General features: G+C 48.0%; 1 protein-coding gene and 1 pseudogene across 2 annotated transcripts; one reads left to right on the top strand and one right to left on the bottom strand.

Annotated features, from left to right (window-relative positions):
• Positions 1 to 27252: 27252 nt before the first annotated feature.
• On the bottom strand, positions 27253 to 59420 carry FAM174B (family with sequence similarity 174 member B). Of its 2 annotated transcripts, XM_067029556.1 has the most exons (4): positions 58874 to 59420; positions 55473 to 55550; positions 40688 to 40819; positions 27253 to 29069 (listed from the first exon to the last, which is right to left on the bottom strand). In XM_067029556.1, exons 1-4 carry the CDS (start codon positions 59215 to 59217, stop codon positions 29066 to 29068), a joined length of 558 nt encoding a protein of 185 aa, XP_066885657.1. In that variant the 5' UTR covers positions 59218 to 59420; the 3' UTR covers positions 27253 to 29065. The 2 variants fall into 2 exon arrangements, with proteins under 2 accessions (XP_066885657.1, XP_058915256.1); XM_059059273.2 differs by lacking the exon at positions 55473 to 55550 and having other exon boundaries at positions 58874 to 59412.
• On the top strand, positions 36614 to 37943 carry LOC131752062 (ragulator complex protein LAMTOR3-like; annotated as a pseudogene).
• Positions 59421 to 71894: the final 12474 nt, after the last annotated feature.

The raw sequence follows: 71894 nt of genomic DNA, 5'->3' as shown, positions 1-71894 counted from the left end.
CGGCGTTTAAACAGCTAGAGATACAATTAGAGTCCTCCAGAGGAGGTTTCTCATCACAGTCCTTCCCATCTGGGGCCCCCAGCGTGTCCTCTCACCAAGGAGAGATGGGGCCCCATCTCTGGGTTGGTCACCTCAACCCAGGCCTCTGGGTCCATGAGGCCAAAAGAGGCCCCAAGCTTCAGGCTTGGTCTCTCTCTGTGCTACTCCAGGGCCGGCTGGTCCCAGCAGGGATGTTCTTCTAGTCTAGAACTATGTTGTTCAATTTGCTTTGACCCCCCCAAACCACACTAAGGAATAAATATGCTTTTTCATCACCGCCCAGTACAGATATCTAGATATCATAGAGGTATAAGCATAGTTATAGGTATGGAGACATGTACACACATTGGAAAAAAAAAAAACATTGAAAAAAAAATACAAACACCCTTTCTATATGCGATACACTGAGGCTTTTGTTTTTAATCTGTTGTTTTAAAGTGCTGGCTGTAAACCACTAAATTGATTTCACAACCCACTAATGGTTTGCAACCAGCAGTATGAAAAACACTGCAGTGTGAAATAGGAGGTACGTCTAATTCAGCCTTGCACCCCAGCAAGCAGCCTTTTATTCTTGAGGGATACCGAGGAAATCTCCAAATTTGAACAGATCCCAGAACAACCCTCTGCACTGGCCACGTCGCCCTGGGGAGGCTGCAGGAGGCCAGCTGCTGCACTGCCTTTTGGGGCATCTTCGCTCCCAGCAAAGTCTCCTGGAGGCCAGGCTGGGCGTGGGCAGGGCTCAGCCACATCCCTCTCCGTGGCTGTCTTCCCTGAGCCTCCCTGCCCTCCTTCCCTCTCTCCCCATCGTTTATAAGACTGTGGGGTGAACTGCATCTGAGCCCAGGGTGCCCGCAGCTCTGGTGGGAGGGCAACGAACAGGGAGAAGTGGGTGCTAGGGGAAGGAAGGGCAGGTCGGATCCTGCTCCTGGGGGCGGGGGGTGGGGGGGATGGGCACCGACCTCTGCCCACTTTCCCCCCGCCAGGTGGAGGGGACCCCATCTTTCAGATCTCAACCCCGTTTCCCCCCAGAAAATCCTTTTCATAACAGAGACCATCCCTGTCCCTGAGAATCCAGTGGAGGGCAGGTTGTCACCCGTGCCCAGAACAGCCAGGGTTTAGGGAAACCTGAGATGATGTTCGGCTCCAGCTTAAAGAGGGTGAGACCCTGGGAACCACCTGACAGAGGATTTTAGTTCTGACAGAAGAAATCTTCAGTCTTCTGGCCCCTCCCCCATGGCCACCACCCACCATCCCCCCTCTCCGTGGGCGGAGTGGGGGCAGGCAAGGGGCCTTTGCCACCCCAGCCAGAAGCTCCTCTGCCACCAGCCCACATCTGCACTCACACTCTTTTCTCCATCCCTCACTGGGGGGGATGAAGGTTGCTGTGTGTCTGAGACATTCACATCCCTGAAACGGGGGGTCCTTGTTGTGTCCGTGACGTGACTTCCAGCCCCAGCAGCTTCTCTGCTGACCCACAGCCAGGTCATCTGTCGCACCCCTGGCCTGTCTGGGGAGCCAGGGTGGGTGCAGCAAACACTGGGCCCAGTGACGGCAATTTCCACTCAGACCGCTCTGGGGCTGGGGCAGTGTTGATATTCCCTGTCGATGGGTACAGAGAGTTTCCACTTCTCCCTCGAGAGCGAAAAGAGACACGTCTCGACTCTTCTTTCCTCTCTCCCTTTCTCTCTGCTCACTTCATCTCAGCCCAAGTTTCTTCCAGGCCAACCTTGACATTAGTATTGAGTTGATGGCTGCCTCTCTCCCACTGAAGATTGCAGTTTCCCTAGACCTGGCCCTAGGGGGTCCTGGGAACATCTTAAACCCACCAGCCAGCAGGGCGAGCGAGCAAGGTCTACTGGCCCTTTGTTCAAGGCTGAGGCTTCAGAGAACCACAAAACACAATCCACGCCCTCGAGGAATTTACAGTGTCTTTGGAGAGATGGGCAACCAGGCAATACGGGCAGCCATATGGGGCAGCAAACAGAAACTAATCCATTTGTAAGATTCCTAAAGAGTGCTGGGCAACCACGGAGCGGGGATGCAAGCTGGAATCTGAGCAAAAATCAAGGCCCTTCATGGGGAGAGGAGTCGGGGGTGTGAGCCAAGTACTCAGGAACAACTGGGGCAGGGATGGAAGGTGTCTGCGGGAGAAGAGTGAGGGCCACGGAGGGTCCAGACTCTCACCCCAAGTGAGGGTTTGGACGTTCATCTGTGGGTGATGGGAAGATGTTGAAGGTTTTGTGAGCCAGGAAGAAACGGCTGGTTAGCGGTGTGGGGGGAGAGTCACTTGTTAGCGGTGGCTGCAAAGGACTGGAAGAGTTGAACCTGGAGACTGGGAGACCAGTAGGGAACCAGTGTAGAATTTCCATGACTGGCAGCCAAGCTCTGGAGTCATCTAGAGACGGGGTGTGCCTGAGCGGGCAGGCGTCACGGTGAAAGGGCTGGGGAGTGGGAATCGACACCATCTGTTAACTGATTGTGTTGGGGTCAAAGGTGATGTCCGGTTTGGGAGAACTGGATGCCATTACCTAAGGGAGGGATCCGCCTTCATTGGAGAGCATAGTCCAAAGAGTTTCTTTGCAGGAGTGCTGGGCAGTGGGGTTATATGGAAATGCTACATCCTTGATGCAGTATTACAGAAATCCCACCAGGTGGACAAGGCAGACTAATGTACTCATTTTCTCCCTCTGGGCTCTCTCCCACCACCCCATCCCTTCAAGGCATTAGAGAACGTTTCCCATGGACCTGGGTATAATTCTGCCTTGAGCAAGTCTTGCCTTTCTTAGCTGATAGATTTGCAACCAACTGCCCTACCTGCCAGGCGATCCAAGCAGAGGTCAAGCCACACCCCTGGCATAGCAGGTCCTGGCAGTTCATAGAGGATAACCAGTGTGCTGCCTGTAGCACCCCTGGGCCCCTCAACTGACTTGTCACTGGGGAACAGTAGTGCCAGTTGTGTTTTTATTGGCCCACTGGAGTGGGTAGAAGCCCCACCGGTTCTACATCTTGCGATTCAGGCCTCCCTTCTTGCCCAGTAGGTTGCTGGGAGTGATGGGAATTCCTGCAGAGAAGTGTTAATGCCCAGGAATAAGGTCAATCCTCTTTCCCCATTGTCTGATCGTGTATCTACTCTTGTTCCTTACGATGCACAAAGTCAAGTCTACCTTAGACCAGACATCAGGGCCAGTGCTTTTGGCGCCTGTATCTGGCTACTTCCCCTGAGGTACCATTTCTATTCACACTCAGGAGATATGGGAGGTCCTACCCTCCTCTCCTTTTTGGTATTGCCCAAGCATCGCAGGGCCCTTGGCCTCTGCCTCTGGAATAGCATCTGTGGTCAGCAGTTAGGATACCTCTCCCAGCATTCTGGTCCCTGGCACCACCTAGATGGGGGGATAGCTTGTGTGGCAGGCAGCAGGGATAGGAGCGGGGAGCAGCTGCCCCAAACAATGATCAGAGGGGAGAAGTCCAGCCTGACCTCTGGGGGCTCTTCCCCAATCCAGGGCTGGTTCTTTGGGGGGTCCAGTATCGTGGAGCAAGCCCTCCTGTGTCTTTCCCTCTGTTCTTTGGTCTTAATGGCAGCCTTCATGCCACCAAAGACAGCTGCCCCTGCCGATGCTCGATCTCAAGTCCCTTATGCTTGGGGCCCCGCAGCTCAAACCCTTTTTGGCCTCGATGCACACAAGGCAGCTGCCCGAGCCATCATAGGCTGTGACCGACCAGACACCAGGACTGCTGCTCCAGGTGGCAGTGTGGACGCATGCTGGTCCCAGTCTCAGAAAGGCTGGTGCCAAGCAGAGGACATGCACAGGGCCCTCCAGGTCACAGTGGCCTCAGCTCTAAAAGGAGGTCTTTGGACTTGGGGAACTGGAAGTGTCCCTCCAGCACTGGCAACCCATCATTTTCTGAAACCACATCGCTCTTTCATCTCCAACCCAACTCAATTTTTCCTACCTCTTACCTGTCAAAGACGCAAGTAGGAGTCAACACGGTGGGCTGGTGACTCTATCATGATCATTTGTCCCACATTTGCCTGAATAGAAACCAGGCGACAGCACCTGGTTTCAACGGGAGAAGGACTCCCATTTTGAAAGCACTTTCATTCCCTAAGCATTGACTCAATGCTTCCCGTGGGTACAGAGTACCTGCCCAGCGGACGAAACATGAACAAATGACAGACCCTGCCTCCACATGCTCAAGGCTCAGTAGGAGAAACAGACAAACAAGCAACAATCTAAATTCTGGGGTCTTTACTGGTGGACAGAGCCCTGCCTCCTCCCAAATTAGCATGGGATTCTGGACTCGTGGATCCAGCAGTGGGGAGAAAGCAGTGATGTTCCTCCCAATTCAACTCAATAGCACCGAGACCCATTTTGCTTTTACTTTATGCTTTGGCGCCTTCTTTGTTTTTTGGTTTACAGGTGTTTGGGATCTTTTGATCTTAAGACACTTTTATACATTTGGCTGATGTACACTGCTTCTTCCTTCTTGGAACTGACTTCAAGGGATTAGTACCCCAGGCTCATTTCCTGATGGGCCAGGGGCACCAGAAGAGGGGGCAATCTTGTCTGAACGGCTCTTCCCTGGATGTATTAAATATGGGGCTGTTGGCTCTGGGAAAGCTGGGGGTATTACTGAGAATTGGTGGCAGAAACTGTCTACCTGTTTGTACCTACCATCACCCCAGGACCTCCCAAGGGAGTGCCAGTTTGTCCTTTTTTCTTCGCCCTTCCCCTCCTCAGCCCACTTTCCTCCCAACCAGAGGCCAAACCCACCTGTTTGGGTGACATTTGTAAGCCATGGCAACTGTTCCCCCCACCTGCCCTAACTCTCCTGGGGCTGGGAGGCCCCACCTTCCTTCCCCACCATTCACCTGCCCCATCGATCTTGACAGGAAAAGCCTAGAAGTATTATAGTCTCAAAGTAGCATAGATGTGTGTTGGCCAGCAGGGTAGGTGGATGGGGTCCTTTCCACAAATAGCTTTGAAGCTGCCATTGAGCACATGCCTCCCCCCGACTGAGCAGCACCCCTGACCTGAAATAAAGTGGCTTCCGACAGCCTCCAGACACCACCTCCTCTCCCTGCACCTGGAGACTGACCTCTTCCAAATCTTCTGTGGACATTTCAACCTTCCGGAGGACAAAGCGAGGAGCAGACGGACGGGATCTCTGCCCTCAGGAAACCAGTCGTCTAGAGGGATAAGACAGACATTAATCAAATAGTCACTCAAGTTCTTATTGGCTGTTCTCAGTTCTGGGAGGGAAATGCCCAGGGTGACCTGAGAAGAGTGCAGATTAAAATGGAGAAAGGGACTTTGGGAAACTCAAGTTCCCTCTTCTCCTGGATGAATTCAACGACTCAACAGCTTTACTAGTAGTCTGATGATGGTTTCTTCCTAACTTCCCTTCCCAAACGTGAGATAAAAGGGCTCCCCTGCAGGTAACTCTAATATCGACTCCAATAAGAAGTGGCCTGTAGGGTTTGAATGGTTCCTGGGGCTCTCAGGGGCCCGAGCAAGACCTCCTCATCCACTTACTTCCACTGGCTCCAGCCTAAACGCACAGAAACACTGCAGCCGCACGACAAAAATAGCCAGCAACCTTGAGCATTCAGGAAGGTTTGGTCCCTAGACTGCTATTTTTATTTTTTAACCCTTCTCTGTTCCACATTCCTGTCACTCGTTTTCAAAAAGGCCCAAATGATTTTGAGCCTGGTTCTAGAAATAGAAACTTAAAGCACTTTATAGCTGCCCCTAGTGCCTCCCCACTCCCCCCCCGACCCGGAAAGGCCCTGTTGGCTTGGGTCTGCTTCCAGACCTTCCTTGCCATGGACGGGGTGCTCAGAAATCCCTCCAGAGAGTTTACCTGTGGCTGCATGGTCAAAAGAAAACCCACCTCTTTGTTTCTCATCATATGTTAATTTCCAGCAGGAAGGCGACACTCCCTGGGGCAGATCTAAATGTGCATTTGCCCCCAGATAACCCTTAGCTGAATCTGTTGTGCAGCCCATCTGGACCCCAGTTGGCTCACCTCTCAGGATGCAGCTAATATTAGTCTGAAAGCTGTCTTCATTTCTTGCTCAACCCCATTGCTCTAGGGAGAGTTCTTGAGAAGCACCTAGGTTGACCAGAAAGGAGAAGGTCAGAAACCTTGGCTTCCAGGAATTGATTCAACAAGTGTCACTTTGGTCTGCCTTTCTCTGGCTGATTGGGATCCCACCAAAGGACAGTGTTGGCTCTTGCAAAAGTCACCAGGAAAGAGAAGTGGAGCCTGACTAGCTCTCTCGTGCTATTGAGCCTTACTGCCACATGGTGTCGCTGTTCAACACTGACACTGCGCAGCTCCCTGGACTTGGGCTAAGCCAGCCATGCAGACGCCCTACCTGGCTGGTTGGTCCCAGAGCAGGCTGCAGGCTTCTTAAAGGGAAGATGGTCCCACTTCGTAGATTTTAAGTTCACTCTAGGATGCTCCACCTTTGAGCACACATGCACAAACACACACACACACACACACACACACAAACACACACACACACACATCACTCACAGTCACTATTTTCCAAAGCACATCCAGTGTGCCTAAGTGTCTGGGTCAAGGGTTGCTTCCACCCGACCACACTCTGTGCTAGAATCCCACCCTTTCCCCAGCTTACGCTCTCTTTGCACCTTGCTTATGTTGAGCCTGGGTCAGCAGTCTCTTCTCAAGGTAATATTTTATGCCTGAGTTTGGCCCACCCTCATCTACCCCCAAAAGAGTGCAGGATTTTGACTATCAGGAATTAGGGGTTGGAGTCTTCCCCAGAAGACCTTAGGTCCTATGCAAATAATCCACCTCCTCACCTAACTAGCTTTGAATTCAGGGCAAGTCACAGAAGGTTCTATAACAACGAAAATCCATTTAAAAATTACTGCTTGCTCTCACGGTTTCTGCATAACTAAGAGGGATGCTCAAGTGGGTTTTTAAAGGGCAAAGATTAGCTTCTCTCAATTAAAAAAAAAAAAAATTGAAGCCAGCTACACTAACATTCCTTCTGTATGTGTGGTCCATTCTGTCTACTTGGGGAATATGGTCAGCCTTTGGTGATCTTTTACTTATTCTCTATATTCCACTAAAGAGTTAACTATCAAAACCTAAATTCTAAGATTTGTTAGCATAGGCAATGGGCCTTCCCTGTTTAGAGCTGGAAAATAGAATAATTTCCCATGGGCTGTTCTTCTAGAAAAAGACTTAATCTAAACAGAAAATCCCTTGACCTACTTACTCATAAATAGTACTGACAGTGTTCAGTGTGGTACATGGAATGTCTGAAAAAAAAAAAAAACTAAACTTGTTTGTACTCTGGGGCCATATCATAAATTGTATCACATTTGGCTCCATTTATTACTCTTCTTTAAACTTTTGTGATATTTAATTGGGGTGATTAGAAGCCTAAACATGCCAAACTTTATTGGCCACGTGTTGCTTTGTAGCAGACCCTCAGCAGCTCTCTCCAATAAACATCTCAAAGAGGGATTTCTTACCTCACTGCCTGTCAAACCATTGTTCCTTCTAACTCCTTGTGACTGGTTTTATAACAACTGTTGAAGACCAGCTGCCAGCCAAAAGACACCTAAACCCCCTGGTCAAAGACCACATCCGATCTTATCAAATTATTATTATAAGTTTCTCTTTGTCATCAAAAAAAAAATCTCAGGGCTTCCCTGGTGGTGCAGTGGTTGAGAGTCCGCCTGCCGATGCAGTGGACACAGGTTCGTGCCCTGGTCCGGGAGGATCCCACATGCCACGGAGCGGCTGGGCCCGTGAGCCATGGCCTCTGAGCCTGCGCATCCGGAGCCTGTGCTCCACAATGGGAGAGACCACAACAGTGAGAGGCCCGCGTACCACCAAAAAAAAAAAAAAAAAAAGCAGTAGTTAATGGTTGAATTATATAAAAGTGAAATTAGAAAATGCGGCTTTTGGGGAGGGAGAATCAAATTTTATTTTATCTCTCCCTCATACCACACTACAAAATAAAATCCCAGTGTATTAGTAAAAAAAAAAAAGAATCCAAAAACATCTAGAAGAAAATAGTGGAGTATATTTAACTAAAGCCAGGATGAGCGAAAGCTTTCTGAGCATGAAGCGGCAAACGAAAGTGGTGATCGTAACAGAAGAATCAGTTATTTTAAAACAGTATCAACAGCCCAGTGCTTTGTGACCACCTATAGGGGTGGGATAGGGTGGGAGAGAGGGAGACGCAAGAGGGAGGAGATATGGGAATATATGTATATGTATAGCTGATTCACTTTGTTATACAGCAGAAACTAACACACCATTGTAAAGCAATTATACTCCAATAAAGATGTTAAAATAAATAAATAAATAAAGTTTAAAAAAACAGTATCAGAAACATCCTACATAAAACATAAAGAGAAAAGATTAAGTGGTTAAACATTTTTGAGGGAAATGAACAATAGGCTTAATCCAGCAAATACTTCTATACATTAATAAGGAAAACAACCATGGGAAACTGAATCCAGGCATACGATTTTTAGAAGAAACACGTGTGTAACTAAATTCATGATAAATGTTTGACCTCAAAGTTAATCAGAAAAAAGGCACATCAGCAAAATGAGACCTTTTTTTTTTTTTTTTGCTGTACGCAGGCCTCTCACTGTTGTGGCCTCTCCCATTGTGGAGCACAGGCTTCGGACGCGCAGGCTCAGCGGCCATGGCTCACGGGCCCAGCCGCTCCGCGGCATGTGGGATCTTCCCGGACCGGGGCATGAACCCGTGTCCCCTGCATCGGCAGGAAGACTCTCAACCACTGCGCCACCAGGTAAGCCCAATGAGACCATTTTTGCAGTTAATCATTACGTATTTTGACTATATGCACAGTTGATCAGGTGAAATGGGGCAGTCTTGGGTGGGGGAGGGGTGCTGCTCAGTCACCTCCAAGAGAACCTGCCCCAGGGAAGCAGAGCTGACTGACAGCTCCAGCTGCCGGCCCCCTCCTCACCATGGAGACCCCTAACCAAAGCCGGAGAGTGAGGAGTGTCCTTGTACCAGCCCATTCCTGCGTGACTCTCCAAAATCCACCTGCTAGAAACTTGGGTGGGGATTTCCCGTCCATGTCCAAAATTTTCTTAAAATCATGCAGCGGTCCAAGAGTCTCCTACCCAATCCTGTCCTCTCTCCCCTCCACAGACATCAGACCTGAAGGCTCTCCCGCCTGTCCTGTTCTCTCCACCCTTTCCCCTCCCCTGGCATCCTCCTCCCCAGATCCATCTGGGTGTGTGTTTCTCAGACACCAAACTGGCAGATGAAGTGACACAAGCACTTTCATACTGATGGGAGTGTAAATGAGCACTTTTTGGAAACTTCTTCATAATGGAATTATGATACTCCCTCATTCAATAGACTATTGTGTGGTCAGTAAATGTCAGGTTTGGGAAGAGCCCTGACTGGGAAAATACTCGTGTTATAATCTTAGCCAGGTAGAGTGAGAAACTACTTTGACGGCATGGTATCCATTTTACAAACCATCACGTATGATGGATACATACACGGAAAAAAGGAAGCAAATCCACCCAGATGTACAGGGTGACTATCTCCAAGGATGCAATGATGAATTTTTTTTCCCTTTATACTTTTCTGCCTTTTCATATTTTCTGCCAAAAGTATAAATTCTTTCATAACCAGAAGATGTTGCTTTAAAAATAACAGACTCAAACGTTAAGCCAAAACAAGAGGGTTCAGTAGATCCAGAGCCTGGTGTAATGTCCAGAAACTGCTGTGAAAGGTAAGAGGACCCCTGCCCGGGCTGGATGGAAAGGGTGACCTTGAGACAAGTGGAGTGGCCATGGCCACAGAGAAGAAATGATATGCACAGAGCATGAGCTGAACCACCAGTGGGAACGAGGGCTTCGGAAAAAAGGAACAGGAAATAGTAAGAGAGTCCAAGTCAGACCAGCAAAGAGTCTTCAACTGTTACACTAACCAGCAGTGGACACCCCTGAATGTTGTTGGCATGGCCAGTTGACTGACACAGCTTTCTCTTCAACTTTCCTCGAAATCCCCCAACTAAACTGTTCACCCAGAGAAAGCACTGACACCTCTCAGTAGCCAGAAGGAGTTCAAGTCTTAATGGTCATGTGTGCTCCTGCCTGACTCGATGGCACCCATCTGGAAGAGAGCCCGGGCAGCCGCGACCCCTGGGGCAAACAGAAACGGTGGTGGCACCATCCCCACCTTCCGATCCAGGGTCTCGGGGCTTCCCTTGAAGAAGCTATTTCTTAGAACTTGTTTTTCTCTCTTTTACTTACTCGGTTTCCCAGATCTTCTGAAATCGGACATTTGGGAAGGAGTTTGTGAATGTAGTGGTGGTCACACACTCCAAGAATGTGACTCTGAACAGCCTCATGTTCTAGGATGCGGGCACGTTGTTGTATTCTGGGATGTGTAGAAACCTCAAGAAACACTGTGAAGGTGGGAGGTCATGATAAACAGAGCCAGTACAGATACTAATCTCTGGGAGAGCTCTTCCTGGTAGAAGCACGCCTCACTGTCCCTCATATGGACAAGTGGGACAGGGACCCATATCTCCCAGTCAGGCCTCCTGCCCTGAGACCTAGGAGGACATCTGAGAGGAAGGGGGCTGAGGACATTTCCACTCCCCCCATCATCTTGTAAACATTGGCCCTGCGGAGTCCTCTTCTAGGTCAACAATGAGCAAACAAAAAAAGAAGGGAAATGGGGACAGAAAATAAATTCCCAGCCCCGACCTGGAAGACTTGGAGGCAGCACATAGTTGTGGAAATGATCTCAGGCAGTGTTTCTTAGCCATGGTTTAGCCTGTAGCTTCGGCAAATAATGACAAGAGCTCTTCTAAAGATGCTGCAGTTTGGAAAAATAATAGCAAAGCCCTGGTTCCTGCTGGAATGCCTATGTTAAGGGACCCTCCCTTGCCAGTTAAGACTGTCTCATTTTCTTTTTTGACTCTTAGGACCCTCAAGGATCCATCTCTGTCCTCACTTCTTTGATTTTATTGTTTTACTCCTGTATCTTGTAGCAAGCTACTCTTGTCACTCTTAGACATAAACCATGAGCTCCCATTCTAGAAGACTCCTCCTGTTCCCAGCACTGTTGCCACCCACCCCCAACCCCTTCATAGGGTCTCCCTGAGCCACTGTGGGTCTGACCTACCAGGAAGAGGGTCCCATATACACCCAAAAGTTGTTTTTTCCAATCTCCCTCCCCTTAGAGGAGTGGGGGAGGGGTGCTCAACAGGGAGGGAGGAGTGGGAGAAGTGAGGGGGAGCCCAACCTCGGCTCTCCCCTTCCTTCCAAGCCGCAGCAGGGCTCTCTTCTTACAGTCTGTGTATCTCAGAAATTGACAGGCATTCGAAGGGTGAAGGAAAGTCCCGGACATGTCATTTACACTCTTCACAGCTAACTGCTGAATCCTTTTTCATTAAATTCCCAAAGGGCAGCCCCTCCTACCCAAGTACTCTTGGCAAGGCCTGCTCCAAGAAAGGTGGGGACACAAGGCTCGTGGCGGTCCCCCAGGCACCGAAAGGACCTTAGACCCTCCGGGAGCCAAGCAGATGTCTCACATCTAGTCCAGGCAGCAGATGAAAAGGCTCCCCCCTTTCTTTGGAACTTTTTTGTCCCTCGTTCTGGGCTTCACTCTCACCTTGCATAACTCCAGGAGTAATTGGGATCAACCGAGACGCTCTGGGACAGTTGTTCAGATATTTTTTTTAACCAGGACTACAGTAAGAAATATGTCTTATGTGGGCACCCATAAGAAACATCCACTGGTGCACCTAAAGATGAAACATAAGTTTCACAAAACAATACCTACCCTACTCTGTGTGGTGCACTCTGATGTTTTCTATTGTTATTTCAACATTGTCCAAGACCTACTAAATTATGTCACAACTGGTGGCAGCTGGCAGTTTAAGAGGTGCTGCCCTAGGAGATGGGTGTTAACCCTTGCACTCCTGGGCACCCCTGCAGCCTCGTCTTAGGTGTCAGAAAGGACCGGAATTAGAAGGGAATGGTGACGGGGCTCCCCTCCTTCCCTGTTTCTCCGTGGTGTGCCACAGGAGACACCTGGGGCCTTGGCAGAGCTGCCAGGGAAGGCAGATGAGACACTGGAAATTTTGCTCCTGGAATCTGGACCACAGAAAAGGCACAAGATGAGTTGTCTCAGCAGAGAGTCCGTTGTATGGATGTCATTCCAGAATCTCGTGTTTCTCCAACACTCACCCCTGCATACTTCCTGTCACTTTTTATGTTGAGGAGGCAAAAATCTCATGGCCTCTCACTGTGGGTGGAGGGCCGGGCCTGTGGGAAAGATCCTGGGAGAAGGGAGAATTTCCAAGGCACCTGCTTGCAGGTATAGCCCACGTCCAGGTCACAGGCCAATTTGCACAGCAGAACCACACTTTCTCTTCCCTGCTGAAGAAACACTATTTACCCCACAAGACAATTGCTCATGGAATCCTGGACTCCCGGATCCTGAGTCTCAAATAGAGCTGAGCTTATCACCCATTTCCTGAATGAATGGAATTGAGGGGCACCTGGGACACCTTTAAATTCCAGCTTGAAGAGGGTGAGACCAAGCTCACCCAACACACTTCCACTTCGGACACAAGAAACAAATGATTCGACCTCCCTGTTGCACCCTCTGCTCTCTCAGGGCAAGAAGCATCACCTGAAGGGTCCCTAGGGGAATGAAGCAGGAAGGGTGGGTGAAGTCCCCCTTCACAAGCCCTGCTTTCCTGACTGCGGTGCATTCTCATCACACTTGCTCTGCCTCACCCTTCGAATCCCTGTGAATTTCTGAGATGCATAGACTGGAAGAAGAGAGCCCTGCTGCTGCTTGGAAGGAAGGGGAGAGCCGAGGTTGGGCTCCCCCTCCCTCCTCACACTTCTCCCACTCCTATCCACTGTTGTCCTATCCATTGAGCTGAGTGTTTCCAGTAACATCCCTCGGGTTGACAGCACCCTGGCATTGCCAGGACAGCTCCAAGACTTGGGGTGCTGCACACTAGGGTCTGGTCCCTCCAGAGCTGAGTTCGCTGAATGAAGGTGTGAGCCCCTCCTTTTAGTTCTCTCTCTTGCTGAGTCTCCTCTTTGGCTCCTGGCCACCAGAGACTGGCCCAGTAGAGGGATTTTATCAATCCCTGCCATCCAAGATTTGAATTCAGTTACATCTCCAACTGAAGTCACTGCAGACTCTCTCAAGTTCTTACAGACTACCATCACCCACAATAGTTTACTGAATGCTCACTACACCACACACAAGCCCGAGGAAGCCACCAAAGACAAGACAAATTCCAAACACTCAAGGAGCTTACAATGTCACTTGGAAGACATGATGAACATTGACACAATATACACAACAATCCAAGCAACGTATAAGTGCCCATAAGTGGCCAAGATAGGAGTTTAGGGAGTAAGAGTTGGGCAGGATGCCTTCTGCACAGGGAGCTGCAATGTGGGCTCAAGGGCAGTGGTAGAGGTGTGCAAGTCTAAGAACAATCAAAGACACCCTGAGGCCAGAAATGGAGAATTTGTGTAAGAAAGTTAATGGGATGGGGAAATGGAGGGGGTGTGAGGAGAAGGAACATGAGGAAGTGAGGTCAGCCACACTAAAAGACTCTTCATGAGGCAGGCAATCAGGATGCAAGGAATCCTTGTAAAGTCATCTGGGGGTTGATGTTGCCTTTCCTCCAGAATCACAAAAAAATTGTTACCCTTCTAGAAGTGGCAGCCACAGCCATCCAGAAACAGCAGTTACAATTCAAGTTGCTACAGTTTCCAGGGATCCTGTGACATCATCAGTGGCATAGCACATTTCTGGGAGTCCTGGGATAACTAAAGCATGGGGATGACACAATCCTATTCTCCCAGGACCACAAAGAATGGGCTCCCCTATGCAAGTAGCTTCTCTGGATTTATTTTCTCCCTCCTCTGTGTCATTTTGTTTGCCAAGTGACAAAGAATATGTTTGAAAGAAGAGACCCTTCCTGTTTTCTTCCCACAGTCTGATGCTTAGTGTTCCTAGGACCCCTAGACCAGAAAGTCAGCTTAAGTATGTAATGGGGGCACAGAGCACTTCCAGCAGCAAGAATAGTGCTTGTACTGGGCTGGCCATTGGAGGAGACACCTAAGATCCCTTCCAAATCCAAAATCTGTAAATCCCTCTACTCCCACCCAAATTCAGTCCCTGTTTCCACGGTTACTACATATATGACTGCCCATCTACTACCCTGTTTCCCAGTCACACTGTTAGGTGTGGCCAGGTGGCGACGTTCTCTCCAAAGTGAGCGGAAGGGTATGTGCCTCTTCCAGGCAGCCTGTGACACCTCCCAGGCGTTCTCCTCCACATTTTCCCATGTCACATGCCTGGAATGATGCTGACAATGATAGCAACCTTGGAAGTCACTTGTCGAGTATGGCAGAGCCACTATCAGCCTGGGTCCCTCAGGGAATCTTACAGCAGAACTTCCTCCTCCAGTTCCAAGAATGTGGAACTATTGTCCTGGACTATTATGTGAGAAAGAAATAAACATCTATTGCGTTTGAGCCATTGTATTTTGGGTCTATTTGCTTTAGCAGTTTGGCCTCTACCCTAACATAATTTCAAAGACCTGAGTTTTCCTTTATCGGTCCACTAAGTGACTAGATACACAATTACTTACAAATAGATATGGGTGTTGACAACCTTGGGAAAGAGGCAACTAGGTGGTGATTTAAATGAAGGGTTACACATTCATAAACTTTCTCTAACATCTTTCAGAGGTGTCAACCTTTGTTTGGTGTATCTCCATTTGAATTTGAAGGCAGATTTGGAAAACCGTTCTAAGGAGGCATCTAATTGGGGATTGTTTTCCAATTCCACAAACATCTGAGAGCCTCCCAGGTAGACCAACTCCTGCAAAGGGAACTGTATACAGAACAGAGGAAACAGCCAGCCCTTGCCCCAGTGCAGCCGCCATATAATAGATAAGTATCAACAGTTTATTTTTGGATTCTGCCCTTTCTTCCTGCTTGACCCAGCTGCTTCCGGGCTCGGGGCACAGCTTGTCTGATTCTGACTGAAGCAGTTAACAGTAGTTTGCTGAGCTTGGGGGTGTAGGGGCCAGAGCAGGGGTTCAGGATGCCCTGCCTCACGCCAGTCTTGACATTGTGAGCTGTATGTATGTTTCAAGTGACCACCTAGAAACAACGGTGTCCTTTATTGGGCTCCAAAAAAGCAATCAAATACAGAGACCCAACGGATTCCTGCCTGCCAAGCTCCTTCTGTAAGCCCTGGAGAATACTGACACGGTGTTAATGTGACACATATAAAAGAGTAAAACTAAGAAGTTCTGGAAGGATGGGCTGGTGCTTTCTCTCCACCCTTAGAATGCTCCTTTGGAGGAGAATTGTGTCTTAGGAAGAAAACTACAGTTGTCAGCACAGCATCATCCATGACCAGGAGGAAAGCAAGGGGCTACCTGGACTGGGGAGAGACCCTCGCCCTTGGACAGCTGCTAAGACACCCTCATGAGCCCTCTATGATGCTTCCAGAACTTACATTTTTAAAACACGTGTAAAGCATGTGTCGGCATGTTACACACCATAGAACCTGATGGATATCCTCTCCCCAAGCCCCATTAAAATATCCCAAAATATGTCCATACCTGGGGTGGGGGAGGGACCCTCCCTAACTGCTTTATTTATTCACGGTGGCAGATGGAGAAGACACACCAACTGCCCTCTTGTCTAGAAGAGGTCTTGCCTCAAGGGAGGCACGAAACCACGCTGGCCTCACCTGTCTGCCCCTAAATCTGGGACTCAAGAGCTTCACCAGACCTGAGGCAGCTCCTCTGTACCCCCAGGAAGCTAGCTTCTGTGGGGTGAGAGGATGGAGCGCCAGCCCTGCCCTCATCAGAGCCGTGTCTCCATGTCAATTCAGACAGAACTGACACTCTGTCTGAGCCCCACTGCCACTGGGGCTCACAGCCAGATTTAGCAGGTGACTAGGCACAGGTGTATTGCATCCCCGATAAGATACTGTGCTGTGAACACACCAGCTGTCTGCTCCCTTCCCACACCCGAAAGTTCTGGTCATCACCTCCATTACTTCCTGGGGGCGTGGGCAGCTCAGTGAACGGACAGCCCTTTACCTGGCTGAGTGCGATTAAGGGGTCGGCACATGCAAGCTTAGACCTACAGGAGAGGACTTCCCCTCCTCACAGGACAGGATTGGGGGAGGAGAAGTAGCTGTTGGTGGGAGGGGCCCTGCCGGTGGCGTCTCTGAGGACTGGATGTGGCTCAGCCTGCCACCCCCGCCTCCCTGCCTCATTGAAGCAGCCAAGTCTGCAGAAAGGTCCAAGAAATGTCTGGTGGGATTGGTCTGTCTGCGGAGAATGGTGAAGGAGCTGTATTTCACATTTGCCAATTCAAGCAGAAGTCTGAGGCCAGGGGACAGTGAGAAGCCCCCTTCCAGAAAGGGGCAGGAAAACGCAGGCGTGCTTTGGCTTTCTGTTGACCTGTGGCCTGGAGCACTGGTGATCATGGGATCCCACAGGCTGCAGATGATGCGGTGGCGCCCCCGTCCAAGACAGGCAGGAGGGGCCCATCCAGCAGATCACCCCCCAATCGTGCACAGCAGCCCTGCTGGTCTTAAGGGAGCTCAGTCATTTACACATTTTGAGAAGTGCTAAATTGCAATCATGCAAATACGTGATCCATCCCATTTCTTAATCCGTGTAACGGAAAGAAAATGCAAATGAATGCATCAAGAAGATACCTACGACTGGATCATGCCTTTTTTTCAATCGCTGCAGCCTTCTGAAGATAGACATTTAAACCCCAGCCATGTCACGATCTCAGGTCCTAACATTGGGCTGAATGAACTTCTTCTGTAACTCTCTTAGCTGACATCTGGGCCACCCAGGGAGCATGCCACATGCTGCATCGGACTGGACCCCAGCCCGCCCCCTAGCCTCCCGAGCCCTGCATTCCTCCCTCTGATGAAAGCCTGCTGGTGCCAACACTGAGCTCTGGTTTCCCTGCAACTTGCCCCACCCCACGGGTCTACACTTAATAAAGGGATCTGCTCAGCCCACAAAGGCTAGTGATAGAAGCTAAAGAAATTCCATGCACCCTAAACTGCTGGCAAATACAAGTTCTGGAGGGAGCCGTCCTTGTTCAGGAACAAGTCAACCTGGGGGGCGGAAGGGGGAATTGTGTAGCACAGGGAGAGGGAAATCCTACTCCGAGGGCTTAAAAGAGTGAAAGACTCCTAACATTATCCACATGCAGGAAAACATTCCTAAGAATATGAAATCTAGACAGGCAGGGCTTTTTTGATCTGCTTTGTAAGCTGGAGTGTCCACCGAGCTCAAAATAGGGCTTGACACACAGTAGGTGCTCAGTAAATATTTGTGAAATGAATGAATGAGTGAATGAATCAAGTCCTGTGCGGTTACGAAGTTGAGGAGGGTCCCTGTCAGACGAGCTGCCGAAGGCACGGTTACCGGAAAGGCCAGTTACTGATAGCTGGCTCACTACCAAAGAGCATCCTTCTCCCTAGAGGCCATGGGAGAACCAGGGGAGGCAGGAGGACCTCCACCCTGGCTTTGCAAGCTCAGAAGCCTGGTTTTCCTTGGTATCCAAGACTGATCAACTCCAAGGCCAAGGTAATCATTAAGAAAAAGAGAAAGACTCCATCCCAGGGACCATCAGCTTGGGCTGTAGGCATACCTCCCTGGTATCTTCACCCTCCTCTCTGGTCTTCTGAGGCCTGCAAACCCCTCCAACAATCCCAACTCCTCTCTCTTCCTGGGGTGTCTCCAGGACACACATGGAGTTGACAATGTAGGAAGTATGGAATCAGGACAAGGCACATGAACAGGGGAGCCTGGGTGAGACTCATGTTATCTGCGGCTTCTTGGCTTGCAAGCTGGTACAAACTCTGTAGAAAAAAATAAAAGCAATGGTATATAATATACCAAAAACTTTTGCCCTGAGATCCCATTGTCAGGAATCTATCCTGAGAAATGATAAGAGAAGGCAATCATAAGATGCTCATAAAAGGTTTTTCAAAGCATTAATTATAACAATGAAAACTCGGAAGCCACATAAAGGTCCCAGTATAGGAGAAGGTTCAGATAAATGACAGCACGTTCCTCAGGAAACCCATCCGTGCCCTCAGCTACACTGTAGGACTAAGAGATGGCAGGAACCTCAAATTCAACCAAACCAACCCTACAAAGGACTCTGTAAATTTGCAGGAAGTGTGGGTTTTTTGGGAGAAGACTTACATTGCAGAGTGTGCAGCATTTGACTCAAAAGAGAAAAAATTCCTGTCTTTGGCTTTTGTCCCAGAGTCTCCCGGGCTCACCTCCAGCCTCCGGAGTGCCCGGCCACCATCTAGACCCTCTGGATTCAGCATCCTCATTGCCTCTCTCTTCCTCCTTATTTGATATTGATAACAAAAAAGGCCTAAATACAATGTATCCTTTGCCAACGAAGGGATCATTGGCACAGTTGTCCGTGAAAAGCAGGTCATAGGTCAGAAGGCACAAGCTGACCATAATAACATGGATAGATGATAGATAGATAGATAGATAGATGGATACATAGATAGATGGATACATAGATAGATAGATGATAGATGGATACATACATAGATAGATATAGATAGAGAGAGAGAGGTAGATAGATTAGAGAGAGAGAGAGACATAGATGATAGATGGATAGATAGATGATAGATAGATGGATACATAGATAGAGAGAGAGATAAAATACATATATAAGTATACAGGAAAATAATTGGAGTGAATTTGAAGAAATGTAAATGTAATTTGATTTCCACTTAGGCCTCTCTTTTTATAACATTGCCTAAGTTCAGGGGGAAAAAAAATACCCTACCTAAATGCTTAGGTGGGAGTCCCCTAAAAATATGTGAGCTCTTTATATCTGCAGGCAATCTGATCCCTCCTCTCTGACCCTTTGAGGTCTACAGGCACCTCCAGCACTCTTGACTCCTTTCCTTCTGGGCTGTTCCTATCCTCAAAGTTCCTGAGGGAAACATGGACTCAAGAGCTGGTTAGTGAAGATACCAGTTCTAGGGGCTTCCTTGGGTGGCCCAGCTGCTGGACCCTTCAAACCCTCCTGGGAAGGTGGGCAGGGCTCTGACTTGAGGCTGTCCCTCTGAGTTCTTCCTGCCCCAAAGGCCCAGATGAGCCAGCCCTGCCCCAGGGCCCAGCTTGCCCCCCGCTCTGCCCTTTCCCTACACCAGCTCTGCTGGATGCTGTTTTCCCAAGGTGGGCATCTCTGAAGCTGGTAAGAAGTCCCATCTCAAGGAGGTACCAAGAGAAATAACTAAGACTTCCTTTGGTGGAAATGGCCCACTAGGCCATTGAAACCATCCCCTGAAGACAGTTGTTATTTTTTTTAAAAAAAGGGTAGGATATTATAAAATGAACAATCTTCTTAAAGGTATCAAAGAGATAACAAGACAGCGGGGAATTACTGGGCAGAGTTATAGAGAAGAGAACCCAAAAGAGTAAACCCAGCTCTCGAAGCTTCTTTTGCCTTGAGGATTCAGCTAAATCTGCTTAGAAACTGACCTGTGCTTCCAATGGGTTTGTATACAAAAGCCACGGCACAGTACCCACCAAAGTTGGGGACCCTACCGAGCCCTCCCCTACCTCCCTTACCCTAACCCTGAAGGGCTATGGTCTCAGAGTAAAGGTGAGCCAGAATGAGCCAGTCCTCCATGGACTTGAAGCTCAGCTTGCTGTCATTGAGTTGATTCAGGGGACCTCGAGATGTGAACTTGGATTATGGTAGTCCCGTCTGGTACTACCAGCAGTCATGTGTCAGAAGCAGAGAAAAGTCTTGTCTGGAAAACGATAACATCATCCTAGGCTTCTAACTTTTCCTACAAAGAAAGAGCCATCCTGTAACTCCTTTCTCACCAGGAACTCCTGGCCGGTCCCCATACCTAAAAAGACTCATGGGAGTCACCTCGCAGGGATGCTGAAATGTCTGAGCCAGGGGGCAGTCCCAAACCTGACCCCTCCCCATGCTGCAAGGAGCCTTCACTATTCCCTTTTCGGGGGTGAAACTGGATCCAGTTGCAGGTTCTCTATGAAATCAACTGTATTGTTGCTAGAGGCCTCTTCTTGCCAAGTGAAATTTAAGAATCCAAACTAGAACAATTAAAACCCATCACCCTCTTCTCCCACATTTTTCTTTGCAAGGAGTCATGAGGCTCTCTTAGGAATCATGTAGCCTTGCCCTGGAGAGGGTGTCAGATGCTGGGAAACCAGCTCCAGTCTCTTCGATAGGAAAGTAGGCCCTGTGGTGGTCTCAGGACACACCCCACCTGGTACCCATCTCTCCTGAGCCTCACTCCGGGTCCTCCCTCATCCAGCCCTGTCCCTTCAAATTCAGTTCAGGTCTGACCACAGCCTGTGCTCCATCATCCCTTAGAGCTCTCAGCAGGATGGCAGGATTTTTATTTGCTTCATGTCTGTCTTTTGCTTAGTATAAATTCCACGGAAACCGAAGCTAAGTCTGTTTTGTCCACTAGGGTGTTCCCAGTTCCTAGAACAGTACCTGGCACAGAGTAGGGTGAATGAATGAAATCACAGCGTTTCCTATGAAGCCCAGAGACTCAGGACAGTCAGCTTTGGGGATTCACCCCTGCTTTTGCTGCAATGATGGACTCCCCCTTCCTTTACAAATACTGGGAGCCCCTCCCCTTATCTCACTTCATTCTCTTCCTTTGTCTCCTTTTGTACAAGACTTTTCAGGATCAGCAGGAGCTTTCAGAGTGCTCTTATAGTAAAGTACTGGTTGACTCTATTTGTTACTCTAAAAACACTTCCAGGGCTTCCCTGGTGGCGCAGTGGTTGAGAGTCCGCCTGCCAATGCAGGGGATACAGGTTCGTGCCCCGGTCTGGGAAGATCCCACATGCCGCGGAGCGGCTGGGCCCGTGAGCCATGGCCGCTGAGTCTGCGCGTCCGGAGTCTGTGCTCCGCAACGGGAGAGGCCACAACAGTGAGAGGCCCGCGTACAGCAAAAAATAAATAAATAAATAAAAATAAATAAATAAATAAATAAAAACACTTCCAAAGTCGCTCACTGCCGGGTCCTCGTCCTACCGTTATTGTCACTATCAAAAGTGATCACTGTCCCTCCACCCAAGTGCCCAAACTTGGCACACACACAAAAAAAGAATTAACAGTCCATGGCCACCTGGAAGCTGGAACATCATGGGGAAGGCTGGACCAGTGAGTGCTCTGATGACCTTGCAGTTATGTCAACAAGTACCTGGGATACGTCTGAATAATGGCACCTTCTGAGAGAAAGAGTGTTGTTTGCTTGGGGCAGGGCAGTGGGGGAGAGTGTGATCGGGGCTTAGGGCAGGAGGTGAGGTCCCGAGAGCCTGAAATGGACCATCCCTTCAAGGCTCAGGGAAGAGGGTGAACTAACTGCAAGCAACAAGCAGGCGGATATGGAATCTTTTTGGTTGGTGGGGGGAGGGATGGGAGGAGTACACAGAGGCAAGAGAGGGTGGGTGAAAAAAAGCAGTGTTGGCAAGAGTACAAGGCTGGACGTTGGGAACAACGGGACATTCCGGTGGCAAGAGGATGGAAAGCATGTTTAAAAGCAGGAACATGCAAAGCCCCTTTCTAAAAGTGTGTGCACGTGTGCCTGCGGTTCACATGGTTAGCCCTCCCCCAGAACACCCCCTGTTCCTCCAGAAAGTCAAAACACTGCCCCCAAACATTTTATGTGATTGAGTTTTGATGGCATCTTATACCCAGGGTGACCCAGTAAACAGCAGATGTACAGAGGCAGAAACCAGGAGGCCAAGGCGACCCCGTGGTCACAAGCCCTCAGGCCTCCAAAGAAAGCACGCAAAGGGGGTTTGCCTCTGAGCTCCCTAGATCTTCAATGCCAACGGGGCCTGGCCACCTCAGAGAATAGACACCTCTCAGAGCATCACCACGGCCCTCCTGGTGGGTGGCATCACCACGTAAAAGTGGAGCTTGAACAGGATCTGGACTGGAAAGGGTGGGCGTGGGGCATGTCCAGGAACAATTGAGGAGGTTGACTGGACACAAACAAAAGGGCTGGGCGGGGTCGGGGGGGGTGCAACTAGAGGAGGAGGAGTCTGCGGAGAGCTTCCCAAGCTAAGTTAAAGAGTTTGGACTTTTAATCTGTTGGCAACGGGTAGCCACTGAAGGTTTATTAACCAAAGGAGCACCAGGGTCAAGCCCCGCCCCCTCAGCCCCTGAAGGTGGGCAGAGCAGGGGGGCGGCGCCTAGGAGCCAAGAGACTCGTTAGGAAACTCTGCAGCAGTTTAGGCTCCGGAGGGGAGGACCGGAACAGGAGCAGGGCTGTGGATAGGAAGGAGGTCCCGAGACTTAACGAAGGCTGGAGAAGTGACCAGGACCAGTGAGCATCTGGGTGGGGGCGGGCGGGGCTGGGGAGGACAGACATTGAATCAAAGATGGCGTGGATGTCTCCCGCATCAAAGATGATGCCGGTGACGTCAGGGGCTGGGAGGAGGTAGGGGAAGCCCAGGGGACCCCGGAGAGAAACAGGTGGGCCTTGGGGCACACCAGCTGAGAAATGTGCCAGATGAGCTCATTTGCGGGAAGAGAGATGGGGGAACTTCTGGATGCTCACGCTGCTTTCCTCGTGTGTGAACTTGCTGTCACCCTCCTCCTCTGTCTTGTCAAATGCACAGAGGCGGCGTGCATGACATCTTGCCCTTCTCAAAGAGAGCCATGTCTCATTGGATGGAGATTTGTGTCACCCCAAAGTGCCCACTAGGCACCATTCACACCTCCACCCCCCGGTTCACGGCACTCACAAGGATCCTGAGCCAGGCAGCTCCCACCTGCCATGGTGGGACCCACCTCCTTGCCCACTTCTCCTGGGACCACCACCCTGCTGTCCTCCCAGCCCCACTGAGAACCTACACAGCCGCCCGTCTATCTTTTCTCTTACAGCATTTTAGACCCCACATACTTTTGACGTATTTGGTGTATCCCACGGGCAAACGTCTGAATTTCTTTGTGGCACTTAAAATACCCCGCCCACCTGTCTACCATCCTCCTGCACTCGTTTCATGATTCTTCACCTCTACTTGCAAAGTTTGAACCTGTAGCATTTTCTATGTTGTCACTGAAGGTTCTGGAGCATTTTCTCTCCTCTGTGTCTGTTTCTTCCTTCAGCTAATTTGCATCACTGCTTGGCTAGTTTCCAAATACTTTGCTATATTCATCCTCTCCGTGGCCACCATGCCCCTGGATAGATAGTGATCAAATTTGGCCTAAAACGCTGTCATTACACCATATCCCGTCTTTCTCTCGCCCCAAACCAAACTCTTACACCACAGATCCTAGAGTCTTGCAGCACCTTCTTTTAACTCTCACCCACTATCACTGCCCCAAGCTCTGGCCTTTCCATGCTGCACCGATTACTGGCGATCTCACCTGTGGCTCGCTTTGCCTGGGATCTGCCCCTGTCACACCTGGAGGGCACTAGGGCGCCAGCTGGGACGGATGCCACTGCAAGATTTCCCCTTGGACAATCTGGCCTGTGGTACCAGGTGGGCCCTTCAGGGGCATCTGGTCTCCTCATGGGAGAGACCCTCACTTCCTGAGTTGGAGCTTTTTCACCTGTAGGTTGCTGAGAAGAGAAGGAAACTCTGTAGTACTTTCTGAAGTTTTTCTCCCGCTCACCAGGAAGAGCCAAATATCCATGTGGGTTGACAACCAACCCTCCTCTCAGACTAGCTGACCCTTCCTCAGACATCAGGGCCATCTTCCCAGGTACCTAAGATCTCGGAAACCCTGATCCTCCAAACGGGGTGGTTCTCTTGGGCATGGGAAGGAAACTGTCACCCCACCACATCCCTGCTGTCCTCCAGGACATGAGTGACATCCTCATCCGTGCTTTCTGGCCTCCAGTATCTGGGACGAGTTGACACAGGTGACCCTTGGGCCAGGACATCCAGGAGGCATAACAGTAACTAGGGCTGTTGCAGGAGAGGGGGCAGGTCTGGGACAACGCTGAGGCCGTGGCCTAAACCTCCAGGGCCAGAATTCAGAAAGCCATGAGCGGTGGCGAAGCAGGGTGCAGGAAAAAGGCAACCTACGATCTTGCTCTCAAGTTGCGGCCTCTCCTGGGAGCTTGTTGGAAATGCAGAGTCTCAGGCCACAGGCCTGCTGACTTTCTGGACTCCCGTGGTGAGCTCTCGTGCATCTTCATGTTGCCTTGGCCTCCATGGACCTCACAGTGGGGCCCACTGGGACCCGTGCCCCTCCTCCTGCCCCCAATTGGGCGTGCCCTGGCAGGGCCTCCAGACCAGGAAACATGCAGCTGAAGCCCCAGCAGGAGCCGCCCCAGTTGGTTATGGCCAACATTCTGGGTTGCCACTCTCATCCCCCTTGGTGAAGTTCAAGGCTTTCAGACTCCATAGTCACTGAGCTCACTGCTTTGGGGAAACACCTGACGGTGGTCTCCCTCGGTGGCACGGCACTGTGAATCTGAGGTTTTTTTATAGGTGGGTCCAAATCTACTCTCTGCCCCGCGGGCAGTCACCACACCCTCTCCAGTCTGGACATGGGGGAGGGGTGCCCCCGACACACCCCTCAGCATCCCACCACCACCCCCCCTCCAGGTGAGGCGGGAAAGCCATGAGGCACAGGTGTAGAAGGAAAAACCGGAGGAAGAGGAAGACAGCGGCCTCTGCCTGAGTCTTGCTTAGGGTTCTGGCTACAGACGCTCCAGGCTCAGAGGGAATTTACCCTCCTATGGAGGAAACAGTTGGAATTCCCATAAACTCTGGGAGCCCGAGTTTCCTCAAGCATAGAATGACGATGCTGGACTCCATGACCCCCCAGTGCCCTTCCAGCCTGCACACACACCCTACACATCCCGGCGTCCTCCTGCTTGCCAGTGTTCCATGCTGGAGTGTGGGCTTTGGGTTGGCTCTTTCCAGGCCCTAGGACCTCACCCCAAGTATGATCATTAATACCGCAGGGGTAAGACGCAAAGGCTTTGAACATAAAAGTCTGATATAGAACTTAGTGCCTGACAGCATCCCAAGGCAGCATCCCAAGTCAGTGGTGTGGGGACAATCGGATAGACACCTGAGAAGAACCAAAATTGAATCCAAACCTCACATGACGGCCGCTTCAAGGACAGGACTCGGGGAGACCAGTGCTTCTGAATCGTCTCTGCACATCAGGACCACTGGGGGCTCGTGCTGAGGCGACGCCCACAGCGGTTCTGGGAAGGCTGGTGGGTCTCTGATGGGTCTGCTGCGGGGTCAGGAGCCCCAGCGTACTCTGCCCTCCCTGGACAGGCTCCACACGGGCAGCAGCTGCCCTTTGTGGGCTCCACTCAGTGACACAAGGACAGTCACTGAGCTGCTCAGCCAGGGTGGGGACAGCCGAGGGTCAGAAGTGCACACAACTGGGTGGTGACGGCCAGGCCTGGCCGCGAGCAGAGATCATGCTGGACCATGGTGAGCCGAGCTCTGCGCTCAGGCAGACTTCATCCTTCCCCGGGCTTCAGGCTGAAATATTGAAAGGGGTCTAAAGAGGAGGAAAGAGAAGGAGGAAAGGAAACTAGCCGTCGTCTGAGCTCTCCTTGGGGTCCAGTTCAGACCCCAGGGACCTCACTCCTTGTACTTGGCATGGGACCCCTCTTGTTCTTTGCTTTTGCCAGTAGAGATCAGAGATGGGGTCCCTCAGTAGTGCAATTCCTCAAAATACAATGCTAAGGCTCTTTTTATAACCGTTTTAAATATTTGTGGACACCAGGAAAGGCTCATAATGGTAAGTGAAAAAATCAGGTTGTATGACCCAAATGTGTAGAGAAAAACATGCAAAGGCACTCGCACAGAAGTCCAGAGGCCACTCGTAGTGTAAAGCAGAGCTGGCCCCTCCCTTGTCAAGGCTTCTGAGGCCCTCACATCCCTGTCACAGCGCTTTATGCTCTGTCATCCCTCTAGGTCACGTGTGTGGTCTTCCCCCAAGACTCAATTTCTCGAGCCTTCCAATTAACACAGAGCCCAGCATAAGTGGGCATTCAATAAACGTTTGCAAATGATAAATGCAGATAAATGACGGAAGGAAGGGAGGAAGCAAGGAAGGAAGGAAGGAAGGAAGGAAGGGGGAGAACATCAAAATGCTGTTAAGAGTATTATTATCTGGATAACTTGTTTTATCTTCTTTATAATTATCTGTCTTCCAAGATGTCACCCATGAAAACATCGCTTTTATAATAAATCCATTTTTAATCAAAATTCTGCTACTTAAATCAGTCTGAAATGTTTTCTCATAACTTCCAGTCCTATTTTTAAGTGAATCCAGAAGACACCAACTAGATCATGTCTCTATAATGGTCACACCTTCCAGAGCCGATACTGGACACGTGATCTGACAAGTCCCCAAATGCTCACAAAAGAACGAGAACGGGGTCTTTGGAATCGGGGTGCCCCCAGCTAAGGAACATCTCATCTTTCACTGAGGGAGAAAGGCAGTAACGCTGGGAGGGGGCGGTGGAATCCATTTGGACAGTGTTGTCCCTCTGGACCCCAAAGTTGGCCCCTCTGAAGTGCCCATGCAAAGAACAAAAAGAAGAAGGCATTAGAGAAAGGAAGTCACATCCCACTCAGGTCCCATATTCCTTCCAGCCCAACTTTGCTTCCCCGAGACCCAACTCACTCTGCTTTTAAGAAACGGAACTTGTCTTCATAGAGGAGGAGCTGGATTATGCAGGTAAAGGAAGGCCCCCTGCAGCCTCCTGTCCCCATGCCACCCTCCTTTCTCCCCTCTGCCTGGGACCCCACTCTCCCCAGCACCGGTCACCACAAATGCCTTGCCCACAACAGGGGACCTCTAGTCCCCCTACCACCACCAGCTCTCTCTACACCCCTGGAATCCCACAGAACTTTGTCACTCTGGCAGAACTTAGAGGCAGAAGGGCCTGGGTGGGACCTGGCCCCTGAGCTCGATCCGAGCCCCAGCACTGAGGCACCCAGGGCTTCAGACCCAGGCCGGCCCCAGGCCCAGTACCTCCTCCTGGCCCCCCCCACCACCCTCCTCTGAGCCTCGGGCCCACATCCCTGATCAAAAGAAGGCACCTTGCTGGCCTCCATCTCAGAAAACCTCCAAACGGATGCATACACAGTTCACGCCAGAAGGGTTTTTTAATTTAAGAGCCTCTAGTGCCAAAGCTGTGGCATCTGGAAGGTCACTCTTGGTGGCTGCCTCTGCCAGGCCCTGTGACGAGCACCTGGCAGACAGAGGCTGGCGTTCACGCGTCAGGCAGAAGAATCCAGCTTCTCCGCAGATGGTTCAGACGCGGTTGTCGGAAAGGCAAGTGTGAGCCACGGTTCCAGTTCCAAGGTCCGGACAGCGCACAGCTGCTAGGTGGCCCATCCCGTTTAGTCACCACCCTGGCCCATGAGGACACGGTGGAGGGTGGAGATAAAGCAGGCCCACCCCTCTGGCAAACAGGGCGGAGAAAGGGAGAAGGAAAGTCAACAAAAGAAGCAAAATCACAGGAGGGAGCCGAGGACCAGCAGGCCACTGTCCTCAGAGTGGCCGCCCCTCTCTTGTGCAGAGGCCGAAGTGCCACTCTGATGGGCCAGGGCTGCAGAGCACCCATGCCCAGCGGGCCTTGGGAACCTGCCCCAAAGCAGGGCAGCCCCTTCCCAGGAAGCTGAAAAATCTGAAAATAGGGAAAGGCCAGAGTTTTCATCCCAAGCAGTGGAGCAGACAATAAACAGGCAAATTTGCAAACCCTGCAGAATGCCAGAAAAGAGGAGATTAAAAAAAAATTACAAAACACCTTTCCAGAGAGAACAGAGTAGCCGGCCCCCAAAGGCACTGCTAGGAGACTTTAGCAGAAGGATATCCGTTGCAGCAAATAACCCTGGGGAAACAGTGAAATGGGAGTCCTCTATCATCCTGAGAAGTCAGCCCGAGGCCCTGCTTCCAGCAAGTGTCGGGCACTCTAGTTGCAAGATAAGCCACCACCCAAACCCACCTGTGTGAGGGGCCTTCCTGCAGTAACCTCCTGGGTCCAGGTGGGTTCCTAGGCCAGTCTGGCCTGGACCAACTGCAAACGTAGTCCCTGGCAGTGGGCTTTTTTCAGCCAACCAAATCACCATTCATTTAAATTATCACGGTGATTTTTTTTTTCATTCCATTTCTAAGAATGTAGAACGGTGACAGGGCAGAGAAACACACAATGGATGTTACTAAGCAAAGGCTGCCAAACTCTTTTCTCTTTAGAGATGGAGAAATTATCTCACATGTACATACACACACACACACACACACACACACACACACACACACACACACACACACATAGGTCTAGGTTTCTCCCTGATATTCAGAATTCTTTGTGAGCTAGCCATGCCTAATTCTGCTGAACCCTTTCAAAAAAGGAAAAGAAAAGGAGCCACAGGACGTGTTTACATCTGCTACAAGCTGAGCAGCTCTGAACCCTTGCACTCTGAACTTTCACGTGGCCACCACCAATGAAAGGCCAGAACTCGACCAAGCCCAGAAAGACCACAAAGGGTCAGACATCTAAAAGTTCATAGATCCAGGAGAGCAGACTGTCAGAAACCCTAAATATGCCGCTAAATATCCTTTAGGTTTTTCTTAGGTTCTTGATAACTTCTGATCTCTTTTACTTTTGTCGGCAGTTGCTTTAAAATTATTTTTTAAATCAGCACGTTTCCCCTTGCCCCTTAGCAAGGCAAAAGCCCTCTTGAGGGAATAAAGGGTGACATTTTACAGGGGCGTCCAGAGGGTGGTGTCTCCTGCAGTGACATTCGGAGCCAACGTTCCACACACAACTGTGCCAGAGTTTCATAAATAATGTTTGTTTTGGTTTCAACACCTTGGACGGGACAGCTTCCAGATCCTTCACACCCCCCAGCTTCAGCCGACCAGCCACAGGTTGCCAACACGCTGGAGAACAGGTTTTACCTAAAAGAAGAAGAACAAGTCAGTGACCTCTGGCAGAGCCGCACACCCATTGTGACCCCTCCCTAACCATGACCATCCTCCAGGCCACGCCGCTGTCCTAGCAGGGCAGTTGACACCCCTCCCCCTGCCCCTCCAGCAGCGCTTCCATCTCTCTCACCCCCCATCTCTATTCCCGCCACACAAGCTGCCTTTTCAGTCCTTGAAAACGCCACCCTCCTCAACCCCAGGACCTTTGAATGTGCTGCCTGGAACACACACCCACTCCTCCAGCTAATGCCTTCCCTTCCCTCAGCTCCCAGCTCAGGATCATTTCCTAGGTCCCCTCACAGACCCCCTACTACACCACCTCTCTTATCCTTGTAATCCTCCTTCCTAGCACTTATGTGGGTGTTTACACCGGGGCTTGGCAAACCTTCCCTGTAGAAGTCCAGAGAGTACTAAATATTTTTGACTTTGCAGGTCCTCTAGTTTTTGCGGCAACTGCTCAATCCTGCTGCTGGAAATGCTTGGCATGGCTGTGTTCCAATAAAACTTTATTTGTGGACACTGAGGTTTGAATTGCATTTAATTTTTACATGTCATGAAATGTTATTCTTCTTTTGATTCTTTTTCAACCATCAAAAATGTAAAAATGGGCTTCCCTGGTGGCGCAGTGGTTGAGAATCTGCCTGCCGATGCAGGGGACACAGGTTCATGCCCCGGTCTGGGAAGATCCCACATGCCGCGGAGCGGCTGGGCCCGTGAGCCATGGCCGCTGAGCCTGCGCGTCCAGAGCCTGTGCTCCGCAACGGGAGAGGCCACAAAGGTGAGAGGCCCGCGTACCGCAAAAAAAAAAAAAAAAAAAAAAAGTAAAAATCATTCTTGGCCCAGGATCTGTACAAAAATAGGCAGTGAGCTGATCTGGCCCAGGGCCCTTAGCCTGATAGCCCCTGGTTTATGGTTTATGTAATTATCTGATTCGTGTCTGTCTCTTGCTTAGACTGGGAGCTCCCTGCAGGTGAGACCCTTGTCGGAACTTGTTCACATTTAAACCCCAGCACCAAGCACAGTGTCAGACAATTGTAGGGAGTGCAAGAAATATTTGTACAATGAGTGAAAGTTGAAAAACTAAATCTATTCAAGACATCATCCAAAGGGACTTAGAAAAGGAGGGAAAATCTGAGAGGTCCCCAGCATCTATTAATGTTTGAACATGGGCATTACATAATCACATGGAAAAACAGTGGGGACTTAATAGAACTTATAAAATAATAAACTGCTTTTCATAATGTTATATGATCCCAAATATAAATATCAGGTAACTAATTACTGAAAGGTATGGACATCCTATTTTTAGGAAATATACACTTAAGTATTGGGGGGAAAGGGACATGATAGATGTAACTTACATTCAGAAAATGGTTCAGAAAAACAAATCTGAACACACAGAGCCATCATAAGGCAAATGAGGTAAAATTTTAAAATAGGAAAATCTAGGTAAAGGGTATCTGGGTGTTCTCTCTACTGTTTTTGTTTTGCAACTTTTAAGTTTGAAATTATTTCTAAATTTTTAAAAAACAGACATAGGTATCCTCGTATTGACCACTAGGGTCCCCTGTTCAACAGATTAGAGGAAGAAAAAGATAAATCCCCACAGCCCTGTCCACGCTGTGAAGGCTGGCTTTCTTGCATCACCCACATGCCCCCTCCTCTGGGCTAGTAAGAGGGGGGCTCACCCCCGCTTACTGACATCCACGGAGCCCAGACACCCCAACTCTACAGATGCAGCCTGAGGACCCCACAGTCAGGCCTTCCCCCTGCATCCTGCTGCAAGTTCAATGTTGAGCATGAGGGGTCGGGGCCAGGGGACTGGAGACGGAGCAGCAAAGCTTTCAAAAACCAAGAATCGGACCAGAGTAAAGGGACCCGATTCCCAAGAGCTACCCAGAGCAGGTGTGCATATGAACAAAAGCAGACTACCGTGAGCCTGCTGACTCTGGAAAAAGCAGACCGTCAGAATTCGCAGAGATGTGAACTTTATATACCGCCAGCGCACTGAAAATTCACCTTCGCAAGTGTCCCAAGATTGTTATTTTGTTGAACTGCATCTTCCGGATGCCCCAAAGGCACACCCCGGGGTGCTCTGCCAGCTTCCCTGCCTGCACCCCATCCCCCTGTGTGCAGCTGTTGACTCCTTGTGCTTACAGGAATAAACGCGCGTGCGCGCGCACACACACACACATACACACACACAGTGGGTAGAGATGAAGCAGGAGGAGGGGAGCCCACCACGAACCATCAAGCACATCTGATTCCGCAGGCTCCCTCCTCAGCAGAACTAAATCTCCAGGGCTGCTCCTGGAAAAAGAAAAGAGATCCGCTCGCCTGCCCCACGGGGAGCAGCTTCTCTGGGCGCATGCCAGCACCTCGGAGGTCACCAGCTCTGGATCTCAAGTCTGAGCAGTGAGCTTGGCTGCCCTTCAGACTCTCTGGTGTGACTGTGACTCTGAAAGCTCTGGGGAAAACCGACAGGGGGACTGGAGTGAGGAGGAAGGTTGTAAAGTCCCGGCTCTCTTCTTTCCATCCCGCTGTTCCCCTGAGGCCATGAAGCTTTGGAGCTGTCCCCTGGGGAGGGTCCTGGGGGGACAGGCTCACAGCTGCAGCTCACCCGTTTAGCCCTACACCCACTCAAACTCGCACCTATCGACATGCTATTACTTCTTCCTCGAATGCCCTCACTCCTCCCTGCCCATCAATCTGCTCCAGGCTCGCTCCCTGGTCCTTCCAAACCCCCTGTAAGCTTCATCTCCTCTGGGAAGAGATGCCAGGGAGATGTGCCCCTGCTGGCTGCCCACAGCATCCTGTTCTTTCCTCCCTGTGGCATTTACCAGGTCCTCTTATAAGAGTCCATGTTCCTGGACCCCCCACCTCAGCACAAGCTCCCGGAGGGCCGGGCCAGGCTTACCCATCCTGCACTCACAGTGAGCTGGGTGCACGTATAAGGGCTCTCTGGGCCCTTTCCCTCCTCCAGAACAGCCAAACTGCTACTGACATCCCTGCTTTGTCACTAAGATTAGCCAGAAAGGTGGTCCATGCAGACCCCGCTCCCACACTCCCTGGAAACTCCAGGTGAAGTAAAGGCACATTTAGGTGCCATGACCCATGCTTATTCTCTTCAGATTTGCAACTGTCCTGTACAGTGACCTTGGGTTACAGCCATTCCAGAGAAGGAGAGGGCCATGCCCCAACCTGTCGCTGTCCCGTGCTTTACAAGAAGTTTGTCTGTTGGCAGAAAGAGCCCTCCACACGGGAGCACCTGTCTCAGTACCTGTCCTGCACACTGGCAGCTGACCCCTCAGTGCAACAGACAAGGACACCTCAGGAAGACGGCACAGCAGACATGGAATGGAGAAGCCCAGGGAGGAAGCCGGGCCACGTGTGTGAGTTCTCCTGAGACAGACAGACGTGAGGAACACACCAGCAGGTGCTGGGGGGCCCTCGGCAGTCTTCCCACTTTCATCCCAGGTCATCGAACACAAAAAAGAACAACTGAATAACGTGGCTAGCTTTTACAAAAGCACTGCTAGTTAGGATTATTTGTGTTTCCTTTCCCACCCCCCTTTTCTTTGCCTGATCCTTACACAGCACTATAAACTGTGTGTCCATGTAGGCAGGAAACTAAGTCAGATTCACTAAAACATGGATGGACCTAGAGCTTATCATACTAAGTGAAGTAAGTCAGAAAGAGAAAGACAAACACCATGTGATATCACTTATATGTGGAATCTAAAAAATGATACAAATGAATTTATTTACAAAACAGAAATAGACCCACAGACATAGAAAACAAACTTATGGTCACCAAAGGGGAGAGGGGGGAGGGATAAATTAGGAGTTTGGGATTAACATATACATACTACTATATATCAATAAAAAAGTTGGTCAACGAGGACCTACTGTATAGCACAGGGAACTATACTCAATATTTTGTAATAACCTATAAGGGAAAAGAATCTGAAAAAGAACAGATATATACATATATATATATATGTGTGTGTGTGTGTGTGTGTGTGTGTGTGTGTGTGTGTAACTGAATCACTTTGCTGTAAACCTAAAACTAACACAACATTGTAAATCAACTATACTTCAATGAAAAACAGAATCACCTAGCAGTAAATTTTCATCACCACACGAATTCCTGTTTTCATAGTCTCCCTCCTCATAGATATAAAACTCAAATAGTTTTAAGGTGTACGATACCTTATCTGAGAACCGCCCCCAGAATGCCAACATTGCTTTTCAGAGAAACAAAAATGACTCAGGAGATGCCCATTTATATATAACACATAAGCTCGGCATTCTACAAGCAAGAGGGCTGGCAGAGTTATTCAAACTGCTTTGGGGATGGCCTCTGATGCCGTTTCAGGTCCAGGGAGGATGCTCCAGCCACCCTGGGGAGCCCGCAGGTGACCAGGTCCCCTCTGATTCCTTCCAGGCCCCAGAAGCTCAGGGTACCGGTTGCCTCTGCAGCAGTCCCCCCTCTGACACTCCTAGCAGCCTCACTCCTCGTCCTCAGGTGATGAGGGAGTGTGGGGCGGGACGAAAGGCCCTCCGAGCTCAAGGATTCTAGAAGTCACTGTCCTGAGTGTGCTTAGCAGGGCCTTAGCTTTGTCTCTGCCATAGGGTGGCCATGGGAACCCTGACCTCGGCCTTCAGTCTAGGATAAGCAAGTCAAGTCCGTTTTCTCCCTCTCCCACCACAGCCTCCAGGGGCCTCTGGCTGCAAACAGCCACCAAACACCTTTTGTTCCAAAGCCAAGATGCCAGGCACAGCCCCCAGAGGTGCAGGGGACATCTCATCCATTTCTAATTATATTCCCTCCGGAAGCCCTATCCACAAGAGGGTGGGAGTCGGGCATTTCTGGGAGCACATCTGCACCACACGGGCCACGTCTTTTCCAAACCTAAGAAGCAGAGGCACCAAGCCCGCCCTCCCTCCCGGCCCCTGGAGACCAGGACTGGCCGGAGCCGCGTGTTCTCCCAGTAGCACACCTTTGGGCTGTGCTCGTCGTGGCTTCTGGTGCCACCTACCAGACAAACGGCAGGAAGAGCGGCATCTGCCTCGCCTCAGGGGACACCTGGAGGGTGTCACAGAAGGCTCCAGTGATAAACCGGGGAGGCCCAGAGGTCCACGACATCAGCCACATCTGCACATTAGGCCAACAAAGCTCAAAACACATGCAGCCAGGATGCAAACGCCTTTTGAAATACGGAACCATTTCAAAACCCCAGGAGTCTATGTACTCCATTTAGCCATCATTTCTCTCTTCCGATTAGCCTTTTTTAAGTACAGAGTTGGAAACTCACTTCCACAGACTCTTGTCTCTCCCCACATCTGGCCCTAAACATCGGAGGCCTTACCTCATGCGTTGTGACATCCCAGCGGCGTGGGGAGGAGGGCTGCCCACGGGAGCCTTGCCCTGCCTGCCTTCTCTCCACCCCACTTCCTGCCTGGTTGATGCTCACGGGCTCTAAGTCAGGAGATGTTATCAGAGAGCTGCACGTGTAATACAAGGCAGGTCACGGCCTTACTGCCAGGGCGCCAAAAATGTGATTTTCCTCTTTGCACTCACTCATAAAACCACCCAAGGCCATGATTCAGCCCCATCCAATTTAAATGTAGTCTGTCTCCCAGGGAGAACCAAAAAATTTACTGGAGCCATCTCTAAACAGGAAAGACGAGGACCTGTGAACAGATTATCACGTGTAGACAGAGCAGTTCTCAAAAACGCTAAAGCGAACATAAAATTGGCCTTCAAATTCTTGTTCTTTCAAACGTATTGACCTGAAAAGTCGTTTGTGATACGCTGTTTGGGTGGAAAAATGTTCCAAAGCAGCACGTGTAACGTGGTCTTATTTCTGTAGAGAAGAAAATTCCACAGGTACGTACTCACACACACTCTAGTGGTTATCGTTAAGTAGTGAGATTAAAGGTGATTTTATTTTCCCTTTTTCTTATCTGTAATTTCTATACCTGTACCTCTGTAATAAAAGCTATGACGTGGTCTTTTTAAATGGTCAATCATCTTTGGGCCTGAGGACTAGAGTGGTTTTGTGTCCGGTGACTCACCAAGTTCACTCACATCCTCACAAACAGCACCAACTTCTCACATGAGCCACTTGAAGTCCATCCTTCACAACAAACAGGGAAGCAGGATAGCACCTGGCAGTGATAAGGAAAGCCCATGGAAGGCAACTGAAGTAGATAAGGTTACAGAATAAACGCTTACACCAGAAAAGGAGGCTGAAAATGAAGGAGTTAAATATGCAATGGAAGAAGTTAGAAAAAAACGACAGAACGCACTCAAAGAAAGCTTAAGGAAGAAGAGCAGAAATCAACCAAAACTGAAAATGATTATAACAGCGAGGATCAAATAAACCAAAAGTTGGCTCTCTGTACAGATGAATAAAGTTAAACATCCAGCAAGACTGATCAAGAAAATGGAGAAACAGCAAACAGAATCAATATTAAGAATGAAAAGGGGACCAGGACTACACATGTAACAAAGAATAAAAAGATGATAAAAAGAGAATGTTGTGAATAACCTTAGGACAATACATTTGAAAACTTACACGACATGGACAAAATCCCAGAAAAATACAAACCATCCAAACTGACCCAAGAAGAAATAGACAAAGACTAAATAGTCCTCTGACTATTCAAAGAATTGGACATCAATAGTTTTTTCCAATCTTCAAACAAAGAAAGCATCAAGGTCCAGCCAGTTTTAGCATATTCTACTAAACATTTAGGAAACAAATAATTCTAATCTGATACTAACTATTCCAGAGAAAAGGAAAATAAGGAACCGGTCTAACTTGTTTTATGAAGCTAGTAAAACTTCTACCAAAGCCTGACAAGGATATTACAAAATAGGAAAATGACAAACCAATCTCAGTCTCTAAGAGAAACAAAAAAGTCCTAAGCAAAATATCAGCAAACTGAATGTAGCAATGTGAATAAAAAGATAACATGACCATGACCAAGCTCCTTTATCTCAGGAATGCAAAGTTGGTTTAATATTAGAAAAAAAATCAATGAATATAAGTTCACCACCTTAACAGATTAAAGGAGAAAGTATAATATTCTCAACAGAGCTAGAAAAAGAATTTAATAAAATTTGACATTAGCAAACTAGGAATAGAGGGAAGCTTCCTGGGGAAAAAAAGTCTACAAAACCCTACAGCAAACACTGCTCTTAGTGTCAATATTGAAAGCACACCCTTTAAGATCAAAAACAAGACAGGATGCCTATTATCATCACTTCTATTTGACAATGACTTAGAGGCCAAGAGTGAGTATAAAAAGGCTTAAAAAAAGAGAGAGATAAAATGTTGAAGGGCCTGGGGGGAAGGGAGGCAGTCTTATTAGTCTCAAGTGATATATCTACATAGAAAACTCAAAAGATCCACATTTACACTACTAGAATTCATAAGAGTTTAATGAGGTTGCTGGATTTTTTAAAATCAATATTTTTTTAAAAATCAACTGCATTTCTAGACACCATGAACAGAAAGTAAGAAAGTGATTTTTTTTTTAAAAAAAAAAGAGATCAGATTGAGGTCATGAATCGTGTGGCAGCGGCTTGCAGAGGAACCTGTCTTTGAAGCTGTCTCCAAAGTGACAGCAGACAGAAGCCAGCAGCTCCAGAAGCAGAAACCCGGGCGTGGAGACTGATCCTGTGGGATACAGGGGTCATGACCACGGATGATCTGGGATGAAAGACTAATATGAATGGACTTGCTGAGTCCTGAGTTTCTGCCCAGAATCGGGGCAGAGGAGAGGCATGGAGGTGCCTGGGGGACCTTAAGTGATTCCTGTATTAAAAATTACCATGTGTGAAAGGGCCCTGTGCTATCACTGTGTCACATAGAGATAGAGGGCACATTATTACAGTGGCCAACAGAAATGCTCCAGAGCATTGCAACAGACCAGGGAGCAAACTTGGACTCTCAAACAGCAAAAGTATTACCTGCTACCTTAACACCTACCAGGTAGTTCCATGTAATCATTTGCCTTTGGAAACAAAATCACTATGTTGAAGAGATATCTGCACCCCAAGGTTCACAGCAGCATTATTTACAATAGCGAAGACATGGAAACAGCCTATGTGTCCAACGACAGATGAATAAAGAAAATGTGATATACACACACACACAGACACACACACACAATGGAATACTAGTCAGCATAAAACAGAAGGGAATCCTGCCATTTACAATACCATGGATGGACCATTTAACGTGGCATCATGTTAAATGAAATAAGTCAGGCTGAGAAACACAAATACTGTACGATCTCACTTACACGTGGAATCTAGAAAAAAAGAACTCATAGAAAAAGAGATCAGATTTGCAGTTATCAGAGGCAGGCGGTTGGGGAGGGGGAATTGGGTGAAGGCGGTCAAAAGGTACAAACTTCCAGTTACGAGATGAATACCTCCAGAGGATGTAATGTACAACATGATAACTACAGGTTAACACTGCTGTATGATAGATCTGAAAGCTGCTAAGAGAGTAGATGCTATAAGTTCTCATCACAAGGTAAAAAAACTATTTTTGTAACTATGTGAGGTGCTAGATGCCAACCAAACTTATTGTGGTGATCATTTCACAATATATGTATGTCATTATGCTGTATACCTTCAACTTATACAGTGCTGTATGTCAATTATATCTCAATAAAACTGAAAAAAAATGTTTTAATTTTAAAATCGTTTGCCTTTGATGGTGAGTTTCACAGCCAGGAGCAATGCCAATACAGCGTTAAGTGTTCCTAGGAAAGGAAATTGCTCCATTATTTGAAGAACTGAGACTCATTGTGGAAGGTTCTTAATCTGACAGTGGTTTCAATACTTTCCTCCTCTTTGTGACACCAGACACGACCTCCACCCAGCAGTCTTTGGACCACAATAATATTTGTATCCAGATTCTCTAGAGGGACCCCTTTTCCAGCTTATACTCAAGAAAGAGTCAACAGTTAGACTTTCCGGACAGACAGTGATATTTCTTTGCTTAGGGTCTTTTCTTATGTAGTCAGGTCTGAGGCTACCACAAAAATGGCTCCATCTATCCTAGCCCCTGTGGAGTCAGCTCACACACCAAATATGGGTGAGATCCCATCCCACGGCTCAAAATCAAAACAGGCCGTTGATCCACTTAAGCCATCAAGGGCTCCCTATCGTACAATAACCCCAGGCCTGCAGGATGCAGCTGAGCCTTTCCATTGTGACTCATAATGAGGACATTGTGGTCTTCACATTTTGTTTCATTTCTGTGCCTTGAATGTGAGACCGATAAAACGGCTTAGCAATAAAATCAATATAATCACTTTCTTATGTACATAGTCTTTTGCAGTATGGGTGCAGGTTAGTAATTGTTTTGATTCTTCTCAGAGGGGCCTGCTCTCTACCTAAACTGCAAATTATAGCTAATGGTTTCTTCCTCCACTCTATCTATAACCAATCCATGTCAATGTTGTGCGTTCTTCATAAAATTTAGACGTGATTTGTTAACAAACTCTGTTTCCAATATTGGTATGTACGTGAACATGATAATACAGACATTTTTTTTCAGACATGAGTATAAATAAAATAGTATTTTAAAGTAAACAGTATTTTAAAGTAAAAAAATTGGGAGATTGGGATTGACATATATATATGTATAAAATAGATAACTAATAAGAACCTGCTGTATAAAAAATTTTTTTAAAAAATTTTTAAGATACATCCTACCCCCCAAAAAAAATTTTTTTAATAAAGTAAAATATATATATATATATATATCTCAAAATGTAAAATACCTGGGAATATATCTAGCAAAAATTTATAATACATTTATGGAGAAGTTTTTGAAAGACATCTTTTCCAATACCTAAATCAATGGAAAGTTATTCCATGTTCATGAATGGGAAGAGTCAACATAAATGGCCTGATTCTCTTTTTTTTCTTTATTGAAGTACAGTTGATGTACAATGTTATGTAAGTTACAGGTGTACAATATAGTGATTCAAAATTTTTAAAGGTTATAGTCCATTTATAGTTATTACAAAATACTGGCTATATTCCCCATGTTGTACACTATATTTCTGTAGCTTATTTTATACCTAATAGTTTATAGTTCTTAATCCCCTACCCCTATCTTGCCCCTCCCCACTTCCCTCTCCTCACTGGTAACCACTAGTTTCTTCTCTCTATCTGTGAGTCTGCTTCTTTTTATTCTGTTATATTCACTAGTTTGCTGTATTTTTTTAATTCCACACATAAGTGATATCATACAGTATTTGTCTTTCTCTGTCTGATTTATTTCACTTAGCATAAAGGGCTGATTCCCTTTAAATCCATCTACAGACTCAGTGCAGTTCTAATCGAAATCCTGAACACCGTTTTCTTGAATCTAACTCCTTTATAGCCAAGAATACCCAAAGCTGTGCTGGAAAAGTACAAGTCAGGAGGTACAGAAAAGCTGTGTGTGATGCAACTCTTATGGGTCAACCTGACTGGGTGACACGGTACCCAGATATTTGGTAACAATTAGTCTGGGTGTGTCTGGGAGGGTGTTCTGACTGAGATTAACAATTGTCTGGGTAAACTGAGTAAAGCAGATTGCCCTCCCCGGCATGGGTGGGCCTCATCCAACCCACTGGAGGCCTGAATAGCGCAAAAGGTAGAATAAGGGGGGATTCGCTCTCGGTGCCTCACCGTGTTGGAGCTGAGACATTGGTCTTCTCCTGCACTCTCACTGGAACTTACACCATCGGCTCTCCTGGTTCTCAGGCCTTCAGACTTAGACCTTTAGAATAAACCTCTTTCTGTATGTGTATATTTGATTCTGTTTCTCTGGAGGACCCTGGTGGGGAGGGAGGAATCTCCAGAGAGGGTCCATCCTGGATTTGTGTCTCAACTTTGCCACTAATAACAGTGACCTTGTAGGGAACCCATGGCCCCTCTCTGGGACTCCAAGCCCTCATCCCTAAACTACACTTGCCCCCAGCTCTAACACTGAGAATCTCACATACCCAAAGTAGTACTTCCCAAAAGAAGCCAAAGCCCAAACCACAATCCTGAAGTCACAAAGTCATTCTGCCTTTCCTACTGGCCACTTTAAAGAAACACACCTGCCTTTGGAATTCAGCGGTAAATTCCATCCAGGGAGTAACCCCCACTCCACGCTCTCCATTACCAACTAAGCAAGGCTGAAAAGAAAAGTTTCCATTTGTGTGCATGGCACGTGGTACATGGCAGTTGCTCGGACCAGATTGCCCACAGTCTGTACATGACAAGCTCATTGTCTGAAATTCAGCCCTCCTTTCGCTCCCAAAGCTGACTTCTCAAGGGTTCGCATCAGGAACGAGTTGAGAATAAGCATTTCCCTGCAAGCACTTCCCTGATGGCTTTCTGGGTGCTGTGCGTTCCTGGGAGGGATCAAAGCAGTTCCCCCCTAGAAACAGAATGCCCCAAGGTCAAAGACTCAGCCAAAGAACAAGAATACACGCCTGGCCACTCACTGTCTTCAGAGGTGAACTGCCCCACTTCCGCAAGCCAGCGAGCCCAGGAGAAAGCCACTGTTCCCACCCGGTACCTGTATTTGATGTCAAATACTGTGGAGTCCTCGTCCTCGTCATCCTCTTCATTCAACGGGGCCATTTCCACTCGCTCAGCCGGAGTGGTGATGATGTCATACTTGCGGGTCTTCTTTAACCTCTTCCCCGACCTGGAAGAGGGGGAGCACATTCCTGAGAACTCAGCGATGCCCACTGAGGTAAGCCACGCTGCTGCCCCCAGCCCGGCTCCCAGGAGATCTGGCAAATACCCCAGCTCCTGCACTTCCGGCCATGGGGCCTTGGGTGGGTTCCTGACCTCAGCAACCCTCGTGATCCTCACCCACACCTGCCCAAAACACCGTAAAACCCAGTGGTCAAGATCTACAATGCCCAAATGCAAGATTTTTTTTTTTTTTTTTTTTTTTTTTTTTTTTTGCAATACTCGGGCCTCTCACTGTTGTGGCCTCTCCCGTTGCGGAGCACAGGCTCCGGACGCGCAGGCTCAGCGGCCATGGCTCACGGGCCCAGCCGCTCCGCGGCATGTGGGATCTTCCCGGACCGGGGCACGAACCCGAATCCCCTGCATCGGCAGGCGGACTCTCAACTGCTGCGCCACCGGGGAAGCCCCAAATGCAAGATTTTTTAAAAGGCAAAATTAATGCCAAAAAAATCCACGATGAGCAAAAGATCAAAATGTTCAACATGGACGGAACTCAGCCCTGGCTCCGGGCTGGCATGGTGCCCCTCACCCTCATCCCAGCCCCGCCGTGTTGGCAGGTCACCGCTCCAAGCACAGGCATCACAGCCTGGCACTGTGTGCCCTGCCCCATGGGCCAGCCAGGTGGATTAGAAAGCAGAGTTGCCCACTTTCTACCTGTGTGATCATGGGCAAGTCAGTCAATCTCTCTAGGCCTCAGTTTCCTCATAAATAAAATGGGCTGAGCATAGTATCTGTCCCTCACAGGCAAGGGAGGATTAAGGGGGATGAGGCATTTAACAAGCCCACACACGGCAAGCTCTCGGCAAAAATGACTGTCTGTGAAAATAATCAACAAATAGGAGCTAAACGTGCTACAGCCTCTCTCACATGACAAGGACTTGTACAAATGAATATTGTTTCCATCACAAGGATTTATGAGCATTGGGAGTTATAACCCTATGCTTTTACCTCTGGGACGGTAGACGGTCACTGGGGACCATGGGGAAAGTGCCTAGCAAGCCTTTCCATCTCCAGTGTCAGACCCTCTGCACGAAGCACAAGACATTGATCAGGGCACAGCTGAAAGTTTATGATGCCACAGGGAACAATATTGTTATTATGACTACTGATGCTCTAAGCATTTATTTCTGTACTATTTTGAACTTTTTCTCAAATGCCTTGTATTCTCTGATGTCTCTCCTTTTAAAAAAAATATTTGAAACTGTCTATGAGAAACCAGCCAAACCCCCAAAAATCATAAATGGGGCATTGAAGAATCATATTCTCTAAACATGCTTCCTGCAGACTGTAAGCCGTACCCAGCTGGAGACCACATCAGAGACGCATGCCGGGTCTCTGTCCCCAGCACACAGAAACTCCTCAAGAAGTTTGCAAAACAATGAAAACAGAAGTTCACCGTCAAGTAAGAGTTTCTTAGCAACAGCAACTTGCTCTTTTCTTACCTAGTATTATTTATCAAAGACATGATTTGTGAAAGGATTGTTTACATAGAAAATATAAATATTTATTATACCTTTGGCATAAAGCAACCTATATAACCTATAGTACCTGCTCCTCGTGGTTCTTTGTGTAGAGACTTCAGGAAATCAGCTATGAAGCCTGACAATCCCCTAGCCTCATTACAAAGCAACTTGTCCTTCCTGCTTTCATCACAGGCACACGCGCGCACACACACACAGAGGTGCGGGTGTGAAACTGCGTGGATTCCGAACACGTTGCAGCACGGTGCAAACACCAAGCCAGGTGGTTAAGAGGTAAGAGGGGCACAGCCAGTCACCTCCCCAGTGGCCACAGGACAACAGTATTTTGGAAGCAGGCTTTGTACGGGAGCATAAATGCTTACGTACCGCTGGTCCAGATTCTCACAATCAACAGATTCTTGTTTTCTCTCCACCTCCCCACAAAGGAGTAAAATAGATCTTAGTGTTCTGGCCCAGATGACATAATCCCTGACCAATTCAATCTCCAATACTGGATGGGGAAATTTAAGCCCAGAAACGGCTCCATATGCCACAAGCAACACAAGACAAAGCCACCCACCCCACAAGCCCTCTAGACTGGGCTCAAGCTCTGGATCTACACAGACGCACACATCAAACTTTTCTCAGAAGTCTCCTATCTCTGCCCTGATGGGTCACAGCTGTTCAGAGGAAGCACCTGGCTTTGCAAAGGAGCTGGACTTGCCCATCTGTTAACTGTGCCCAGTGCCAGGGCTGCCCATTCCCAACACACATCTGGACAAGCATCTGGAACGCTGGAATAGGATTCGTCCCGTGGACACGAGGGCTTGGGAAAGCTCCTGTAGATGCCCAAAGAGACTGGCGCCCAGATGGTTTCTGGATGAAGAGTCACCACTGTTTGTAACTGTTTTTCAAATATCATGAGGCTTAGAAAAATGCAAAATCTGATTCATAAACCTCGTCCTGAACTTGGAACTTGAAACCTCGCTTAGTCTTTGGCTCTGGAGCAGGACTGACTGCTGACCCTGGGAGAAGGTTCTGGAGGCTCTGACTTCAGCCCTGCTTCATGGAAATGGATCCCCATCAACCATAAAATCACCTTCCTTCTTCCTGATTGTTCATAGAGTCTTGTGATGAGAAAATTAACCTGCTGAGCTTAAAATAAGACCCTTGAACACTTACCATGGGAGAAGCTGGAACACAGCCCAGCCTCTGGAACACCATGGCCTACTTGCTTTAATGACAGCCATTCCAAGCAGGTCACCTGAGAAGGTAATTTTAAACCTCAAGATTACACCAAAGGTTCAGTGATGGTTAATTTTATGTGTAGACTTGACTGAGCCACAGGGCACCCAGACATTGGCTCAAGCATTATTTCTGGATGTGTCTGTGAGAGTGTTTCTTGTTGAGATTAACACTAGAATTGGTAGACTGAGTAAAGCAGATTGCCCTCCCCAACTCAGGTGGGTCTCACCCAATCACTTGAAGGCCTGAATAGATAAGAAAGACTGACCTCCCACAAGTGAGAGAGAATTTCTCCTGCCGGATTGCCTTTGAGCTGGGACATCATTCTTTTTTTTTTTTTTTTTCCTGCATTCAGACTAAACCTGAAATCTTAGCTCTTCTTGGATTTCAAGCCTATATGTGTGCATACACACAGAGACACAAACACACACTCTTGGTTCCATTTCTCTGCAGAACCTTGCCCAATCCAAAAGGCCATTAGCAAGAACCCTCATACATGCATCAAACACCAGTTTTGACACAATGAGCTGAAGAAATTACATTTCAAATAATCAACTCTCTGAGCCACAACATGTTTCACAAAAAAAAGGATTCCTTTCTGCTGTCCCTCAACTGGACATGTTAATAAGGGAAAACCAGGACTTGTGAGAAGTTGAAAGAGACTCAGCCTCATCCACGGCAGAAGGTGACTGGCTGCGCCAGAGGAAGACCACATGTATGATTGGAGTCGCGTGGGGTGGGATGGGTGGAGGGGGCCTCACCTCATGTATTTTTCAAATTAAAAGGTGAGCCCTTCCTTTGCTAGCTGTGTGTGAGTCAGAAGCTGGGAAATGCATGAATAGTCGATCAGCATTTCCCGCAGACTCTTAGACTCCCGAACCCCACTGTCCTGGGTCAGAGAACAGAGACACCCTGCCTTGGAGAGGAAGACGTGAGATAAGGAGAAAACAGATTCGTTCAAAGCCTATATGACCTCACCGAGTCCTGCTGTCTCTTCTGAGTGTGGATGCTCTAACGCATCTTTTCTGATCAATAGCAGTCCCTAAGAGTTGAGCTCCTCCCGGGTGCCAGCTAAGCAATTTACATGTAAGATCGCATGCAAAACATATAAATCACCCTATAAGGCAGCGCTGTTATCTCTGTATTCCAGACGACGAAACTGAGGCTCAGAGAGGTCGATCTCCCCAGGACCAAGGACCAAGGGCTGCCCCAGCACAGACCTCCCTGGAGGCTCACCTTGAACCACCTCGTGCCCGGCAAGAGGCAAGGTACCAGTTCCCCCACTCACTCCCTCTGCAAGCCCACTCCACACCACCAACAGGCTCCACCTCCACTTATCTTTAACACCAAGAAACCCTTTGCCTTTGGTACAAACTTTCTGGAACTTGTCGCTTACCACAGCTCACACATTCCTATTTCAAATTGATCTGGGCAGACTTCTCATAAACTCTTTCTAACGGTGACTCCCTCAGGACACATGTTGGTTTGGGGCAGGCCAGCCTCCATCTCCTCCCTCCTTTGGGCATCTGTATCCTTGGTGAATCCCCCTCCCCATGGTCCCCGTGGGTGAGGAGGCCTGACCACTGGCCACACCCCCAGCTCCAGGAGTGGACCATGGGACTTAAACCTGAGTCAAAATCAGTGTATTGCAACCTCCGGGGCCATGGCTGGGAGGTTGGGGGGAGTATGGGACTAATCGGAGCCAGCGACCTTTGCTAGGCAGGCAGGAAGGGGGTCAGTAGAACACCCAGGTGAGAGCTGCATCGCCATCTTCTAGAAGTGGAAAATAAAGCCAACGTGGTAGAGGACAGATTGGAGGGAGAGACCAGGCTCCAAGTCTACTATGATGCCATCCCTCCTTGACATCAACAATGCTACTCTCTTTGTCACCGAAGCCAGTCTGGGCTTTCTGTCACATACAAACAAAGGAACCCTAACCATTGTCACAGGGTCTCGAAGGAAAAAAGGCATGGCTGTAATGATAAACACCATCTCGGGATTCTCCCACATTTTAACAGCAAACCTTCCACATGTAAGTATAATTTTCCCATTTTGCCAAATCCTTTAAAACCCTAGGACTCTTCCCTGTTTCTGGTTATAGAAACAAAGAACCATACATATAACGCACCTCAGTGACAACATCGTGAAAGTTTTCACTCAGGTCAACCTGTGAACAGGTTTTCCGAGACGACAAACATCCTGGTGATCTTCCCCCAGGGCTGTTCACTAGCATCCTGGTCCGAGGAAAAGGCAAAGGCTACACAGCTACAGAGAATCTGCAGTCACCCAAGTGTCCCCAGGGGGGCAGTGGGTCAGCCTCGAGGACACAGCTTGAGAAAGAAGCAACTGGTTCTAGACAGAGCCCCAGGTTGGAGTCAGACTTGGGTTCCTATCACGGTGTTTCTACTTACAGCCCTGCTTCCTCGCCTACCCGGGGATGGGTGGGAGGCACAAGCAGGAAGGCAGCTTTGCCACAACTGTCACAGCGCTCCCCGCCCAAGAAGGGGGAGATTCAGGGAAGAAGGAAGGGAAAAGATATTGCTGGCCCATCTGCAACAGCATGGCCCCTTCGCCGTAATTTTTCTTTTCTGGTACAAGGTCCCGTTAAACCAAGTGACCACCACTAAGAGACGGTGGCATTTACTTAAAGGGTGGTTTTAAGTAAATGCCCACGTTGTGCTTCACAGGACCCAGCAAGACCAGAGAAGCTCAAGAAGAGACAAAGGATCGTTCCACTGGGGCCAAAACAAACATTTCTAACTAGACAGAAGAGAAGTTCAAATTCTCTTACTCTGAAATGTAATCCTAAAGCCAGAGGGTTTGTTTACTCAAAGGCCTGCTCAACAGCTGGTCGGAAACTGGTTTCCCAATGCGCCCGGGCGCACGGCTCAGGCAGACACGGAGGCTGGGGAGCAGAGCGGGAGCCCAGAGGACCCACGTGGAGAGGGGCCTGCCCTCCCCACCCTCCCCTGCAAAGAGACACAAAACAATGCAAAGCCGGACGGGTTGGTTTGCTGTCAGAAGTTCAGTTTGGGGGTGCGGCGGTCAGATTCATAGGCTGCACATCCAGGGGTGTGATTCCATCTCAGCCCTGCAACTCCTGTGTCTGGGAGCCTCCTGGAAAGTCCCTCACCCTGAACCCAAATTTCGTATCCACGTCACGCACTTCCCTGCTGCACCTAGGGTTCTGGTGGCAGAGCTCACCACGGTGGGGCTTGGAGGGAGATGGGGAGTGACCGATAACGAGCTCACGTTTCTTTCTGGAATGACAACAGTCTTCTATCACTGACTGGGGTGATGGTGCACAACTCTGTGAATGTACTAAAAACCAAGATTTGGACACTTTAAATGGGACACCTGTATGGCATGTGAATTACATCTTATAAAGCTGTCATTAAAAGCAGGAAAGATAGATATCTATGTATGTATGTGTATCTATCACATTCATTCATTTCTATACTTATAAAATCTCTCTGGAAAGAGTCACAAGAAATTGACAGCATCCGGAGAAGGAAGCTGGGAGGCAGAAGGGCAGGCTGGGCTAAGAAGGAGATTGTTCACTGTACCCTCTGGCTCCTCGTGAATTTCAAACCTTGTGAATATATGAGCTATTTTTAAAACAAACAAGCAAATAAAAAAATAAAATTCAAAGAAGCTAATTAAGATAAAAATTTAAACAGACCACGTGTGTGTCAGGCCTGCCTCTTGGACAGGACAGGGGGTCCCCCTGTCCCACCCAGAGGCTGCCTGCCGTCTCCGCTCACCTGGTGACTTTAGGAGCCAAACCCAGCATCTCTGGCCTTTCCTCCACCTGAGCTATTTTCACTGTGAAGCCCACAAAAGTAGTTCTGTGGCTCAAGGACCAGCTTTCTGCTGAAACCACACTACTCGTTCCAAGGAGCATGTTACCTTTGACATTTGGAAAATTAATAAAGAAGATGAAAACGGCATGTGTAGGGGAGAGATGGAATCAAGCAGCTGCTGTGAGTTAGCTGCCAGCCTTCGCACCCGGCCAAAACTTCCAATGCTCTGAGGACAGAGGCCTTTCCTGTTTTTAACCTCTGATCTCTACCCTGCATCTTCCCCCTCAGAACATGACAAAACTGAGCCTTCCCTAGAAAACCAAGCAAACTTGGAGAAAGAACACGACCCCCAAACCCACTGTGCAGCCCCACCACGTAGGGAAGCAGGTGCCGGAGAGCCAGTGACAACAGCGCCATGTCTCCCAAGAAGGGGCGATGACCTGGGATGGGCCCCAGGTTCGAGGGCAAACCCAAGGCTGGCGACCAGGGTACAATTCCCAAGCACCAGCCTCCTCCCTTTCCTGCCTTGGGCACAGCCCCTGCGCTCTACCCATCACCAACCTTTTAAAGCAGTTTAAACGAGTCCAACACCAGCGTGATCTGAATCTCATCTGGCTCCGCTCCAAGTGGGCAACTTGAGACTCTCGGTTACATGAGACAAAAGCATTTTCCTCAGCGCAGTGAGAGCTTCAGGATCTCAGGCAGCCCAGCTCTAACAGGGCTCCGGCCAAGCCCTCCCAAACACAGGTGTTCCAGAGACTTCCAGGTACACAAGCAGCGCTGCCACACCTGACGCCTGCCCTCCCCACCACGCCAGACACTCTGCTCCAGTACCAGCACCCAGTCAAGCGCGATGACTCAAACGCCCCAGAGCCCACAGGCGCAGGAAAGCAGTGAAGCGAGCCTGGTGTGATGTAAACATTAGAACAAACACGGTGACAAATGGCGCCAACGCTTGGTCTTGGAGTCAAGGAGACATGAGGATTGGCACTCACAAACACAGACGAGACGGGACGGTGGCTACCCAGCTCCCCGCCGCCCCCCCACTCCCCCCTCGTTACAGAGACACCGGGTTTCCAGTATTCCCATCTGCTGAGAAAAGCAGATCTGGATTTTGATGTGAAGACTCCCAATTTTATGTGTTCTCAGTTATCTCAGTTGTTAAAAACACTGCATATATGTGAAATCTAAAAAAAATGATACAAATGAACTTATTTACAAAACAGAAATAGACTCACAGACATAGAAAACAAACTTATGCTTTCCAAAGGGGAAAAGGTGGGGAGGGATAAATTGGGAACTGGCGATTAACAGATACACACTACTGTATATAAAATAGATAAACAACAAGGACCTACTGTATAGCACAGAAAACTATATTCAATACCTTGTAATAACCTACAATGGAAAAGAATCTGAAAAAGAATATATATATATGTATGTACATATGTATAGATAACTGAATCACTTTGCTATACACGTGAAACACTAAATCAACTGCACTTTAATAAAAAACGAAAACAAAAACACTGTGAAGATCAAAACAGAACAAAAAACGTATCTGTGGGCCGTCAGTCTGCAACCTCTGACTTAGCTTCCTGGCCACGGTTCATTTGGTCCCCGGTGCCACGCATGTGTGACACTGAATAACTGAGCTAACATCATGGGCCCAGAGAGATGGCCTGGTACAGTCAACTGAGGTCCTAGATCTGTTCACCAGCAGTTCAGTCACAATGAAGAGGTACTAGTCATTACCTATACAGCCTAGCTGCTCCCCTCCTCTCCTGGGCACTGTCCCCTCAGGATTAACAAACTGACACCACTGTTGACTGATCACAACGCCAGCCTCCAGCACCCAATGCACAGTGTGCCCCGGGCTTACATTTCACACAGGACCACATACCATTGACAAGCCTTAGAGTTCCTCTTCATAACTCCTCAGGGTTACGCCTCCACCTGCCCCCTACCCTTGTTTCCCTTTCCTTCCCTCAATCCCTAAGGGACAGATCCAACTCTCATTCTTGCAAGAAAAAATAAGCACGCCCCGGCTTTGACCTATTTAAGGAGCCACGTGAAATGTGGCCACAGCAAATGCCCCAAGACCTCTTCCTCCAGCTCCCAAGTTTGCAAAGGGGTGGGTCCACTTCACGCGTCTGTGAGGTGCCAGGAGAGGCAAGCGAGGCCAAAAGTGAGGAAGGAAGCCTCTAGGGGCAGCTCTGTTGGTTCAAGGGCCACTGCCTTCCTCCCTTTCGGCCTTGCCTCTCCAGGCACCTCACAGATAGGTGAAGTGGACCCAACCCTTTGCAAACACACTTGGGAGCTGGAGGAAGAGGTCTTGGGGCATTTGCTGTAGCCACATTTCATAGATGACTGAGAGGGACTCTTTGGTGGACCCGGGGACACAACCACGGCCTTGAAATTCTGGGGTCACTGTGCTTTGGGACACACATCATAAATGACCCTTTCAGCATCCACTTGTCCCTGCCACGTGGTAGGGGAGGTGCGGGGGTGTCAGTCCTTGCTGCCACTGCCCCCCACTTCAGGGACAGTCCACACTTCAGGGACAGTCACTTTTTTTTTTTTTTTTGCGATACGCGGGCCTCTCACTGTTGTGGCCTCTCCCGTTGCGGAGCGCAAGCTCCAGACATGCAGGCTCAGCGGCCACGGCTCACGGGCCCAGCCACTCCCCGGCATGTGGGTCCTTCCTGGACCGGGGCATGAATCCGTGTCCCCTGCATCGGCAGGTGGACTCTCAACCATTGCGCCACCAGGGAAGCCCAAGAGACAGTCACTTCTGGACAGAACTCCCAACCCCGCCACCTCAAGCCGAGATGTCCAGCTGCGTGGCTGGCATTTCCGTGGTGTTTCTGTCACCCTCTTTCTCACCAAGGCTTCTCCCCTGCCTGACCATCCCCTTCACCATGCCCACCTCTCCAGGCCCTTCCGGTTCTCCTGACACTTTCCTCTTCATCCTCCTCTTCATACCCACTGGAATCTCCAGCCCTCCCTACTGGTCCTTCCAGCACCTTCCACTGGTCTCCCCTCCATCCTGCATCCCCGAGGCAGCCACATCACTATTCATCCATTCACTCAGCAAATACATGTTAAGCACCTAAAAGGGGTCAGCATTACTAAAGCAGCCTTTTCTTCATTACACTCCTGTATTCAAATCCTTGATTTGCTCCTCTGACCCACTACTAATCCCAAAACCCTCTGGCTGGGATTCCTGTCTTCCAAAATCCAGCTGCAACAGGAAAAGGAGTGGGGGAGGAATGCTGGATTGGAAATCAGACTCCTGCCCTTCACCAGCCATGTGGCCTTAAGCAAGACACTTCATCACTCTGCAACTTGATCTACTCATCTGTAAAATGGGATTCCGACAGTACACTCCTCACAGGAATGAGGACACATATAAAATGTTTGGCGCAGAGGCTGGTATACAATAAAGGGCTTAATGAATATTAGTTGCTATTATTATTATTGTCACCATAATTTCCAGGTGATCATTTTCACAAACCCTGCCCACCGCAAAACCTGCTCGGCCAGCCGGTCCTGGAAGAACCTCTTCTTCTCCCACCCCATCAGGTCCTAATCCTCCTACTCCTCCCCATATGCCTTCCCTGACCACTATGTCCCCCGCCAAAGTCCCTGGGGCTTTGATAAGTCCTTTGGCAACTTATCAAGTGTTGCTTTTGACACATGACTCCCCTACAGAATTAGATTGCCTTTCACCTGACAAGTAGAATCATACAAAGGCATTATCCTATCTCCCAGATTGAATTGGAAACTCCTTCACCTCGGCTATGTTCTCTCAGCATCTTCTAGGCTTCCAGTGGGTCATTAAATACACTGGTAAGATTGCTCCATCCATTCAGCCATGCTCTCTCCTGGGTCCCTGGCTGAGCATTGGGGAGACCCAACTGACCAGGCTAAAACCCAGCCCATCACATCTTGGAGGCCCAGAAAAGGCCAGGCTGAGCATCAGAACCCCTGGCCTTGAGTCCTACTTTTCCTACAAACTCACTGGGTGACCTTAACAAGCACTTCCCATTTCCAGGCCTCAGTTTCCTCATCTGTACAATGGGTAGAAGGAGGGAGATCGGTGGCACTCTGAGTGCAAAGAAACCCCACACCCAAGAGGTTACAAGGCCCCGAAGCCCTCCCAGGCCTGAAGAGCCCTGCCCAGGCTCTTTGCCATGGCCCCCCTTCTGCTTCACACCTGCCAATGAGAGGGGGTTGCCTTCTCCCTGCACCCTCAGGAAAATAAATATCAAGTCTGGATTCCCGGCAGATTGCCAGGAAGATTAAATACAGATTTTTTAAAGTGAAACCATGACAACATGATTCTAAATTCATGGTCCCAGAATTCCCCTTTGTAAATAGTTAGAACCAAAACATCAACCATAAAACTAAAATCCCAGACACAACCTATGAAGCATTCTCTGCTTAAATCTCGGAGGGTTTCCCTCCTGTGACACTCTCCTTACAGGATGCCATGCAGACACTGCCACTGGAGAGCCTCGCCCCACCCCTAGACGTGCCCCGTGTCTCCAGAAGGGCCTGTGTTGGCAAAGCCCCCAAACTCGATGAGTACATGGGCATAAGAGTTTACAGTCAAAGCCAGATAAGCCGGAGGCCTCAGGGTTAAATTAAAGAGGGATTTTCCTCCCTTTCCAACTTGATAGAAGGGATCAGTGGCAGGTCCTGAGTCCTCACAGGCCTGTTAATAAGGGCAGTCATGAGGCACCTCCTTTCCCAGGGGAATTCAGTTGTGTGCGGGACCCTACATGGGGTCCTAGGTGTCCAGGGAGGCTCACGCAGGCTAAAGAGTCACCAATTTCATATTTGCAAGGCTCAGAAACAGATGCACATGCCTGATGATCTTGGCCGTATGGCTGAATCCTCATTTACAGGCAAAAGCAAGACCAAAAGGTTGGGTATAAATTACGTCTGTTTTCAGAATCGTTTTTTTAAATACAATAGGACACTTTGCTGCTTAAAGGGGAGCCGGGGGTTTGATTGACCCAATCTCATTCCCAACATCCCAATAGCCCTGGGAAGCAGGTACTTTAATCAGTGCTGGGAAACAGATGCACATAAAGGTTCAGTAAACTGCTCAGGTAGACAACCAGGAGGCCCGCACCTGTGCTACTGACATCTTGGGCTGGATCATTCTTTGTTAAGGGGGTCTGTCCTGGGTACTGTAGGGATGTCCAGCAGCATCTCTGGCCTCTACCCACAAGATGCCAGTAGCATCCCCCTCCCCAAGTCATGACAATCAAAAACGTCCCCAGAAATTGCGAAATGACCTCAAAGCAGGCAGAATCCGCCCCAGGAAAGAACCACTTGAGGGACCCTATTCCTCCCACACGCTATGACTTCTTTTTCAACTTGGTGGAAAACTGAATCAAGGGCATACTCTCTACCCTGGTTTTTTTTTTTAATCTAGATTTTTGCTGGGTTAGATTTATTTAACACTTTCTTTACTGTGGTGTGTAAGATTAAACATCCATGGGAATTGGATGAAAGTACAACCTTCCAGTAAGACCAATAAGTCCTGGGGATGGACTGGGCATCATGACTATAGCTAACACTGCTGTGTGATAGATGGGAAAGTTGCTAAGAGAGTAGACCCCAAAATTTTCATTACCAGGAAAAACATGATTTTTTCCTTTTTTTGGCATCTATGAGATGATGGATGTTCACTATACTTATTGTGGTCATCATTTCACAATATTTGTAAGTCAAGTCGTTATGTTGTCCACGTTAAACTTATACAGTTCTGTGTATCAATTTTATCTCAATAAAACTGGAAAACAAAGAAAAGAGAAAACCCACTTGAAAAGTAAAAATTAAGTTAAGATAAATATGTTTCACAGCTATAGCTTTTCCCCCAATTCAAAACCTTGGTCAAGCAATCAAAAATGACCTCCTAATAAACAACAAGATCCTACTGTATAGCACAGGGAACTATATTCAATATCCTATGATAAGCCATAATGGAAAAGAATATGATAAAGAATATATATATATATGTATAACTGAGTCACTTTGCTGTACAGTAGAAATTAAACACAACATTGTAAATCAACTCTACTTCAATAAAATTTTTTTTAAATGACCTCCTGGTGCTACACAAGCGCCACAATCTCAAAGTCATAAAAAGGGGCTTAACTTTCTAACCAGGGCTCTGCCCAAAGCTCCAATTTATTAAAATAATATTGATATACTAATGAGCAATAACTAAAAACTTTTCAGAACACTTTCCCCAAATCCTGAAAGCATTAAGCTTCTATATTTTCTCTTAAATAACTTTTATTCTTAGGACAAATGTAAATACACAGACAATGGGAGATCTGGGGAATCCAGGAGAAGCAGGAACATTTTTGTTCCTTTTCAAAGACCTGGCTTAGTAATTCACTAAGCTCCTGTGGTTCCGGTGTCTTCAGGACACGACAGCGTGCACCTTTGCCACTGATCCAAGTGCAACAGCTGGGCAATGTCAGATCACCTAGAATTTGTCTTCCTCTTCGTCCTCCAGGAAGCACCAAAACAACCCTCCTTTCAGAGAAGATGATTTTACACAGCTTTTGAAATAAGTGGCTGGGAGTGCAGCCAACAGAGATCTGGGAGAAGTGTGGCCTGGGCAGGAGAGCTGGGAGACTCGACAGGACGGGGAAAGGATCCCCAGGAGGAAACGAAAGTCGTGGTTTCTGGTGGCAGTTTCTAACTTGTCTCCACCTTGTTCATGAGACACCACGGAGTAAAGTCAGATTCCCCCTCAGATCTCAAAGGGTCAAGTCAGACCTCAGAGAGCACTGGGGGCAAAAGGTACTGAACAGTGGCCACTGGCTTACACTTGTTATCCCTGAATCCATGCAACCCCATGAGACGCTCTCCAACATCCAAAAATTGGAGGAGTTTTCTACTTCCTAAACACAGCTTCTTTACTGATTTCCTTCCAGCTCTCATAAACATGTCAAGCAACAGACCTAGGGGGGCTGGCCCTACTGCGAGCCAGGCAGAACTGCATACACACACACACACACACACACACACACACACACACACACGCACATGCACGCACGCACGCACATGCGCGCACACACACACATATACACGAAGGTACTCTGGCTCCAGGGCGCTCTGCCTCCAAACTGCCTTTCCCTCCCTCCAAGTCTGTCTCCAGTCTTTAAACAGTTTTCCTTAATGATTCCAATACATGAAAAAGCTGTAAATGCTTCTGCAGATGGGACATCAGATTGATTAATAAGTATGGGAAGAGACAGCTACTCAACCTCGGTAAGAACTGGAGATCTGCAAGAGCAAGCAATGAGATACCCAAGCATACCCATCTGATTGAAAAACATTAGAAAGTCAGATAATACTAAGTGTCAGATATGATGGGAACATCTGAGAACCCCCATATACTGCAGGTGGGAGGGTAAACTGGTACATACTCAAGGAAACCATGTAAGAGTACCCCTGGGACCCAGGAATCCAACTCCTAGGAGTCCACCCCAGACTCTCTTATACAGGTCCTCAGGAAGACGCACCTAAGGATGCAGCAAGGAGCTGAGTGCACAGAGAGGGAGAAAGGAAATGAATAAATGTCCATTGAAAGGAAATTCAGACAAGGTAGAAATATATCATAAACAATAAATAAATACATAATGAAGAATCTCCCACAGTCACATGTGTACACACCCATACAAAAAATTCTTTGCACATTCTTATTATATATATATATATATAATTTATTTATTTAATGAGCTCATATTACACATGCTGTTTTGTAACCTGTTTCACTCAACAGCATATAGTGAGTATTATATTAACATCATCATCTTTCACAGCTGCACAGTATTTCATTGTAAGGACTACCATAATTTATTTAACCAATGCTCAATTGTTAGATACCTAGGTTACTTAAACCTTTTCACTATTAAACAGAACTGCTCTGTACTTCATTGGCCATGCATCTTTGCTTCCTCTTCTAAGTAGTAAAATTAGAAGCAAAGAATAGGTATTGCAGTAAAAAATGTGTGTACCTTAGAAATGGAACTGCTTGGTTAAAGGTATATATCTTTCTTACCACGATACACATTCTTTGCTTCTAATTGTAACAGTTTCCTTGGATCCACATTCTTTCTGTGGTCTGGCAAAGCGACTCCTTCAGGGAAAACAGACACACGGGTTATGTATAAGCAATAATACTTACTACACTCTTCCTCCTTTACCTCCCTCCCTTCTCTGTATCCATCGTTAAGGAAATGGCGGCCACTGTCCAAAAAAGTCCCGATCTCACAGGTTCCCAGCATCAGCCATGCAGCTCATCGCAGAGGACATTTTGAGAAGCATCAGCAAAGCATCAGCAAAGCAAAATACTTAGGGGTTCATTCATTTGCTAAAAATACCTTTATCAGATGCCAGCTTGTGCTTGGAGCCACAACAGGCGTTAGAGAGGCACAAATGATTAAGGGCCAGTCCTGCTCTTCGGAGCCCTCCGCCTGCTAAGTTCAGCGACACTCTTGACTCCAAGTAGAAAAGCCCAAACTCACATGTGCTCTGGAAGGGAGTCTTGCTGGGAGGCTTCTCGGAAGAGGTGACACACAGGCAGGCAAACAGCAATGAGCTGGCCATGTAGTCTTGGTGGTGGAGGGGACCCCAAGCAGAGGGTCAAAGGGACATGCAGGGTTAAGGCCACCAGATGCTGCTGGAGAACACCTGAAGGTCCAGCAGGCCAGGAGCAGTGGGCAAAGCTGGGATGGGGGCTTGAGAGGGAGGCGGGGCCCTGGTTAGACAGAGCCAGCTTGCCACCACACTGAGAAGCCTGCGCACGGGGGGATGAGTGGGCAGAAGAAGGGTGAGACCAGATGAGGGAGGATGGATAGGAGTGGGGACGAGGCTGGCTGCAGGAACACCAGCCTGAAGGATACTGCTGTGACTCCGGACGCGAGGGAGTGAGGTGAGTCAGGCAGGAGGGCTGGCAGGTGGGGAAGCTCCCGTGGGGAAAGGGGTATGGCCCAGATGAGACAGTCTCAGGGAGACCTGAGAGGCAGAATAGCCAGGATGTGGTGACTGCACGCTAAGGAGCTAGGAGGGGAAGCAAGTAAGGAAGACACCCAGTCAGGGCAGCAGGCCTTTGGGAAGCCCGATGAAGCGAACGTGCAGAGGCCCATGGAGAGGTCACAGTACAGACCACAGACTTGTAGTGTTCTAGAGTCTACCGGATGACTTACTCCCCTCCCTGGGCTGCAACTTTATCCTCTGCAAAGGAGCACATGGGACCTGTGTACCATCAAGGCCCTTCCCAGCTGTAAAATGCTGTAAGTTCCTGTCCACATCAGAACTGGGGTGTCAGCTGTCCCCCTGGAAACTCGCCCCAACAAGAAGGCCTTCCTGGAAAGAGGAGGCACATCCATAAGCAGCCTCTCCTGTGAAATCGGAAGCTTCCTCCAACACCCAGCTCACAGGCCAGCAAGGACCCATCCCTTCCAGCCCTGAGTACGGGCTCTCCTGCTCAAACACGTGCCCTCACATCTGGCCACATGCTGCTTGCTTTTCTCCCCCTCTCCTGGGTAATAAGGAGCAGACTGGCAAAATAGTTCAAATACCGTCTTAAGAAGTACACCGCCTTGTGGGCTGAGCAGCCTATTTTGAGCAAAATGTTTCAAACCTCCAGGCGCAGAGCTGCTCTAGGCACCAACGTTCAATGTAACTGAACAATCAGGAAGGCAGTAAAGGACTACAGCGCATCTGCTGAAGGCCAGGCCATCCTTGGGAATGGGAACTGGACATGCCCAACCTCCAGGACTGTCTGCTGTGTGTGGGAGCCACCAGCCTGGCGTGAGAAGGGCCATATGGAGGATGCACAAGGCTAGGGCTGGGGGAGGCCAGAAAAGGAAGCAACCGCCTGGCTCGGATGTCCAGGAACACTACCCAGAGGACGGAGCATGCGAGCCGGGCCCTGATGGCTGCGTGCAGTCATGGCAAGTGTGCAGTGGGAACTGGCCCAGGAGCGGACGAGCACAAGCCAGCAGCAGGGAGTGTCAGAAGTGACAGGAGGTTCAGAGGGCTGGCTGATGGCCACAAAGTGCACTGGGGCTACTCTGTAAGGGTCTGAATGCCACATCCAGGTAGTGGCTACAGGGAGCCACTGAAGTTTGCAAGCAGAGGATAAAGGGCAGCAGGAAGGATGGGGTACAGCGAGGGGCAATTCAACGGCTGCTGCACATCAGGGGATCAGCAGAGTGAAAAACAATGTAGCCGGAGCCAGGGCGGGGGATGGGCCGAGGGATGTGGGCCCACAGTTCCCCCTTCTCCATTTTCTCAGGACCACTGCCATTTAATCCTATGGCCCCACAAAGAAACACCTTGACTCAAAGTCACACAGCAACCAAGAGCAAACCTCAAGGGAGAGCTCCCAACCCTGCCTTTCCAGATCTGGTTTCTTCTCCTGCTCTGAAAATGCTCTCAATCCCCTGGCCCCAAACCTCCAACAGCTGATCAAACACCCAAGCACACTGCATACACTAGGAAGGGGAAGGAACAGGCTGTGAATAACTGACACACACGTGCCCAGATTTCCCAGAGACCCGCCTGACTAACAGGACACATTGGGTTCATTTCCTGCAAAACCAGAATTTCCCAGGCATTAGGGGGAAATGCATCCCTCCCTGCATCCCCTGTAGCCCTCTCCATCTCCCTACACCAGAGATCCCGGCCTTCCTTTCTAATTTCCCACTTGCTCCCTGAACTTGAGCAACCTACAAAAAGCCTCTCCAAGATCCCTCCTGCCCCTGCAAATCTTCATTGCGGCAGTTCATTCAGGCAGGGTGGTATGCAGAAAGTCACTAGGCCACCAAGGATGGCCAAACATCCTAAAGCCCAGCTCCAACCCCTGGCGCAATGCTCGTCTCCAACAGGTATCCCCACAGGCTAGACACTGCTTCTTTTGGTAGCAGAACCGATGCAAAGAAAAAACAGCAGGTGGTGCCTGAGAAGCCCTCAGAGGGAACAGAGGGAGGCGCAGCAAGGTGGGTAAGGTTCAAATCCTACTTCCACCACTGAGCTTACTTGAATAAGCCACCTCGCCTCTCCGGAAAATTTTTCCTCATCTGTGAATAGGTATTAAAATAAATTCCGTGTAAGGTTGTCATAATTCGGAGCGCTATGGATAGTGTTAAGCATGAGTGGAGAGTTAAAAGGAATTCAATATTTATTGATATATATAGATACATATCATAGCAATAGCTATGGCTATAGCTATAGATAGATATATCGTTCGAAGGGGAGAAAATTCCTAAAGTGTGTAGCAGGGAAAACCAGCCGAGTGCAACCCTGTGGGGCAGGGCCGGGAGTCCCAGGCTAGCAGGAGTGCACCCAGGCGCCAGGGCCAGAGCATCGGTGCGCGCAGGTGCGGCGGGCGCGCAGTGACAGCAGGCTGCCGGTGCAAGTTGGCCCGCGGGGGCTGCAAAGGGGCGGCGGACCCACCTGAAGACGCGCAGCAGCAGGCAGGCTATGAGGAAGGCGGAGAAGGCGCACGCCACGATCACGGCCGCCTTCAGGGTGGGCAGGTCGCGGAGCAGGCTGGAGATGCGGGTCACCAGGGCGTCACCGCTGCTGTTGGAGCTGCCGCCGCCGCCCGTCGCCTCCCCGGAGCCCATCCCGGTGGCGTTCCCGGGCCCCGGGCCGGGCGGCGGCCGCGGCTGGCGCTCGGATCCGGACTGCGGCGGGGCGGCGGACTCGGCTCTGTTGGCGCGGGCGGCGGGCGCGGCCAGGAGCGCGAGCAGCAACAGCAGCGGCAGAAGACGCGCGGGAGGCGGCGCGGCGCGCATGGTGCGGTCTGGCGGCCCGGAGTCGGGCCGGGCGAGCGCCGCGGAGCCCTGGGTCCCGCACCGGCCCCGAGGCCTGCACCGGCTACTCCCGCGACGGAGCCAGGCGGCTGCGCGGTGCTTGGCAGGAAGCTGCAGCGCCCGGAAGAGTCCGAGCCGCCCGCCGCCGCCGCCGCGGCTGCCGCCACCAACACGTTGCACGGAGTCATTCGACGGGCCGCAGCCCCACGTGGGCGGGGCAGGCCACCAGGCCCGGTGCGGGCTGCGCCGCGCTCTGGACGGCCCCAGTTCCCCCGGGACCTGGCACCCCCTTGGAGAAGTAACAATAGCCAGGCGCTGTGCGGCACATCTCACATTTTATCTATTTCATTTAATCCTGCGACCCCCTTAGGAGACAGGTATTTCTGTTACCCTCCTTTAATAGCTGATTCAAGACCCAGAGAGCCAGCTCATAGCAACCCAGGTTGTGTCAGACTAAGAATCAAAAGACCATGGCACCCGGGGCAAGCCTCCATTCTACAGATGCGGAAACTGAAGCCTCCAGAGTGAAATGGGCTGCCCGATGCCCTATGCAGTGCATATAGTTCAACATCTCCCCAGTTAACTTCTTTCTCTCTCAAAGAGTTTCTTATCTCATGGCTTCGATTTTTCAGACATTGTGCACCTCTGCTTATGAACTGAATTAGGATGTGCATTTCTGCATTCATACCTTTGCTGTGGAATAGTCTTCCTCCCAGGTTGAAGTTTCAGACCCCAGGGAAACAGTAATTGGCTTGCTGTCTCTGGTTTGAAAGCTAAATGATACTTAAGTGGAGAAAGACCATTATGGATGTTCTAGAGTGAGACCCAAAGTGGGGAACTGATGCAGGGCACAGAGGGCTTTCCTGGATCACTAGGAACTATACTGCAGGCCTCAGGTTCCACCTTTCAGCATGAGGATGGATCCTGGCAGGAAGCTCTCCAGTAACAGGTAAACAGGTAAACACACATGACAAGTACTCAGTGACCTTAAACAGCTCACTCCTGGTCCTACTAAAAAAAAAGCAACAGATAAATAAAATATAGTACAGTGTAGTAGTTAGCTATTGCTTCCTAACAAATTATCCCCAAACTTCACAGCTTAAAACACACACATAGGGCTTCCCTGGTGGCGCAGTGGTTGAGAGTCCGCCTGCCGATGCAGGGGACACGGGTTCATGCCCTGGTCCGGGAAGATCCCACATGCTGCAGAGCGGCTGGGCCCGTGAGCCATGGCCGCTGGGCCTGCGCGTCTGGAGCCTGTGCTCCACAATGGGAGAGGCCACAACAGTGAGAGGCCCGTGTACCACAAAAAAAAAAAAAAAAAAAAAACACACACACACATATATCATATCAGAGTTTCTGTGGTTTAGGAATCTGAGCATAGCTTAGCAGCGTCCTCTGCTTCAGGGTCTCTCACAAAGGTGCAATCAAGGTGTCAGCTGGGGCTGGGGTCTCATCTGATGGCTCAACTGGGGAAGGATCTGCTTACAACTTCAATCACTGGTTGTTGGCCAGATTCAGCTGTTCATGGGCTATTGAACTGAAAGCCTCAGTTCCCCACTGACTGTTGGCCAGAGGCTGCCCACTGTTCCTTACCATGTGGGCCTTTCCAACATGGCAGCTTGCCTCATCAAAATGTGCAAGTCTAGAAGACAATAGAAAGACCCTGTTAGCAAGACAGAAGTCACTGTCTTAGGAAACCTGACCACAGAAGTGACATCCCAACGCCTTTGCTATATTCTGTTGATTAGAAGCAAGTTACAGATCTTATCACAAGGGAAGGGAAGTGTACAAGGGTGTGAATATCAGGAAGCAGGGATTATTGGGGCACCTAAAAAGCTGCCTGCCACTGATAATGTGACACATTTTGATTTAGTGGGATGAACAAAAATCAGGTTATCAGAAGTCATCGCCCAGGAGGTACTATTTGAAATGCACATTGAATAAATAGTCCAGCATGCCCCAGTGGTGAGAAATTTGGACAGATCACATGCTTTAGGTCTCTTCCAACTCTAAAATACCACTTTACGGTATGTCAAAAATGTGTTGGTAGACAGCCAGCATTTTATCATATCATCATGATAGAATTTAGAAAAGACATTTCTTAAAGAACCACTGGTGACGTCCATGATTTTGCAGCACTGCCCTCTAAGGCATAAACCTCAGACATCACAGGCTTATATTTTTGTCCTTATCAAAAATTCCTGCGTGGTAGAGTAAAGAAGGCCTGGGCCTTGGAGCCTGTAGCCAGGATGAGAGGTTTGACCACTGAGTGGCCTTGGCCAAAGGCTTAACCACAGAATTCAAGTCTTTAATGTCTAAAGTGAGGATAATAATACTTAGCTCAGGAAGGTCACTGGAAGCATGCCTAAGAAGGGAGAAAACATTAGTGCCCTTATCCTTCTTTTGCCGCAATTCATGGACTGGAGTAGACTTGCTTGGTTGTTTAAAATTGACTTAACACCAAGAAAGTACATAAATGTTAGAGTATTTTAGTAAAGTGAAACTTTAGAATCTTTCCTTCTTCCTGATTATTTGCTGTGCAAATCATCACAACAAAGAACTTACTTATAAATTGCCCTAAATTAGAGTTCCTTAAACATTTTGAATCAACCAACCATAAACAATGACATTTTAACATGGAACACTGCTGACAGGCAACAGAAACCAACTGGGGCTGATTTCAGGAAAAGGGAGTTTATCGGAAGCATGTTGGGTTGCTTCTAGAATCAACCATAAGCTAAAGCAAAAGTTCTAAAAGTGTGGTCTGGGGACTCCTGGGGTCCCTGAGACCCTTATAGGGAACCTGCAAAGCCAAAACTAATTCCATAATAACATTAAGATGTTATTTGTCTTTTTCACTGATGGTGCAAAAGCGATCGTGATGAAAACTGATGGTGCCTTAGCATGAATCAAGACAAACTATACTCATAGTAATTGTATTCTTCATGACCATGCACAACACACAAAAAAAGAGCCAGTTTCATTTTACAGTGTCTTTGATAGAGTCATGAAATGATTAAATCTTGACCCTTGAGAACAGAACATTTTACTGTTAGATGTGGTAAAATTAGAAGTATGCATAAATCTCATCTGCTATACTCTGGGCCATGATGAGTGTCTCAAGGAAAAAACACATGTGATTCTTAAAGTTGCAAACTGAACTAGCCACTTCTTTCATGGAACACCATTGTTAATCAAAAGAGTGCCTGACAAACTTCAGACCTGGTCTTTGGCAGGTATTTTCTCAAAAATGAAGAAGAATGAGCCTGTCACTTTAAGGATGGCAACTGACAGTATTGTAGCCAATGATAAAATTCAAACCTTTGGACTAAAATCTGAATTTTTAGAAAACTTATCCATTAGGAGGCTTTCTGCTGTGAGCTGGACTGCTTCCCAATACTTCAAGACTTTTCTGATGAGCTTGGTGGTGATACTAAAAAGTGTGGCGTTTTTGATATTATATAATGAAATATGTCAAATTTTGAAAGATCTGCTTAAATCAGCTGGCCAGTTTTTCTGCCTGGCCAATGCACAGTGTTACAAAATCATGCTTGGGTAAAAGATCCATTCAAAGTGTAAGATAGACCAATGGATTTTGATGAAATGGAGTATAAAAAGTTCATTTATATGGTTCCAGATTTCACAGTGTAATCTTTAAGAAACTACTGCTCACAAATTTTGGTGTGAAATTAAAGAAGTATATCCATACTATCTGAAAAGCCTATTAAAATTCTCCTTTTTCCAACTGCATATCTGGGTGAGGCTGGATTTTCTTCATAATTTTCAACCCAAACAACAAATTGCAACAGAGTGAATGCAAAAGTGTGTATGAGAATCCAGCTATTTTCTTTTTTTTGGATAGAAGTTTTATTATTAAAATATAGTTGATTTACAATGTTGTGTTAGTTTCAGGTGTACTGCACAGTGATTCCATTTTTTTGCAGATTATATTCCATTATAGTTTATTACAGGATATTGGGTATAATTACCTGTGCTATACAGTAAATCCTTGTTGCTTATCTATTTTATGTATAGTAAATAGTTTGTATCTGTTAATCCCATATTCGTAATTTGTCCTTGCCCCCTTCACTTTCCCCTGTGGTAACCATAAGCTTGTTTTCTATATCTGTGAGTCTGTTTATGTTTTGGATATGGATTCATTTGTATTAGTTTTTCCAGCTATTTTCCATTAAATCAGACCATAAAGAGGTTAACCAAAAAATGCTGAAACAATGCTACTCTTCTATTTTTTTAGAAAATATAGTTATTTTCATAACAGTGTATCGATGTTAAAATGTTAATGTATTTATTACCCTGTTTCTAATTGAATTAATATTTTAAGGTGTTTTCATTTTAAATTTCTAATGCAGTAAATATCAGTAGGTATAACCCACATAACAAAAGCTCTTTGAGGTCCTTCATTTTTCTTAAGACTGGAAATCAAAAAGAGACCAAAAGTTCCTGAGACCAAAAGATTGTTTGAGAGATGATGAGCTTAGATAATCGGGCTTGGGTGGAAAAAAGAAGCAAATCAATTAGAATATTTTCTGCTGTGAGAAACAGAAAAACCCAACTTGAACTGAGTTAAACAAAAAGGAAATTTCTTCTTATATAAAGGAAGACCCAGGTGGTTGATTCAGCAGTTACATGACGTCTAGGGCCCTGGATTTTTCCATCTCTCTGTTCTGTTGCCCACAGCACTGGCTTCAACCTTAGGAGGGCTGCAGTGATTGCTGGTCACAAGAACACTGCAGTGACAACTGGGGTAACCTTCCTTCTGGTTCATATACATCAAGTGAGAAAGAAAAACCCTTTTTCCAATCGTGGAATAGAAACCCTCCTCTTGGACTTCCCTGGTGGCGCAGTAGTTAAGAATCCTCCTGCCAATGCAGGGGACCCGGGTTCGATCCCTGGTCTGAGAAGATCCCACATGCTGCGGAGCAACTAAGCCCGTGCACCACAACTACTGACTGAGCCTGTGGTCTAGAGCTCGTGAGCCACAACTACTGAAGCCCACACGCCTAGAGCTCATGCTCCACAACAAGACAAGGCACTGCAGTGAGAAGCCCGCACACAGCAACGAAGAGTAGCACCCACTCGCCGCAACTAGAGAAAGCCCGCGCACAGCAGCAAAGACCCAACGCAGCCAAAAAAAAGAAAAGAAGAAAAGAAACCCTCCTCTCAGTCTGATTGGTCCATCTAGAGTTATAGCCCCTCAGGGGAATGTCATGCACTGATTGGATGGGATCTGCCTCGGAACTAAGGTTAGGACAGCCCCCTGAGGAAAATAAAAGGAGAGGGGAGGTTCCGTTAGAGAGGAGGAAGAGAAGATACGGATGCTACATAGTCTTCCCCTCCCATTCCAACAGTCAAGAAACAGGGAGCTGAGTCTGGCTGGATTTCTAGATCCAAAGTCAAAATCAGACCTCAGGAAGGATCCTGTCAGGGAAGGTACTGACCAGCAGCACTGCCCAGCAGATGTTCTGCAGGCTCCACCATCACCACTGCTGCCTCTGTAACTGGACATACATGCCACTGCCATCACCGCTGCCGAAAGAGTGAATCTCTAAGCTGCTCTTGAATCACATCACTCACTTGAAATTAAAAGTCCTGGGCTGGAACATCTGATTGGCTGCCCTAAGTCACATGTCATTGTCCCAGCTGTTCAAGGAGGGGAAGAGGGCATATTTCACCCCCTTCAGCTCCATATGAAAGGTGGAGTCCTGCTTCACCAAGGCTCACACACCACTGAGGGAGGCCACTTCAAACTTAGATGAAAATTCTTCAGAAATAATACAGATCAAATGAGAAGAGAGAGAGAACAATAGATAAATGGAAAGATAAGAGAGGTACTTATATATACATGCACATATATATATTTATTTATTTATTTATTTATACACAGCAAACACAAGAGAAGTCATTTAATCCCAGTACACCATTTACTAACTGTGTGAACTTGCTTAAACCTCTTATGCCTCCGTTCCCTCATCAATAAAATACGGATAATGGAATATTACTCAGCTGTAAAAAGAAACGATATTGAGTTATTTGTAGTGAGGTGGATGGACCTGGAGTCTGTCATACAGAGTGAAGTTAGTCAGAAGGAGAAAAACACCGTATGCTAACACATATATATGGAATCTAAGGGAAAAAAAAGGTCATGAAGAGACTAAGGGTAGGACGGGAATAAAACACAGACCTACTAGAGCATGGACTTGAGGATATGGGGAGGGGGAAGGGTAAGCTGTGACGAAGTGAGAGAGTGGCATGGACATATATACGCTACCAAACATAGGGTGGATAGCTAGTGGGAAGCAGCCGCATGGCACAGGGAGATCAGCTCGGTGCTTTGTGAACACCTAGAGGGGTGGGATAGGGAGTGTGGGAGGGAGGGAGACGCAAGAGGGAAGAGATATGGGAACATATGTCTATGTATAACTGATTCACTTAGTTGTAAAGCAGAAACTAACACACCATTGTAAAGCAATTATACTCCAATAAAGAAGTTCTAAAATTTTTAAAAATTTTAATAATAATAAAAAAATAAAAATAAAATAAAATACGGATAAGAAGAGAACCTATCTCATGAGAGTATTTCCAGGACTCAATGAGTTAATACTTGTAACATGCTTAACATGACATTGAAGAAATGGTACATGCTCAGCAAATGTTAATTATTAAGATATCAGAGCAATGAAGAAGGAACATTGAAATAACTGAAAATACTTAACTATAAATTGTTTTTCCAACCTTCAAGGCTCACAAGTACCCAAGGAAGAGAGTTTCCAGTATCCTGCTTGGGACGCCTCCAGGGACAGCAACAAAGCTAGCTACCTTAGTTAATAGTCTCGATTCCTTTGAATTCAGAGGAGGTACAACCATGGGGCAGCACCTATTCCTGGTTTCACATCTGTCAGCCCTCAGGAGGTTGGTCTCAGGCAAGTAACCTAACCCTTCAGAAGATCAACATTCTCTGTTCCCTGGGACTAAAAGCTGACTTAAAATGGGAAGACACCCAAGAAAAAAGATTGGAAGGAAATATATCAACACATTAACAGCAACTATCCCTAAGTGTTCAGTCAGTCATGGGGCATTTGTATCTTCTTCTTTTCCGTACAGAAATTCTAGTCTCTACAATAAGCATGTATTAATTTTATAATTTTTTAACCTGTAGTATATATATTTTAATCTGAACTATTTTGTTGCCTAAAATGGATAATGACATGAATCCCCTTCTTCTTAATATAGCTTTGGGGGAAAGGTTTAACAAAGGTGACCAGAGATCAGACTTCAGATCGTGGGTAAGGAACACGGGAAAGGCGGGCTCGAGAACCTCAGAGCAGGCTCCCTCCCTTTCTGATCCAGCCCCGCACACCCAACACTCTTTAGTGGAAATAATTTCTAAGGACAGATTTAATGGGGGTAAAGAAGTTCCAGATAATAGCGGCCAGTATTCACTGAGCGTTACATGCGTAATCGCACTTAACCTTCCAACACTATTTTACAGATGAAGAAACAGAGGCTCACGGCAGTGTCTCAGTTTAGGGACTTCAGAAGGACACATGTGCTTCGGCAGTGGGAGAAAGGGCTGACCTGGAGAGCGCTGGCTTTCTACTCCCATTTAGAGGAGGAGGTGAAGGGCACCCATGGCAAAGAAGTAGATGCAACCCAGCAAGAAACCCGGAGGAGGTGGGGGGCGACCCCACAGTGACTCGGCCAATCTTTCATCTTTTCCTCATTATGTCAGCAGAGCACATGTCCTCTGGAGAGCTTCTTCCCACAGCAGCAGATATTTTATAGGCTGGGCACCATAGCGGGGGAAGAAGCATGTGACATGTGGCCTTTGGCCTTAATGAAAGCCATTCGATTTGCAGACAAGACCTACTGGCTGGTAATCTAATCACTAGTAAATAAAGTTTCCAGACCCAAGAGAAAAGGGTCAGGGAGAGTAGGTAATAGGTTTTGAGTGTACTATACAATCATTGCTGGAGAAGTTCAAACAGAGAGCTAATATTTATCGAGTGCCCGCTGTGTACCAGGCTCAACCTCATACACGGCATTTCTTTAGCCGTCACAGTAGCCCGCTGTGGTCTGCTTCCCTCCCCACACCCCTGGGGAAATGCCCTGTTCTTGGCTGTTGAAACCTCCAGTGCTGTGAATCTCAGAATGCATTTAGAAGAGCAGTGCTGGCTTAGAGGGAGAAACTTCTGGAACCTCATTCAAAACCTCTTTTGCACAGGCCTCGGTCACTGGTATAAAACATACTCCTGGAATACCAATGAAATGCCATGTTCAAATCGAATTCTAACATGGGCCCCTTTATACACATTTTTTTGCCCTCCACATAATAAAAGGAATTGTATCTCTTTAATTTTTACATGCTTGCACAGTTCCTCCCATTTCTCTGGGGTCGGCTGGGAGGCTTGGAGTAACCCCACTGAGGGGGGGGCAGGTGGCAGGGCGGAGCGGGAAGGCCCGGCCTCATGGGCATTCTGTCACAATACTCTATGACCAAGTGGCCAGCAGGGGCAGATGGAGTCACGCAGAACTTGTTCCGGGCAGGTAAGGTGGCCCTCTCCTCCCCTTTCTGCGTGCCGGGTAGGTTCGTGTCCTCGTAATCCGGAGAACAGGTAACCGCACGCATGCTGGAGCTCTGGCCCCGTGACACAGTCTCGGGATGAGCAGGGAGGAAGACTAAAAGCAGACAAATTCCACCCAACCTGACTCAGGAGGGTGACCAGGCTCCAATGTGTTTGGTCTGGTGGTTCCCAAGATGCAGGACTTTCCATTTTAAAAACAAGCAACTATATAGCAATGGATGGAAACTAAATTTTTGGTGGTGAGCACGCTGTAGGGTATGATGCAGAAATATAATGTTGTACACGTGACAGTTATATTATAAACTAGTGTTACCTCAGTAAAAAAGAATTCTAAATGAAAATTTTTAAAAATAAACCAGGCTGGTCCTGGACAAACCAGGAAGAGTTGGTCACCTTACTCAGCCTCTCCATGTTCAAGTACTGTGACCTCTGCCCAAGTGCACACCCCACCCGGTGTGTTCCCTAGCTGGCAGGCTCTAATAACAGCTAATTTTTATTATTTACTCAGCATTGGGCACTTTCCATATTTGTCTCATTTGCTCCTCAACACAGGCCTAGGGAGAAGATACAATTATCACCTCCTTTCACAGATGAAGAAACTGAGGCTTAAAGAGGGTAAATAACTTGAACACAGATAGTTCCATAAAACCAGCATCTGCCCACACTTGAATTTAGAAAGGATCTCTGTACTGTGGTTTCTGAAGTTCGCCAGAGAGAGATGGAGGGAGGGAGAGAGGAAATAGGAAGGAAGGAAGGAGGAAGGAAGGAAGGTGGGGGGGAGGGGAGGGGAAGGGGGAAGAAGAAAGAGGGAGGAAGGGAAGGAGGATAAGAGAGAGACCATGAGTGAGGGGAGAAGACTTGACCATCCTCCCAAGAGACAGACCTGCATCTCAGCAATCAGCCCCTTCTGAAGGCTGCAGCCCCATCCTCAACTTGCCCCCACTCAGCTCTCCTGGGGAGCTGACAGCACCAGCTGCAGCTCATTTTACTCCCTGCTAGAACTGAGGGTATTATCATATGATATTCATGCCTATTTTTATAAATAATTCATTTTTTTTTGCACGAAAGTAAAATAGCCTGAAGCTAGAACATTTAAAATGAACGTTGATGCCTTATTCATAAAATAATAATGTGCTGGTTTGCCAGACAGTTTGTAAAAAGTCCTGAAGCTAAAATACACTGAGTTCTAGGTCTATTTTTAGCCTGGAAAAGGCCTCTCGATGTCTTTCTCAGTTCACACTTGATAAGGGCAGTTGTTATGCTTTCTCTGAAACTGGGCTTTCCCAAATCAGTAGCATTCACACAAGGAAATCTAAAAGATAACTTGGCAAATAAGCATATTTATGAAATCCAAACCCCCAGTACACAAATGCTTTTTTTAACCGCACAAAAATGAATTATAAACAAAAGGCTAATGGAGTCTCTGGTCAACCACAGTTATGGGAAATGGGGTCACAGACTGTTACCATTTACGAGACTCTTTTTCCCAAGCCTGACAGGGAGATTTCTTTTGCAGAGGAATAGCAATTCCAGAGCTGGAAATACTTAAAACAACTGTTAGATAATAAGATTTGTGCCCCCATGTTATCATGGTTTCCTCCTTCCCCAATACTATGCGCTAGTCATTTACGACATCTTTATTTTGTCATCCGTGATGATTTTGTAAATAGTAAGGTCGCTCTTGTCAAATTACCTCCAGAAGGACACACAACACACTCATAATGTCAGTTGCCTATGACATTGGGTGACCAACCAGTTTGCTAAGGACTTTCAGTGCTAAACCAGAAAGTCCCAGACAAACCAGGACCAGTTGATCACCCTACCTTTGCAGAGGGAGCTTGAATTGCTGGGATGGGGTAGGGGAGAAAATGGTGACTCTATACCCTTTCACACGTTTGGAATATTAAACCCTGTGAGTTCACTACCTGTTCAAAAAATTAGGTTAAAAATATTCTGTCAGATGAATGGATAAAGAACATATGATAAATACACACACACACACACACACACACACACACACACACACACACACACAATGGAATATTACTCAGCCATAAAAAAGAATGAAATAATGCCATTTGCAGCAACATGGATGGACCTAGAGATTATCATACTAAGTGAGGTAAGTCAGACAGATAAAGACAAATATCACATATCACTTATATGTGGAACCTAAGAAAATGATACAAATGAACTTACAGAATAAAAACAGACTCATAGACGTAGAAAACAATTGTATGAAAAAAAAAAGAAACTATCTTATGGTTACTGAAGGGGAAGGGAGGAGGTGTAAATTAGGAGTTTGGGATTAACAGATACACACTCCTGTATATAAAATAAACAACAAGGCCTACTGATTGCACAGGGAACTATATTTAATATCTTATAATAACCTATAATGGAAAAGAATCTGAAAAGAATATGTACATACATATATATGTATATCACTTTGCTGTATACCTGAAACTAACACACTGTAAATCAGCCATATTTCAATAAAAAAAAATTCTGTCAGTATCAGGTGAGAGGACTATTTACTTAAATTAGTAGATCTCTAAGAATGACAACAGTCTATTAAACCCAAGTGAAATTAACATCACTACATTTAAGTTCTGCTTTGTTTCTTATTTCATTTGTTTCTAAAATATACTCTCCAATTACTCTTTATAAAAGAACTCAAAATTTTGCAAAGTCCTTTAACACTCATTCTCACAACAGGAAGTAATTAGAGCTTGTATTATTGTTCCATTTCAAAGATGAGGAAACGGAGGCCAAAGGAGGTTATCTAACTTGCCCAGGGCTGGACATGAGTGTGTGAGGGCCTTCTCTCCCCCTGGGCAGGCCTCCCCTTTGCTGGCTGACTTTACATCTGGTTAGTATTGTCAAACCATGGAAACAGCGGGCTGTTGCCCAAGAGAAATATTTCTATCAAAGTTTCTCAAGTGTCCCCTAGGAGAGCCCGCCAACAACCAGTAATGACATAGCATTGGCTGATGGAGCCCTCCCAGCCAGTCACGCTGTGGAAAAAGTGCCACCCACAGAGAAACTTTTTATGGGATTTTGATAGGACACAAAGTCCTGAGGTGCAAATGTGGGGAGAGCCCCAGTCTCTGAGTTGAGGACGGACTACCCACAGCTCTTTCTGCAGTTCAGTTATTTGTCTCCTACACGTCAAAGTCATGTTCACTCGTGTTCTGCTCAGAATGAAGACTTTTGAGAGGCAAAGACCACCTGGGCAGAATTAAACAGGCTACAGACTTCTTTCCCCAGAAAAGCTGAGGTGGGAGGCAGGGGCGGTGGGAGGGGCAGTTCACCCTCCCGATGGCTGTTTGTAAAACACAGAGCGAATGTGAGGCAGACTCCAGGCTGCTTGTTGAAAATTCACCAGCTGTTGTCTCTGCACGTCTCAGGGTCACCCCCATGTCCGGAGACATCCCCTGCATGCCTATCCCACTGTGATCCCACAACTGGCGTTGTCAGCCTCTCACTGAAGGCCAGAATTAAGTTGCACACTTGCACAAACGCATGTTTGAACTCCCAGGCAGAGCTCTTGAAGAGATGGAGACGCAGGAGAGATCAATTCTGAGGGGGTCCCGAGTGGCGCTTCTCCCAACCCCCACTGTGTGAATTTCAAACCTCTACCTCTCTGTAGATACCTCCTAGCCCCACTCAGGACCCTTCCATCTCACAAAGAACCTGGCCATCTGCTTCCCAAGAAGTGCAGCTCTGCATCCCTACCCACCTTTCCTTGCTCCCCTCTGGTCCCTGGAGGGCCAGGGCCTCTTTCTCTCTGGGTTTTCCACTCTCCCTCTGACCTTTGTCTCCCTCTCCTCTGCCCTTAGCTCAGTCTACAGGGTCTCCTCCTGAGACCTCTTCTCACTCTGCACCCCCACCCGGGGTCCTCAACCATGGCCCCGGCTTTAAATGACTTTCTCAACTTGCCCCATGACCATCCTTCAGAGCTTTCGACTCCAGGAAGACTCCAACTCGACACGTCCAAAACTGGGCTCTTGTCCTCCCCCCAGGTCTGTCCCGAGCCCCGTGTCTCTGCTG

Source organism: Kogia breviceps, chromosome 3 (genome assembly GCF_026419965.1).
Source record: "Kogia breviceps isolate mKogBre1 chromosome 3, mKogBre1 haplotype 1, whole genome shotgun sequence".
Lineage (NCBI taxonomy): Eukaryota > Metazoa > Chordata > Mammalia > Artiodactyla > Physeteridae > Kogia > Kogia breviceps.
The sequence above is the reverse complement of the archived record's forward strand: the minus strand, read 5'-3'. Positions and strand labels throughout refer to the sequence as shown.

Coding starts and splice junctions, on each gene's coding strand:
- FAM174B (XM_067029556.1), bottom strand. CDS start 59,217: ATGCGCGCCGCGCCGCCTCCCGCGCGTCTTCTGCCGCTGCTGTTGCTG. Junction 55,551..58,873: donor CTGCTGCTGCGCGTCTTCAG/GTGGGTCCGCCG, acceptor TTTTCCCTGAAG/GAGTCGCTTTGCCAGACCAC. Junction 40,820..55,472: donor AGCAAAGAATGTGTATCGTG/GTAAGAAAGATA, acceptor CCCCTCTTCCAG/GTCGGGGAAGAGGTTAAAGA.